Source organism: Delphinus delphis, chromosome 5, assembly GCF_949987515.2.
Source record: "Delphinus delphis chromosome 5, mDelDel1.2, whole genome shotgun sequence".
Lineage (NCBI taxonomy): Eukaryota > Metazoa > Chordata > Mammalia > Artiodactyla > Delphinidae > Delphinus > Delphinus delphis.
Genome location: NC_082687.1, coordinates 38,572,753 through 38,644,841, shown reverse-complemented (window position 1 = coordinate 38,644,841; position 72,089 = coordinate 38,572,753). Strand labels below are relative to the sequence as shown.

At 38.0% G+C, this 72,089-nt stretch overlaps 1 protein-coding gene across 3 annotated transcripts; it reads right to left on the bottom strand.

Moving 5' to 3' along the window:
- Positions 1–14,112: 14,112 nt before the first annotated feature.
- LOC132425850 (microtubule-associated protein 9-like) lies at positions 14,113–66,303 on the bottom strand. 3 transcript variants are annotated; one of them, XM_060012229.1, is made up of 20 exons: positions 66,235–66,303; positions 61,584–61,659; positions 54,673–54,842; positions 53,054–53,197; positions 51,918–52,191; positions 51,569–51,842; positions 49,628–49,763; positions 48,801–48,885; positions 47,403–47,720; positions 41,117–41,346; positions 33,412–33,505; positions 31,453–31,688; positions 29,601–29,671; positions 28,415–28,583; positions 27,464–27,553; positions 25,647–25,808; positions 25,385–25,530; positions 25,074–25,206; positions 18,536–18,649; positions 14,113–16,041 (listed from the first exon to the last, which is right to left on the bottom strand). In XM_060012229.1, the coding sequence occupies exons 7-20, from the start codon at positions 49,706–49,708 to the stop codon at positions 16,012–16,014; spliced, it is 1,959 nt and encodes a 652-aa protein (XP_059868212.1). In that variant the 5' UTR covers positions 49,709–49,763; positions 51,569–51,842; positions 51,918–52,191; positions 53,054–53,197; positions 54,673–54,842; positions 61,584–61,659; positions 66,235–66,303; the 3' UTR covers positions 14,113–16,011. The 3 variants fall into 3 exon arrangements, with proteins under 3 accessions (XP_059868212.1, XP_059868213.1, XP_059868214.1); XM_060012230.1 differs by having other exon boundaries at positions 14,113–18,649; positions 51,569–52,191; XM_060012231.1 differs by lacking the exons at positions 14,113–16,041; positions 18,536–18,649 and adding an exon at positions 22,176–22,328 and having other exon boundaries at positions 51,569–52,191.
- Between the last annotated feature and the right edge of the window lie 5,786 nt (positions 66,304–72,089).

Sequence of the window (72,089 nt, the reverse complement as noted above, 5' to 3'; positions counted from 1 at the left end):
GGAAACAACCTAAGTGCCCATCTTCAGTTGAATGGATAAAGAAGACGTGGCACATATATACAATGGAATATTAGTCAGCCATAAAACGAAACGAAGTTGAGCTATTTGTAATGAGGTGGATAGACCTAGAGTCTTTCATACAGAGTGAACTAAGTCAGAAAGAGAGAGACAAATACTGTATGCTAACACATATATATGGAATTTAAGAAAAAAAAATGTCATGAAGAACCTAGGGGTAAGACAGGAATAAAGACACAGACCTACTAGAGAATGGACTTTAGGATATGGGGAGGGGGAAGGGTAAGCTGTGACAAAGCGAGAGAGAGGCATGGACATATATACACTACCAAACGTAAGGTAGATAGCTAGTGGGAAGCAGCTGCATAGCATAGGGAGATCAGCTCGGTGCTTTGTGATCACCTGGAGGGGTGGGATAGGGAGAGTGGGAGGGAGGGATACACAAGAGGGAAGTGATATGGGAACATATGTATATATATATAACTGATTCATTTTGTTGTAAAGCAGAAACTAACACACCATTGTAAAGCAGCTATACTCCAATAAAGATGTTAAAAAAAAAAAACCACACCTGGAATTTGATGATGTGGCAGCTCTTTCAACCACTATCATCTTTCTCCTAAAAAGTTGCAATAGCTTCCAAATTCTTCACTCTTGCCTCCTACAGTCTATTGTTCCCCCAACTGTCTAAGGAAATTTTCTGTATCATAAGATCTTTTGAGGTCATGGCGATTAATTCTTCAATTTTATGCTATAATACTTAGTATAAAACCAGTCTGTTTTACACTTAGTGATGTCTTGTAAGTCCAAATGCTGTTCCTCCAGGTACTCACATGGTTTCTTATTCACTCCCTTTAGCTTTTTGTTCAGACCTCTTCTCATCAGACAGACCTCTGATAATTGTAAATACAGCCTTTATTATTCTATCTCTTTACCCTGCTTGGAAGTTATTGTACTTCAAACTGATGAACATTACATCATACACATACTTGTTCATTTAGTGTTTCTCTTCCCTACTGGAATATACACTACATGAGGGCAGAAATTTTGCTTTATCTGTTCAGGCTTACTGAGTACCTAGACCAGCACTTGGCACATCCAGTCCATTTACTAGGCTTCCACATTATATAGGTTCATTAATAGTGCCAAAATCATTCGTGTAACCCACAGAATTATTTTTCTATTATTTTTCTCTTTGCAATTTTTTTTATGTTTGTCTACTACCCAGGATGATTCATCATCTCCATTTCTTTCAACAAAAGAAGGCATCATTGAAATTTTTGCCATTCTTCTCTATAACTAGCATGGAGAAAATGAGTCAATCTGAACAGATATTCTTTGTTCTGGAAGAGTCACAACTTTGATTATGTATTTCTGAAACAAGAGATATCCAAGAATGAAGAAAGGATAAAGCTGTGCTTTGAAGATGCTTCAATGGCTTCAGAGAAAACAATGTTATTACTGACTGCATCAGGCTTAGTTAACAAATTTAATAGTATTTTCCTTATATGAAAGTAAAAAAAAACCCCATAAATTGTTAGAAAATAAATTAAATAATAAACCTGTATACAATTGTCAAAATAAAATATTTTAAAATTTGAAACAACAAATTGAATTTGCTTTTTGTATGTGACTTCTTCAAATTGGGTTTTATATTTGAGATTTCCATATGTAATCTTGATCAGGCCATTTAAAGACAATCTCATCCAACTCTTAGTCATCCCTGTAGACAGAACATACTGCTAACATAATAGTTAATAAAGTTTTGAAAAGATATTTTGTAACTTACATATTGGTAATTGCTACTTTTAACAATTTGATTGGTATAAATCAAAACCATACAATTGGAATTATATCTAAAGAACCAAATAGACTTCTTGTTTTTCATGAATAATTATAATGTTAAAATTTCTTGTGACAAAGCAAATGGACTTCAAATCATACTGACTATTTTCATGTCAAATATAGTATACCAAAATAATCATGGAACTCTGTTTTGCAGAATAGCACCTGCATGATGAGAATGGTCAGAGCTGTCACCCTGCAGTTAGCGTGAATGCTACTGAAAACTCACACAAACTATAAAATGCAGCATATACTTGAAGACAGAACTGTGCCCTCTGGGAGACTCCACCTGGCCTCCAGGCACATCACATTTCCATTAGTCCTACCATAGTTGTGCTTCTTGGACACCCAAGAAAGAAACTCCTCTAGCAGCTCATGGACTTCTGTCCATAAGAAACAGCTGACTAGAGATTGGTTTGAGATGGCAGAGTAGAAGGACGTGTGATCACTCCCTCTTGTGAGAGCACTGGAACTAACTGCTGAACAACTAACTGCTGAACAATCATTGACAGGAAGACACTGGAACTCACCAAAAAAGATATCCCACATCCAAAGACAAAGGAACAGCCACAATGAGATGAGATGGTAGGATGGGTGCAGTCACAATAAAATCAAATCCCATAACTGCTGGGTGGCTGACTCACAAACTGGAGAACAACTATACCACAAAAGTCCACCTACTGGAATGAAGGTTCTAAGCCCCAAGTCAGGCTTCCCAACCTGGGAGTCTGGCAATGAGAGGAGGAATTCCCACAGAATCAGACTTTGAAGACTAGCAGAATTTGATTGCAGGACTTCAACAGGACTGGGGTAAACAGAGACTCCACTCTGTTAGGACACATACAAAGTAGTGTGAGCATCAGGACCCGGGGGAAGGAGAAGTGACCCCATAGGAGACTGAAACTGACCTACCTGCTAGTGTTGGAGGGTCTCCTTCAGAGGCAGTGTTGGCTGTGGGGACAAGGACACTGACAGCAGAAGTTCTGGGAAGTACTCCTTGGCATGAGCCCTCCCAGACTCTGCCATTAGCTCCACCAAAGAGCCCGTAGCCTCCAGTGATGGGTTGCCTCAGACCAAACAACCAACAGGGAGGGAACTCAGCCCCACCTATTAGCAGACAAGGAGATTAAAGTTTGAGCTCTGCTCACCAGAGCAACACCCAGCTCTACCTACAAGTCCCTCCCATCAGGAAGCTTGCACAAGCCTCTTAGATAGCCTCATCCACCAGAGGGCAGACAGCAGAAGCAAGAAGAACTACAATCCTGCAGCCTGTGGAACGAAAACCACATTCACAGAAAGACAGACAAAATGAAAAGGCAGAGGACTATGTACTAGATGAAGGAACAAGATAAAACCCCAGAAAAACAACTAAACAAAGTGGAGATAGGCAACCTTCCAGAAAAAGAATTCAGAATAATGATAGTGAAGATGATCCAGGACCTCAGAAAAAGAATGGAGGCAAAGATCAAGAAGATGCAAGAAATGGTTAACAAAGACCTAGAAGAATTAAAGAACAAACAAACAGAGATGAACAATACAATAACTGAAATAAAAATATACTAGAAGAAATCAATAGCAGAATAACTGAGGCAGAAGAATGGATAAGTGACCTGGAAGACAGAATGGAGAATTCATGGCTATGGGACAGAATAAAGTAAAAAGAATGAAAAGAAATGAAGGACAGCCTAAGAGACTACTGGGACAACATTAAACTCACCAACATTCACATTATAGGGGTCCCAGAAGGAGAAGAGAGAGAGAAAGGACCCAAGAAAATATTTGAAGAGATTATAGTCAAAAACTTCCCTAACATGGGAAAGGAAATAGCCACGCAAGTTCAGGAAGCACACAGAGTCCCAGGAAAGAGAAACCCAAGAAGAAACATGCCAAAGCACATAGTAATCAAATTGACAAAAAATAAAGACAAAAAAAAGTATTAAAAGCAACAAGGGGAAAATAACAAGCAACATACAAGGGAACTCCCATAAGGTGAACAGCTGATTTCTCAGCAGAAACTCTACAAACCAAAAGGGAGTGGCATGATATATTTAAAGTGATGAAATGGAAGAACCTACAATCAAGATGACTCTACCTGGCAAGGATCTCATTCAGATTGGACAGAGAAATCAAAAGCTTTACAGATAAGCAAAAACTAAGAGAATTCAGCACCACCAAACCATCTAAAGGAGCAAATGCTAAAGGAACTTCTCTAAGTGGGAAACACAATAGAAGAAAAGGACGTGCAAAAAGAAACTCAAAACAATTAAGAAAATGATAATAGGAACATACATATTGATAATTACCTTAAATATGAATGGATTAAATGCTCCAACCAAAAGACACAGGCTTGCTGAATGGATACAAAAACAAAACCCACATACATGCTGTCTACAAGAGACCCACTTCAGACCTAGGGACAGACACATACAGACTGAAAGTGAGGGGATGGAAAAAGATATTCCATGCAAATGGAAATCAAGAAAGTTGGAGTAGCAGTACTCATATCAGATAAAATAGACTTTAAAATAATGTTACAAGAGACAAGGAAGGACACTACATAATGATCAAGGGTTGAATCCAAGAAGAAGATATGACAATTATAAATATATATGCACCCAATATTGGGACACCTCAATACATAAGGCAAATGCTAACAGCTATAAAAGAGAAAATTGACAGTAACACAGTAATAGTGGGGGACTTTAACACCTCACTTACACCAATGGACAGATCATCAAATTAATAAGGAAACAGAAGCTTTAAGTGACACAATAGAGCAGATAGATTTCATTGATATTTATATGACATTCCATCCGAAAACAGAAGATTACATTTTCTTCTCAAATGCACACAGAACATTACCCAGGATAGATCACATCTTGGGTCACAAATCAAGCCTCAGAAAATTTAAGAAAATCGAAATCATATCAAGCATCTTTTCTGATAGCAACATTATGAGATTGGAAATCAATTACAGGAAAAAAACTGTAAAAAACACAAATACATGGAGACTAAACACTGTACTACTAAATAACCAAGAGATCACTGAAGAAATCAAAGAAGAAATAAAAAAATACCTAGAGACAAATAACAACGAAAATGGACAACCCAAAACCTATGGGATGCAGCAAAAGCAGTTCTAAGAAGGAAGTTTATACCAATTCAATCACACCTGAAGAAACAAGAAAAATCTCAAATAAACAATCTAACCCTACACTTAAAACAGCTAGAGAAAGAAGAACAAAGAAAACCCAAAGTCATTAGAAGGAAAGAAATCATAAAGATAAGAGCAGAAATAAATGAAATAGAAATGAAGAAAACAATACCAAAGATCAATAAAACTAAAAGCTGGTTCTTTGAGAAGATAAACAAAATTGATAAACCCTTAGACAGACTCATCAAGAAAAAAAGTGAGAGGATGCAAATCAATAAAATTAGAAAAGAAAAAGGAGAAATTACAACTGACACTGCAGGAATACAAAGGATTATAAGAGACTACTACAAACAACTATATGCCAATAAAATAGACAACCACGAAGAAATGGACAAATTCTTGGAAAGGTACAATTTTCCAAGACTGAACCAGGAAGAATTAGAAAATCTAAACAAACCTAATACAAGTAATGAAATAGAAATGGTAATTTAATATCTTCCAACAAAGAAAAGTCAAGGACCAGATGGCTTCACAGGTGAATTCTATCAAACATTTAGAGAAGAGCTAACACTGATCCTTCTGAAACTCTTCCAAAAAATTGCAAAGAGAGAAACACTCCCAAATTAATTCTATGAAGCCACCATCACCCTAATACCCAAACCAGAAAAAGATATCTCACACACAAAAAATTACAGGCTAATATCACTGATGAACATAGATACAAAAATCCTGAACAAAAATACTAGCAAACAGAATCCAACAGCACATTAAAAGGATCACACACCAGGATCAAGTGGGATTTATCCCAGTGATGCAAGGATTCTTCAATATACACAAATCAATCAATGTAATACACCACATTAACAAATTAAGGAATAAAAACTATATGATCACCTCAATAGATGCAGAAATGGATTTTGACAAAATTCAACACCAATTTATGATAAAAAGTCTCCAGAAAATAGGCATAGAGGGAACTTACCTCAATATAATAAAGGCCATATATGACAAACCGACAGCAAGCATCATACCCAATGGTGAAAAACTGAAAGTATTTCCAATAAGATCAGGAAAAAGAGAAGGATGTCGACTCTCACCACTCTTATTCAACATAGTTTTGGAAGTCCTAGCCACAGCAATCAGAGAAGAAAGAAAATTAAAGGAATAGAAATTGGAAAAGAAGAAGTAAAACTGTCACTGTTTGCCGATGACATGATGCTATACATGGAAAATCCTAAAGACGCCACCAGAAAACTACTAGAACTAATCAATGAATTTAGTAAGGTTGCAGGATACAAAATTAATGCACAGAAATCTCTGGCATTCCTATATACCAACAATGAAAAATCAGAAAGAGAAATTAAGGAAACACTCACGTTTACCATTGCAACAAAAAGAATAAAATACCTAGGAATAAACCTGCCTAAGGAGGTGAAAGACTTGTACTCAGAAAACTATAAAACACTTATGAAAGAAATCAAAGATGACATAAACAGATGGAGAAATATACCATGGTCTTGGATTGGAAGAATCAATATTGTGAAAATGACTATACTACCCAAAGCAATCTACAGGTTCAATGCAATCCCTATCAAATTACCAATAGCATTCTTCACAGAATTAGAACAAAAAATCTTACAATTCGTATGGAGACACAAAAGACCCCGAATAGCCAAAGCAATCTTGAGAATGAAAAAGGGAGCTGGAGGAATCAGGCTCCCTGACTTCAAACTACAGCACAAAGCTACAGTAATCAAGACAGTATAGTATTGGCACAAAAACAGAAATATAGATGAGTGGTACAGGGTAGAATGCCCCGAGATAACCCCATGCACATATAGGCATCTAATTTATGACAAAGGAGGCAAGAACATACAATGGAGAAAAGAGCCTCTTCAATAAGTGGTGCTGGGAAAACTGGATAGCTACATGTAAAAGAATGAAATTAGAACACTACCCAACACCATATACAAAAATAAACTCCAAATGGATTAAGGACTTAAATGTAAGACCAGACATTATAAAACTGTTAGAGGAAAACTTAGGAAAAACACTCTTTGACATAAACCACAGCAAGATCTTGTTTGACCCCACCTCCTTGATTAACAGAAATAAAAACAAAAATAAACAAATGGGACTTAAGTAAACTTAAAAGCTTTTGCACAGCAAAGGAAACCATAAAGAAGACAAAAGACAACCCTCCGGGGCTTCCCTGGTGGCGCAGTGGTTGAGAGTCTGCCTGCCGATGCAGGGGACGCGGGTTTGTGCCCCAGACCGGGAAAATCCCACATGCTGCAGAGCAGCTGGGCCCGTGAGCCATGGCCGCTGAGCCTGCGCGTCCGAGCCTGTGCTCTACAACGGGAAAGGCCACAACAGTGAGAGGCCTGCGTACCAAAAAGAAGAAGAAAAAAAAAGACAACCCTCCGAACGGGAGAAAATATTTGCAAATGAAACAATAGACAAAGGATTAATCTCCAAAATATACAAACAGCTCATGCAGCTAAATCTAAAAAAAAACAAACAAACAATCCAGTTAAAAAATGGGTGGAAGACCTAAATAGACATTTCACCAAGGAAGACATACAGATGGCCAAGAGGCACATGAAAAGACGCTCAACATCACTAATTATTAGAGAAATGCAAATCAAAACTATAATGAGATATCACCTCACCCTGGTCAGAATGGTCATTATGAAAAAACCTGGAAACAATAAATGCTGGAAAGGGTGTGGTGAAAAGGGAACCCTCCTACACTGTCAGTGGGAATGTAAATTGATACAAACACTATGGAAAACAGTATGGAGCTTCCTTAAAAAACTAAAAGTAGAACTACCATATGACCCAGCAATCCCACTACTGGGCATATACCCTGAGAAAACCATAATTCAGAAAGAGACATGCACCACAATGTTCCTTGCAGCACTATTTACAACAGCCAGGACATGGAACCAACCTAAATGTCCACTGACAGATGAATGGATAAAAAAGATGTGGTACATATATACAATGGAATATTACTCAGCCATAAAATGAAATGAAATTGAGTTATTTGTAGTGAGGTGGATGGACCTAGAGTCTGTCATGCAGAGTGAAGTAAGTCAAGAGAAAAATAAATACCTTATGCAAACGCATATATATGGAATGTAAAAAAAAAATGGTACAATGCACCTAGTTTCAGGGCAGGAATAAAGACGTAGACATAGAGAATGGACTTGATGACATGGGGTGGGAGGGTGACGCTGGGGTGAAGTGAGAGTAGCATCGACATATATACACTACTGAATGTAAAATAGTTGGCTGGTGGGAAGCAGCAGCATAGCGCAAGGAGATTGGCTCAGTGCTTTATGATGACATACAGGGGTGGGATAGGGAGGATGGGAGGAAAGCTCAAGAGGGAGGGGATATGGGGATATGTGTATGCATATGGCTGATTTGCTTTGTTGTGCAACAGAAACTAACATGGTATTGTGAAGCAATTATAACTCCAATAAATATCTATTTACAAAATACAAAAAGAAATGGCTCCATGTTTTAAGAAAAATAAGAGCAATTAAGTTTCTTGGTAAAATTTGAAATATTCTTGTGTTCTAAATCAAGTCAGTGTGTATTGAAATACTAGAAATTAAATGTGAGTTGGAGGTAAAGAGGAAAAAGTTGACAGTATATTGTGTAGGCCAGTATGGTAACATCTCTCATAGTTAAAATGCACATATCTTTCAATCCAGCAATCCAGTTGTCAGCGTTGATGCTACCATTATACTTTTCCACATGTAAAATCACATGTACAAAATTCTTCCCTGCAGTATTTTTGTGAGGAAATCCAATGAGGGAAATGGTGCAGTCCTGGCTTGAATAAGGTAAACTGCTAACCAGAGACACAGAAAATGATTTTCCTGGGACAGCCTTTCAGATATACTTTATTGATTCCAATCTCAAGGTTTTTCAAAGACTCTGTAACCAACTGAAATTGTTTTCTCTAATGATCTATCCAGATGGTCCAAGGCAGAATACCCCAACTGGCCTCTGAGCACTGCCAGGTAGTCAGCAGCTTACCTAAGGATAGAAAAATACAGGTCACATATACACATTGTCAGCACATTTTTCTTCTTCCTTTTGCCTTTTTTTCTTTCCTCTTATATAATTCCTGTTGGCTTTTTTTTTTCTTTCATTTTTAGATGAAATCAATCTATTGCTTGGTTTCCCCTGTATACGAGTAAAATAGCATGTTAGTGTTAAAATTACTGTATAGCTGATCTATTACTTGACACTGTAATACCAAAGGATTGGAAAGAAATTGTCTTTCAAAAGGGAACTGTTTAAATACACTATCAAATATCCATGTAATGTAATAGCATGTAGCTATAAATAAGAACAGGGTAATTCTATATGCATTAATCTGGGAAGTTTTTCAAGATATAAGCAATGTGCAGAATAGTACATGTAGTATACTATCATTTGAAGGGGTTAAGAGAACAAATAATTATATACTTTTAATATATGCGACATCTTTGGAAGGACAAACAAAAAACTATTAATGACAGTTGCTTTCTGGAAAGGGATACCAGGGGCTGAGAACAGTAGACTTATTTTTTACTGTATACTTTTTTGTAACTGGTTAAGTGGGTTCTGCACTCAGATTCCGATGTGTGGAGGTTTTCCCACACCACCAATAAGCAATTCTGTGACACAAGTTGGGTGTCTACAATTCAACTCCATTCTGACAATATAAGGGCTCAGTTCCTCAAGATTGTGTTGTGTTCACACCCCAGTCCCCCACCCCAGTTCAGATGCCAATCACAAGCCCAGGTTATCACCTATGCTTCTGACCAATGGGGCTGCAGATTGAAGGTTCCCATGACCCCCTTCTTGGGTTGGTTTAATTTGCTAGAGTTTTCACAGAACTTGGATAAACATTTTACTCACTAGATTACTGGTTTATTATAAAAATATATAATTAAGGAACTGCTAGATGCAAGAGATACATAGGGAAAGATATGGGTAAGGGCACAGAGCTTCCATGCCCTCTCCAGGCATGCTACTCTCTCCAAATTTCCACGTGTTCACCAACCCTGAAGCACTCTGAACATGTCCTTTTGAGGTTTTATGGAGGTTTCATTACATAAACATGATTGATTAAATTATCAGACATAGTCAATTGATTCAACCTCCAACCACTTTCCCTTCCCCAGAGGTTAGGGGGTAGGACTGAAAGTTCCAATTCTCCAATCACATAGTTGGGTCTCCTGGCAACCAGCCTCCATCCTTAAGTTACCTAAGGGCTTTCCAAAAGTGACCTCATTAACATAACACAAGACATCTATGTTGCTGTCATCACTTATTAGAAAATTCCAAGGGTTTTAGGAGCTCTGTGCCAGAAATGGGGATGAAGACCTATATATATATATATATATATAAATGTATATATTATATATATAAATATATATATACTTACATATGTATGTATTTTTCTTATTATAAATCACAATAAAACACTTGTGAATTCAGTATTTTGTGAATCTATCAGCTGTTAGCTCTGGAATAGAATATTAAGTTTGTGTTTTGCTTGACAAACATTGATCTTCCCATATATTTATTGATATGCAAAATTAGAAAGTTGCTGGAAAAAGAGTGAAAAAAAGGTCACATGGGGCAAGCAACTTCCCAGAAGTAAAAACACAAAGAAATCTCTTTTGTTACCATTACCCCTGGACATGATATACTGAAGTAGCCCCTACTAAATATGGTGGGAGAAGGCAGAAAAGACTCACCAAACAGCAAGGGAAATGGTCATTGGACTTGTGTGTGATTGGGCTTAATACCAGGCATCGGTTGTCATAAGACGTGACTGCATCCTGGTAAACATCATGGCCCAGGCTTGAAGTGCCCCTTGAATGAAACTGTGTCATGGGGTTTTGTAGGTATATATTAATTAAGGAGCAAGCAGGGTCAGACATATACTCAGGTCAATCAGCATCTCTTTCCCCTAATCTCTTCACTAGGCTCTGAAATGTCTAGGACCAATTCCCTCAAATCTATCACCACCCCTCACACCCCAAAATCTTTCACCTTCATGCTTATCTGAATATAAGGCATCACCACCCATCCATTGGCTCAGGCTATGATGAAACCCTGAAGTCGTTGTTGACTTTTCTCTATCCTTCATATCTCCTACTCAGTCCATTAGAAAAGTCTATTTTTCTACCATCCAACTGTATCTTAAATCCAACCACTTCTTATTACCTCCACTGCTACAACCCCAGACCAAGTCTCCATCAATCTCTACCAGGACAGGAAAGAAATCTTCCAACAAGCTATCCCCCACACAGGAGCCTGAGGGAGCTTTTTAAAGTACATGTCAGATCATTTAGGTCCCAAACTAAAACCTTCCCATTGCACTTGGAATTAAATTCAGACTCCTTAAAACGGCTTCTAACTCTTTTTATATGCTAGAGCCTACGTACGTTTCTGGCTTCATTTCCTTAGTCTCTGCTCCTTGTCCATCACCAAGCAATGTTGGCTTTTTTCCTCCTCAAAGCCTTCGCACTCAGTGTGCCCTCTGCTTGGACCATTCTTCCAACAGTCATCCTGGGGTTGTCTTCTCATCATTTCAGGTCACAACTCAAATATTGTTTCTTCAGAGATGCCTCCTCTATTCTTATTGCTAAAAAAAAATTGCTAAAAATCTTCTAGATCCCAGTCATGCTTTATCACATTAAATTATTTTAACTTCTTCACAGAATTTATCAGAGACTAAAATTATTTTGTTTTTTGTTCAGTGATTTCTGTTTGTCTCCTCCCAACTTGCATATAAGTTCCCGTGTCTGTCTATTACTGCCATATCCCAAAAGCTTCATAAAAGAGTCTGGCATATGGCAGCTTGTTCACCACTTGATGAACTAACAGTTTTGATATGGAACAATCAACATCTGGTAGCATTTGTGGAGATCACAATCACAAGCTTTAGAAGTGTAACTCTGAGCTCTAGATCTACTGAGAAACAAGTAGCTACAGAGTGACCACTCCCTCCACTCATTAGGGTCGAGGCACAGCTGCAGGGTCTGGATTCAGCATCCACACTTGGGCATATCTGAATTTCAGCCCTAGTTAAAAAAATAATTCTACTCAGGATTCATTCTTTAAACCAGAGGTCCCCAACTCCTGGGCTGCAGACTGGTATTTGTCAGTGGCCTGTTAGGAACTGGGTCGTACAGCAGGAGGTGACCAGTGAGCGAGCAAAGCTTCATCTGCTGCTCCCCATCGCTCGCATTACCACCTGAACCATCCCCATCTCCGCCCCCAGTCCGTGGAAAAATTGTCTTCCCCAAAACCAGTCCCTGGTGCCAAAAAGGTTGGGGACCACTGCTTAAGACTAAATGAGCCAGTGAGCCCTAGTCTGGCTCCCCTCTTTCCTTTTCTTTCTTCCTTTCTCTCTCTCTTTCCTTTCTTTCTTTTTCTTTCCTTTCTTCCCCTTCCTTCCTCTCTTTCTTCCTTTTTTTCTTTTTCATTGTTGTTGCTTAAAAGGAGTACACCAAGGGCTTCCCTGGTGGCGCAGTGGTTGAGAGTCCGCCTGCTGATCCAGGGTACGTGGGTTCGTGCCCCGTTCCGGGAGGATCCCACGTGCCGCGGAGCAGCTGGGCCCGTGGGCCATGGCCGCTGAGCCTGCGCGTCCGGAGCCTGTGCTCCGCAGCGGGAGGGGCCGCAGCGGTGAGAGGCCCACGTACCGAAAAAAAAAAAAAAAAAAAAAAGTAAAAAAATAATAAGTACACCAAGAAAAAAGAAGAGAGTTTTCTTGATAGGGCTCAATCTATTTAACTGTAAATATTAGAATATACATAAGCTTTCCCAACATAATGCAATCACTTTTTAAGTGTACAGTTACATAATTTGGAGGATATTCACATGGTTGTGCAAACAATCTCCAGAACTCTTTGTATCTTGCAAAACTGAAATTCTGTACCCATTAAACTCCCATTCCATGTCTTATAGTCCTGGCAGTATGAATCTGTTCCTAGCTTTACTTATGAAATTTATCTGTAGCACTGATGTGATCTTACAAAGCGATCCATGACACTTTTCTCAACTTGTACATGCACTACAGCAAGAAGGCTAATCCTCAGAGTGTGAAACCTCCTGAGTAACTGTCTCAAAGCCTAAGTTCCATAACCCACTGGATGTTTTGACTTTTTTTTTTTTTTTTTTTTTTTTTTGTGGTACGCGGGCTTCTCACTGCTGTGGCCTCTCCCGTTGCGGAGCACAGGCTCTGGACGCGCAGGCTCAGCGGCCATGGCTCACGGGCCCAGCCGCTCCGCGGCATGTGGGATCTTCCCAGACCGGGGCATGAACCCGTGTCCCCTGCATCGGCAGGCGGACTCTCAACCACTGCACCACCAGGGAAGCCCTGTTTTGACATTTAAATACTAGATACAGGCGTTTGACTAACTCCTTAAATATTCTGAATTATTTTTTCATTTCACAAATTTAATGAGGTCTACCATCACTAATAACAAGGCTATTGACTACAAGAATGTTGACTGTATTATTACTTATTATAGTCAACATTCTTAAGGAAACAAATTGCTCAAAAATAGGTTAAATAAATTGTAGTTGCATCAAAGATTATTTGAAAGGTGTAATAACATGGAAATATGTTCATTATATACTGTTGAGTGGAAAAAATCTGGTTACCAAATATGTAGTTTGATCTCATTTTTAAAGAATAAAAATATGTATGTTTGAATATATGCATGTATGTGCATGTGTTGTATTTTATATAATATACACACATACCTTTACACACATATGTATACAGACATATAGCAGCATGGTAGAGCAATAGAGACACAGAGAAAATTAGAGGAGAAAAGAGAGGGAACTGTACCTCTACATTATTGACAGCTTAATTTCATGTATGGAGGAAAATGAACTAGAAAATAAAAACTGGAAGAAAACAAAATAATTATGATTGTCTTTGGGAAAAGACAATGTGGGTAATTTTTGCTATTTGCATTTTCTAGTTATTAATAATTATATACTTACATTACCTTTGTAATTTGTGTAGTGTTTTAAGTAAAAAAGTTTTATATCCAAATTTTCAGTGATTTTTAATAAGATATATCAACAAAATGATTATTTCACCTTTAGCCCACAAATATAACTCATGCCATATTTTCTATCATTATGAAATACATTTGGGCACAGTCAATAAATAATATCACCCAATAAAATAAATCTTGTATGGTTCACTTTAATTAAACATTACATGAAAATATGCTACTAAAAAGCAGACATTAAACACATCTCCTAAAATAATTCTTAAAACATCCTAAATCCAATACCAAGGATTTAGTTGACACAAGTTAACATTATACAACTATATGTAACACATGTTTCAAAATAACCAAATCACAGGAAATTTTAAAGTAAAAAGAATTCAGAGAAGTCTTCAGTTAAATGTTACATAGTATTCATTATTTCTGTCAGCCAATGTACCTAGGAAGCAGGATAATTGATAGTACCTTTGCTTTGTGTAGAATGGAGGCATATGGGTTTAAATACTTTTTAATAGAGCACTATTGAAAGCAGAGTCAAAATTAAATCAGGAAAATGTGTTTTCTGTTTTAGTTTATTCTTGGGAGCTATTTTGACAAACATCAATTTCTCCTATTTTGTAAAATTCTTTTTCTCTACTGTATCTTAGCCCATGACTCAGGATTTTAAAAATGTCAGTATTCCCCCACATTTTCAGTGACAGTGTAGGTGCACAAACAGCTCTGATCTGGTGGACAGTTATGGAGAAGGCCGTGAAAGAGCAAGGGCACATCTGAGAGGATAAAAATCAATGACATTAATAATAATCACAGTTACAAGAGTTAGTGCAAAACTTTTATCAGATTATCAAAATTGTGGAATGGTGGACAGTCTACAGCTGGGAAACCTGATACCTGAGTTGTCACTCTAGATTTCTTAGTCATTTGTGTGAGCCTGAGCAAGTCAGAGGCTTTGGAAATCAGTTTCTTCAATTTAGAAATAAGTCTGGGCCAGGCTTATTAAAATTCCTTTCAGATTCACAGTTATATCACTCTAAGGTACATATACCTTTGGACACCTAACTACTATCAGGTACTGCTTTGGCAACATGAAAAATATCAGTTTCAATACTATATAAAACAATAAATGAACTACTAACCAAAATGTGGTACAATACAAACCACTGGAATATTGTTATCCCTGAACAGTTCTTATTTTCTTACATTAAGAAAATTTTAACCTCCTACTGATCTAAAATGCCATATTGTTTCTTTTTATTTATGTCACTAATTTTCTTGGTTATTATGAAACTTCATTTCTGAATAAAATTTTATTTTTTAGTATTATTATTTAAGTTTCTAGGGAAATTATTCTCAGTAATGTTTTAAAATATTCATTAAATTCCTATTTACTTTAAATGTTAGCATTCTTTAAGTGCTCAATACAGTTTACACAACTAGAAGTTTAATCTGAAAATCTATAGGCTTTTAGTGTCTTTCATTTGAATTAACATTCCCTCATAATAAAAACTTAATGAAAGTTAATGGTATTGATATCTGATAATTTCTTTTTTCTTTTTTTTTTTTTTTTTTGCGGCACGCGGGCCTCTCACTGTCGCGGCCTCTCCCGTTGCAGAGCACAGGCTCCGGACGCACAGGCTCAGCGGCCACGGCCCACGGGCCCAGCCGCTCCGCGTCACGCGGGATCCTCCCGGACCGGGGCACGAACCCGTGTCCCCTGGATCGGCAGGCGGACTCTCAACCACTGCGCCACCAGGGAAGCCCGATATCTGATAATTTCTAAAGAAATATGGGGAAAGCATACACTTTAAATAGACAAATACATTCAGGAGAATATTACCTGGCTTGATTCTCCCCTTTGGATCTCAGAAAGTAAATAGCACTGTATTTTCATCCAGCTCTGAGAACTCAGCTTTATTTCTGCTATAGGCAAAGAGGTGATTTCATTCAACTAGACAATTCAATCAGCACAGCTTGCTGTAAACAGGAAATAATATATTATTTAGCGTAGCAAGATGAAAATCCCATTTGAGGGAAATGACTTGCTGGGTCTTTGCAAACACCTCAATTTCCCTTTTCATTGACCTCACAAGCAATGCTAAGGAATTAGTATTTAGATTTCTTTTTAGAAGGTCCCAAACGCAGGTCACCTCTATATTCTCTTTTGAGTGCTACAACCTAGACTGGTAAGGAAAGCAGAGATTTCTTCTTATATGCCAACCAAGTGAAATGTTAACTCATCATTATCAGCCTCATCCATGTTAACCTTCTCACAAACATGAGGTGGGGAAACAAACGGCTCAAGGTAGGAAGTAAGTGAAAACAATGAACATTTATTAAGTCTTTTCTTATGTGCCATATTCTTTATATTAATTAACTAACTTCAATTCTCACAACTCAGAGGTGATAACAGTTAATCCACTATGCATGATAAATTAGAAGAAAATGTTCAGAATGCTTAAGTCAATATTTAATGTGAAATCTATGACACACACACTTAAGATCTCACATTCATAAAAGTAGCTGTACATTTTTCTATTTTTCCTTTTACTTCCCTGGAATTTGCAAATATCTTTTAAGCCCTGAATAGAATTCAATACAATAAATACTTAATCTTTTCTGTTTGGTACTGTGGGGGACACACAAATGAACTAAGGGAGGCCCTAAATACCATACTGATACTGCTGGTAATTAGTTCAATTTCACGACAGATTCTCCTAGTTCCAGTAGTATAAAAAGGCTTCCAGTTTTATTTATGAAATTTTTAAATTTATCTGTAGCACTGATGTGATCTTACAAAGTGATCCACGACATCTTTCTTAGCTTGCACATCCACTGCAGCAAGAAGGCTAATCCTCAGAGTGTGAAACCTCCTGAGTAACTGTCTGAAAGCCTAAGTTCCATAACCCGCTGGGTGCTCTGACATTCTAATACTAGACACGGGCATTTGACTAACTCCATAAATACTATGAATTATTTTTTTCATTTTGAAGATCTAATGAGGTTAACTGTTTCTAATAACAAACAGCTATTTCTTAAAGGAAAGATAATCTCTGGGAAACAATACATGATTTTAGGATCTGAGAAGTAAAATGTATTTTTAAGGTTGATATAATACAGAGGTCTTGACAGAATTTACAGTTCTCTGAGGTCACATGAGAGCATGAACATGAGCATCTGAATTCTAGAGGTAGAGAGACTTCATTAGCTCTAATCCCAGCTCAGTCACATGCTAAATGAGTGGCAAGTTCTTTGATTTCTCTGAGTCTCAGTATTTTTATCTGCAAAATGAAGCTAATAACACGTACTCTGAATAGTTGTTGTAAAGATCAAAAATAATACTTGTAAAGATCCAGTAGAGAGGATACAACAGGTACTTCATAAATAGTAACTTTTTTCTCATCTATCATTGCATTCCATCATTGGCTGCAGTAGCATTTCAACTCTGAGAGCATATATTTGGTCTGTGATAAACTAGTTGACCAGTTCAAGTATGAGTCCGATTAATGAGGATATGCAGAGATCAAATAAATAGATTCTTTGGACATTTTCTACAAATTACCTTCCCATACAGCTGTCTTCTAAATATAAGGTAGATGACTCTGGATTAGCTAAGAGGACAAAAATTGCCATTATCATCTTTATGGCTTTAGTTTGGGAAATAAAAATAGTGATAATGACCTTGGACTCTTGTGGAATTTCCATAAGTAATGTATATAATTACCATGAAATGGACATCTTTTGATATCAATGAAATAGTAAAGTGAGATAGAATTTAGGAAGACACATTTCAGAGGTCTGCTCATTATAAAGCGCCTATGACTGTCACTTAAGCAAAAACAGATAAAGTATACTCATATTAAAACATATGGCAACATTCTTAAAGAAAATGCCTCAATGACTGCATGATTCTACTGAACTACTGCCTCAGTTGACCAAAAGTCTAACTTGCACAGTGCAAATGCAACTACTTTGAGCTAAAGATTAGTTTTAGAAGAAATAATATTTGCATACTCCCCAGTGACCATTCATTTTAAAACCCGAATCTAGAGGTGCAATCATTCGCAAAATCAATTATTTCATGATTATGGTACCTAGATGGTTTTCTTTTTATATTGGAGAATAAACATACTAATAACATGCACAGGTTAGGGAAAGTGATCATGGATCATCAGACTATACAAATGATCAGGACATGAAAAAGGGTTATGTATTTCACTGGTAAAAGCAATATGATTATTCGCTCTTCATTTGAAGCAGTTTATCTACAGTTCAAAAATGCTTTCAATGCTTTCACTGATTAAACTGTAAAGCATCTTTTTCATTGTCAGCAGAAGTGACCGGCATTTAATTATTAAAATAGACTCTTCTAACTATAAATAATTGAATTAATAGTTTTAAATTTAGTTTGGCTAAAATTGGTGAATTGATAAATAACTAAATAATGCAAGAATAAGAATTATCAAAACACTTTTGAGAACACAGTTCTGCTTGGAGGGCTCCATGGAGGAAGTGCCTCATTTTCAAGAAAGGGATGATGTTTCTTTTGTTTCCGTTCAATTCTTTCCTTCCTTTCTTTTTTTTCCTAAAGAGAAAATAGAAAACTATTTATATATAAATTTATATACAAATATGACCATTATTTTCAAATCAAGTTTCTTGCTGAAGAACAAAATAATCATTATAAGGTATTTAAATGTCATTTGCTAGCTTAATTGGTTATAAAGTAATTAACAGCTAGGGAATATTGCTAATTTATGAGCATACTATTAATAGGCATTAACGCACCACTTAATTTTTAAAATATTAAAAGTGATAATATTTAAAAATTATGTAAAATAGGAAAAAAAGACCTGTAATCCCATAATTCAAAGAGAATAATTATTAGAAGTTAGTGATGACTTTCTGAGAACAGAGTCTCAGAAATAAATTTACTGGGTGCAAAGGTTGAATATGTGATGGCAGCAGAGGATACTTCACAGTGTTTAAAAATATTTGAATATTGAGGTTCATGTTTCTTTGCTTGTTATTGAGCTTGAGTACGTTTTCATTTCTTTAGTGCTTTTGTGAAGTTTTTGCTCTGTTATTTGGCTCTTCTAACTGTATGGTTACTGGTGCTTGTAATTTTTAGCAATTTACATTTTCATATAATAAATATTATCCTTGCAGCATTTTATCTACATTATTTTTAGTCCTTAATTTTTTACCAAAAAATTAATAGTTCAACCACAGACAACTAAACTGTTTAAAGAGTAATATAGTCAAAATTTGTGTACCCACTACCTGCCTTTTGAAATAAAACATGACCAATACTTGCGCAGCCCTTGTACCCACTCCCTCACCACACCTGCTTTCTCTCCACCATCCAGAGATAACCATTACTGAATTTAGTGCTTATAGTTGCAGTGCATCCCTTAATACCTTTATCACACACACGTATTCATCCCCAAACAACAAATAATTTTGTTTTGCAGGTTTTCCGAGTTTTGCAGGTTTTTTGAGTTTATGCTAAAAGGTACCATGCTATATATTCTTTTGCATCTGTCTTTTATTTATGACCATATTTCTAAGATCCATCTATATGGAGCTGTAGCTCTAGTTCATTGATGCACAGAATTCCAGTATATCAACATATCACAGTTTACTAATCAATTTTGGTGTTGAAGACATGATGTTCTAATGTTTTTTCCACACAAAGACAATGCTGCTGTAAATATATCCCTGTTTGATTCCTTGTGCTTATAAGCCAAGATTTTCTCTCCAAGTATATGCCTAGGAGTGAAATTGCCAGTTTGTAGGGTATGAATATGTTCGAATTTGCTGGACAATAATGATTTATTCTCCAAAGTTGTAGGAAATTACCCTCCAGCCGGCAAATATACTGATTTTTTATTATTAATATGCTGTATTCTATTGTTTGACATTTTATATTTAATGTTTAAATCTTCTGAAGTTTGTATTGCAGTAAAGTAATTGTTCGAAGTGATTTTATGTCCAAATGTCACAAATAATCCCAATTGTTATTGCCTCACATCCATTAATTTGTGTTCCTTCATTATATAGTACATCCTTACAGGTAATAGGTTCTGAAGCTATTATTCTACTTGTACTATACTATAATTTGTGCTCATTCATTCAATGTTAAGCACTGAGATCTTACTCTGGGTCAAGCAGTATACAGGGAGCCATGCATGAAGTGATTATAAAATACAAACACACAGGTTACTGTTCCTGTTCCTTAGGGAACTTTCAAAATCAATGGTTAATAAACAAGTACATAAACAACAGATAATTCCAAATTGTGTGAAATTCTATGAAACATATAAATAAGCTGTTGTGATTGATAAAAAATGAAAGGAAGTACTTACTTTCAAAGAAAAGTGGATTCAGGGAAAGTCACTTTGAGACGTGATGGGTAAGAGGAGCCACTGGTGATGTGCACTGAGGGGAGGGCACCCCACGCAGACAGAAGAGTGTGTGTGAGGACTCTGACAAGTGGGGAAAACTTGGGATGGGAGAGGAAGCCAGAGAGCCAGTGTGAAGAAAGCCTGGCGGGAGATGGGAGCGGGGTCCAGATGAGAATGACAAGGTATACGTGTAAGATCAGACGGGGCCTGGCAGGCCATGGTAACATTTAGAACACAGGTTTGGGAAAAAAAAAAAAAAAAGAGCTGTCAACAGGTGATTTGGAGAAGAAAGGCAGAATGCTGAGAGGTAAACCGGGGAACATGGCAGCAGAGGAGGAGACAGCTCAAGTGGAAGGGGAAATCGACTGTGCAGAATGCCCAGAGGTCTAGGAAACAGGGCAGAAAAGAATACATACCATACTCTAGATGCTCTGGCAAAATCGTAACTCTCAAAGTTTAGTTTAGTTTCAGAAAAGGGATAAGATGGGGGTTTACTGAGGATGAAAAGGATATGAAGAACTAAGGAAGTGTAAACAAACTTTCCAGAAGTTTAGCTATTAAAAAAGATGAGGATCATAGCTGGAGGGAAATGAAGAATTAAGAGAGTTTATTTTTATTAAGATTACTTATCCTGAGACTTGATGGGAATAATCCAGGAGGGTAGGAGAATGCAGATTCACAGGAGAATGAAATGGTAAATTCATATTTCATTGCTTGATTGGTACAGTCCTGCTTCATATTATTTTGAAAATATTATCTTCCATCGTCTCACATTTTTATTATACCAGGTGAATTTTAGAACCATTTCGTTTCCCTGCTATACTCCCTTCCAAGAAATGACTGAGTATCTGAGGATTAATATGAAATCTAAACAATGATCTAGGAATACTTGAAATGTTAATAGCATTTGGCCTTTCATCCTGCAGCTTGGACTGTCTCTCCATTTCTTCAAGTTTCTGCTAAAACTATAAAGTTTAGTGGTTTCCTTGTATTCCGAAGAGCAGTGGTGTCACGGAACACTTGGACAACCCTGCCTCTGCAGGCTGAATGGCTTGGGAGGAGTGGTATTTGGTAAATTATTAGGTGTCTATGCTTCTTTCATCAGTACATAAATGGAATTGATAATAATCACAAGAAGAATATGGTAATGTAAGGTTCCATTAACATGCAATTATTCACATACAACAGAAGGATTGAAGAGAGGTGTGAAATTTTCTTTTTGTCTTAACATTTTGCTCTTCGTAATGAGAATGTTTTCATCTTTGTTATTTCTAATAAACAGAGAACCTCCTTTCAGAATCCTAACTGAGAAAATAAAAGCTGTAATTGGACCACGGTCAATCATCTTATTACTTTAGAGAGAGGCAGGCCCTCTAGCTAGGTGAAAGAAAAGCAGTGACCATGCTGTGTCCTCAGAAACTGACTGAAAAACCTCACTGTCCATTCCATTTAACATAGGGAGAGAGAGGAACTGGAAGCAACCTTGAGTTTGCTGGCAGGTGCTAAAAAGTTAGGGCAGAAAATAGGCAATTAATTATCAACCTTAATATCAATTTACATGAATCAATGTTATCTTGAGTAATAATTAAAAGAGGTTTCTTAAAAAGTCCTCTTGTCTGTTGTTTGTTGGGGTCTGAATCTTTTGCTTATTTTCTTATTAAAGGTAACTATGAATTAATCTGGGAACCAGCTTGAAGAAGCATCTTACCTGATCTTTGGCTACAATTTTCACTTAAAACAGTGACCCATCAATTGCTCACTCCCCAAACTAGGTTGTACATCAAAATTTTGAGATGTTACTTTACATGAAAATTGAAGTAATTAGCTCTTCTGTATAGGGCTATTTTTCCATTCTCTCTGCAAACGAATTTCAATAAGACATTGGTAAGATGGGGAACAGAGCTGTAACATGTTGTACATGGATTTTTTTTTAGGTAGAGCTGTATTGTAGGGATATATTGTATACCAAAACAAGTTATTTTGTCTTAGGTCTTTGATGAGTTTTTATTTTCCAGAGGATTGATTAGAATGAGAAAGTGACTAACCACTGTAATGAAACATTGTGTACCTAACTATGACTTAGTCACTAAGGAAATTTTATCTCAATTTCAAGACAATGTGAAAATAAAACTGAAAACTGAAACATTTACATTCAGTTACTACTCTAAAAGATACTAGCAGAATTAGCATACGTCTCCTTAATATAAGAAGATTTTTAATTTTTCTTAGAACAAAGCATTATTTAAGAGTTTAATCTAAGGAAATCATCATAGAACACTACTATCCTCATTCAAATGACTGAACCAATTTTGATCGCCTTATTACTGTTTATCTGCATGTATTTAGCATTATAGCAGTACTAAAGTCAACACATAAACAACAATAAATTCTGTTGGTATTTTTATTAGGATTGCATTAAATTTGTAAATTACTTCAGGGAAAACTGACATCTTTATAGCATCATTATAAGATTGTTTCTATACAAGGACAGTTTTGTTCTAATTTCTCAGGTATTCATTTGTGTCCTTCAGAAGTTTTCTCTATATTGGTATTGCACATTTCCTAAGTTTATTCCTAAGTGTTGCATCTTTTTATCCTATCTTTAAATAGCCTGCTTTGGGTCCTGTGTGTGTCTCTAGCTACTACTGATTCTAAAATTTATGTGGAAAAAAACCCCCCAAGAATATTCAGAAATACATTGAATGAAGAGTTATGAAGGGAGATTAACCCAAACATATATGAAAATATATAAAGTCCTGACGATGAAACAGTGTTGTACTGGAGTATGTACAGTGAGATTGACCAATGGAACAGAAAGTTAAGAAATAAACAGACCTGAAAATATGGGAATGATCTAAGGTATCATACAATAAAGGCAGTACCTCAAATCAGTGGGTAAAAGTTGTGTTTTATGAAAGATGCATTTGGAAAAAATAAAGATGGAATCATATTTCCCATCATACACTAGGATAAATTCTAAGTGGAGCAAATGTTAAAATGTTAAATATAAAATCATAAAGTTATTAGAAGAAAAATGGGAGCTTTGACCCTAAGTTTTGGAGAAAGTCCTTTCAACTACACCTGAAAATCAGAAGCCATAAAAAAAGACTGACAGATTTGACACCTGAAAATAAAATAAAATTCTTCATGGAATAAAATGATATAAGACTTCCCTGGTGGCACAGTGGTTAAGAATCCACCTGCCAATGCAGAGGACACGGGTTTGAGCCCTGGTCCAGGAAGATTCCACATGCTGCAGAGCAACTAAGCCCATGTGCCACAACTACTGAGCCTGTTCTCTAGAACCCGTGAGCCAGAACTACTGAGCCCGCGTGCCACAACTACTAAAGCCCATGCACCCTAGAGCCCATGCTTCACAACAAGAGAAGCCACTGCTATGAGAAGCCCACACATCACAATGAAGAGTGGCCCCTGCTTGCCGCAACTAGAGAAAGCCTGTGTGCACAGGCGAAGACCCAATACAGCCAAAAATAAATAATAAATAAATAAATTTACTAAAATAATGATATAAGCAAAGTTGAGAGACCAAAAATACAATGGGAAAAAATTTGTAACTCATATCAGAAATGGTAGGCTAATTTCCCTAGTACATAAAAAAGCTTCTAGAAATCAGTAAGAAAAAGACCAACGAAAAAATGTTCAGTTTATGAATTGATACTTTACAGGAAAAATAATATAAATTATCCTCACACAAATGAAAGGATACTCAAGCTCAATCCTAACCAGAGAAATGCAAATAAAAAAATACTCTGGATGACATTTTTTTAACTTGCTGATAGACATGAATTCAAAAATCTTTGATAAGAAACCCTACTGGACCCTAAGCCCTGTGGAGAAATTTTGCACTTTTTGATTGCTGAACACGTGAATGTGTTAACTATTCACATAAAGTACTTATGCATCTGAAATGTATTACTTATTTACTTATTCAAAAATAAATGAATAAAATATATATTTATATTGATATTTTAAAATAGAAAACAGTATTTTGCTTGCCATCACTGAAAAGTAACTATAAACGTAAGTACATTGAAACAAAGAATATAAAGTCCTGCTAGATATCATTTCTCCCAACGTTCATACTTGATTGCTTTCATTAAAAAACCACTTAAATAAGACCTTCTCCTCGAGGTCATCAGAAAGATCAAAAGAAAATAAAAAATGGAATAACTTTCTCATTAAATACAATTTTACTGTGTGTCAGGACCAAGTTCCACCTAAATTAACCTGGTATACCTTCAGTAATACACTTGTCAGTACACTTTTTTATAATTTTAGGTAGGAGAATCATTGCAAAGGATGAATGGGCATGACTGGTAAGTGACTAAATGTGGGGATGCAGGTAAGGAACATTATTATGACTAAAGTTTTAAGCCTGAGTGTTTTAAGGAATAGTAGAATCATTAATAGAAATGATTAGATCAAATAAATTATGATATATGTAGGAGAGAATGAATTCAACAAGGTAGCTTCCAGGTAGAAATGGTCAGTAGGCATGGGACAAATAGAACTAGAATTAGGGACAGAAAAGTCAGAACAAGTACATTTAAAAGACACAGTGCATTAACAAATAACACCTACCAGCCATTTTTCATATTCATCAAGAGCTTGTTTATCTTTAGCTTTTTTCTCAGCTCTTTTCAGTTCTTCTTTTCTTTTCTCATTTATTTTCTCTTTTTCCTTTTCCTTGAAAACAGCTTCCTTTTTTTCATTCCTATGTAGGATAGTCAAAACACTGGCAAGTTAAAGGAGAATATATAATAAAGATTCCCTAATGTGTCTTTGCAATAATGAGACTAAGTGCATTAGTAACATTCAAGTAAATGAATTTTAGAAAAGCCTAAAGTGTTACTAATTTAAGATCTATCAAAACATTTATTATTTTGGATTACCATTTTTCAATAGCAGTTACGTTATCTTTCCTTTTCTCAGCAACAGTTTCTTCCTCTTTCTGTTTCTTTGCTCTTTCATATTCTTTCTCTTTTTTACTTTTCTCTTTAAGATATTCCATCTTTTTCTCTTTCCATTTTTCTAAAGACTGAAAAAGTTCAGTTACTTTATTTAATGTGAATATAATAAAATAGTAAAACCACAGTTAATCATTAATTTTCAAATATTTTAAAAATAATTAAGATATTCAAAACCATTGCATACTTGCAGTGCTTCTCTTTTTCTCACAGCATTTTCTTCTTCAGTTTTCTTCTTGGTTTTTTCCTCAAGCCTTTTTTTTGCAGCTACCTTCTTTGCTTCCTTTTCTTTCATGACTTTCCAGGCCTCAAATGATGCTAAGGCTTCTTCTCTCTTAGCAGCTCTTTTCTATTTTGGAAAAATAATAGACAGTAATATGTATATGTATAAATAGACAAATATAGATAGATATAGATATACATACATTCATTTTTTTAATTCCCTTCATATTCATCAAATTAGGTTTCAAAGCAATCTATTTAAAATAGATTTAGAGAAGTTAATTGATAAAGAATGTTATCTGAATTATTCACTGCATTTTAAAATGTCCTTTCTTAAACATTTATCAGATATTGATCTACTACCATGTATGGGAAGGAATTTTTTTTGGAAGTATACTGAACAAATGCTATGAAAATAAACTGTAAAAGGCTAATTGGTACTGCAAAGTGTTCATAATGCAATATTGCACTAAAAGAAAAATATCAGGAAAGTTACAGGCCAGAAAGGTAAAGTTATATACTTTACCTTTCTGGCCTGTAACTTTCCTGATATTTTAACTTTAACTTTACCTTTCTGGCCTGTCAGAGTAAGGTAAATTGGTCAAGTCACACAGTAAACTACAGATCTGTGCTTTAACCCTGAGTTTTGACTGACATCAGAGCATAAAATTCTTACTGCATAAACATATCCCAAGTGTTGAAAACATGTGCCAGATTAGAAAATATGTAGGTGAACATATAGCAAGTATGTTATTACTTTACTTACTTCAATCTAATCCCATAATATTCTATGTTTGCCTTATAAAATATTGCTTAGCATTAAATGATATAAAGCTTTATTATAGAGATAACATAATTTAGAAGTAAAAGTATGAGCTCCCTCACTGAGTTGTGAAGAGCAAATGAGGTGTCTGGTGCTGACTGTGGCAGATAATGCTGCAAAGGCAGTGCCAGTGTCCAGGCACGTCCCCTGCAGGGCTGCTCCACACAGTGCTGTGCGCTGGGGAAATATGTTTCTATCCATGGTAGTATTAAAAGCACAATGGGGGCTTCCCTGGTGGCGCAGTGGTTGAGAGTCCGCCTGCCGATGCAGGGGACGCGGGTTCGTGCCCCGGTCCAGGAAGATCCCACATGCTGCGGAGGGAGAGGCCACAACAGTGAGAGGCCCGCATACCGCAAAAAAAAAAAAAGCACAATGAAGGGTTGTTTTTATTTTCTTTTGTTTTTTTCAGGGATTTTACTTTAGAAGATAGGAAAGAACTGGACCATGTTGTAGGAAGGAGTTAGAGGCAGAAGGTGAAGTACAGGAGAGACTGAAATGAGAGCCCAGCTCCAGTCAGTGGGAAGGATAGGGGCAAATACTCAGGTAGAGGCTGGTCTTGAAGATACATACAAAACTCAAGATAGAAAAGGGGAAAACTGAAGGTTAATGTCTGATGACCCTTTATATTCCTGGCTAAGTTGTAATATCAAAGTCAATTTTTAATAATGAAATAGGTACATGGTCACAAGAAAAAATAAGTTCATAATCAGTAGTGCCAAAGCTATTGCTCACATATAAATAATAAAAATCTCTGTGTATCCATGTTTTCATGTAAAACAGTTATATTTATATCAAACTAAAAATGTATAAAGTACCAGAGAAATAAAATCAGAAATCAATTCTTTTATATACAATTTATTTCACCATTTAAAAATCAGTTGATTTAAAAATATTAAACATTCAGACTATTTTACTGACTTAAAAATCCAGAATATTTTTTACTTCTATATTCAGAATACCTGTTCATTTTGAATCCTTAAGTTTTCACTTTCGATTCTTTTAATTCTGTGCATTTCATGTAAATAAACATTTTTCTTTTCTAACCACTCCTGTGGGAACAAGAAAAAGGCTATATGATATTCAAAGTTTTGCAAATGAATTAGAATTCTTATTTCTGAAATATATGATTAAAACTTTAAAAAAGCAAAACATAAAACTTATAGATTTTATATGTACTAGTATCATTCTTTTTCTGATAATATTCTAATATGTAAAGATGAGCAAGAATTAAGAAAATCATGTGTATATATGATTTATATATGTGTAATATAATGTGTAATGTAATGACTACATATATTAACATTTTTCTCTGAAATTCACGTGGACAATTTTCCAAAGTGTACAATATTCTGTACAACAATTTTCCAAAGTGTACTATATTCTGTACAACTATATATACTAACATTTTTCTCGGAAATTCACATGGACAATTTTCCAAAGTGTACTATATTCTGTACAACAAATAAGACAAAAAAAAAAGACTTCTTTTTTGGAATTGTGAAAAAATTAGGACAGCTTTCTTCTATGTATGTTTAACTCAAATATAGAAAGTCTTAGGAAAGAAAAAAAAATTAAAACCCTTTTTGTTCATAACTATATAAACTTAAAGGAGAAAAAGTATAGAACATAGGTGTACCTCAACTACATTTTGCTTTTGCTGTATTTTTATCAATTGCCATGGCATATTCTCTTTCTTTAAAAACAACTAAGATCAGTTAAACAAAGCCTAGAAGGAGATAATTTAGTATACATATTAAAAAAAAAAAGCTTTGGATTGCTCAGGTATTATAAAGGAAATAAATTAAACATTAAATCATCATCTCTGACAGGGTCATTTTACTTCCTGATAAACAAACCTTATGTAAGTGATTAATTCTTCTAATTTTTTAAAAAAATATTTTCCTTTTTACCTGATAAATAGCTGCCCTTATGTTATCTGCTCTGGCAGGTTTTGTACTCTGTTTCTGTGAGGGCTTTTGGTCCAAGACTCTCAAAGTCCCTAAATAGTGAGAAGTGGGAACTGTCAATGGAGTTCTCCTTAGAGAACCAGGTTTCCTTAAGAACTCAGAGGTCACTAATCTGAAAAGATCCAAATGAATCAAGATAAACTATTACAACTCCACTTGGCAGAGACAGATTCATTAGATTTTGCAAATACTATATTTGAAAACTACATTATAATTTAATAAATTATAATTACTTTGAAAATGATGTGTTCTTAGTATACAAAGACCCCTATTCAACCTAATTTAAATTTTATTACTTAAAGTTATATAGCTTCAATGCAATTTTTCTTTTAAGGTTTTGTAATTAAAACATTTTTAACAAACATGGACTCAAGTTACATGGGAAAAGACAATATTAATAAGTAGGTTTTAATAGTTTCTTATGTTATTTTGCTACATAAACCATCTTAAATATAAAGTTAGACTAGTAACCTCTATTTCAGGGTTGGTGGGAAAATCTGGCCCCCCATCTATTCTGGTATATAAAGTTTATTGCACCCTGGCTTTTTCATTTATTTGCATAATGCCAACAGTGTCTTCCCTGCTACAATAGCAGAACTGGGTAGTTACAACAGAGACCATATGGCCTACAAGACCTGACATATGTCCTAACTCACGAATTTACAGAAAATGTTTGCTGACCCCTGTTACATTTGACTAATGATAATTTAAAAGATTCAGAAGGTTTTGAATAGCATTTATGAATTCTTATCATTTTAATAAACCAACTTAGTCCATAGAACCTCTAAGTTTAAAGTACAATTTTTCATGTGTTGGACAAAGACATTTAATAGAGAAGGTGAATGCTGGACTTCAGCTTTATTACCACTGTATATCTTCTGTCTCAGGAAAAACAGGAGAAAGAAACTATATCCCAGGAGCAATGTAGAACATAGAGGATCCTTAATCAATTCCTTTTTATAAATGAATATATTCAACTAGGGGGATTTACCATGAAGTAACTACTTCATTCTTCTCATATGAAGAAAATTAAGTAACACCAAATGAAATTTACTGTACAGAAGTTAAACTAAAACTAGTTTTCTTGGAATGTAAACCCATAACTGATGGAAAATGATAACTTTATTACCTGCCAGATGCATTGGATGCTCTATTATTTGTTGACTTTTTATTCTTCATATTTCTATCTTGAATTATTTTCTATTAAATAGAAAAAGCCAAAGATGGATTACTCACTGTATCGATCAGTTAGACTTAGAGGCCAATCTTCCAGTAAATCGATGTTTTTTAAGCATCTACTATGTGTCAAGTATAGCTGGCACCAGGAACAAACAAGGATATTACATTTTAGGGAGGTTGACTGGCAATAAACACGTAAACTAATGTCACTCACGAAGGAGATAAACTAGGGTCCAGTGACAGTGACAGAGTGGAGTTGACGAGCCACAATAATGAATTTGGTCAGGGAAGGCCTCCCTGAAGGCTCGACATCAGAGCTCAGACAAATGATGAATAACAAAGGGCCACATGATGTTCTATGGAGAGCTTGATAATTTTGAGAAACCAAAAAAGGTGAAAGATGCTGAAGCACAGTGAATGGCAGGGAAAGCTGAGGAGTATAAGGTCCGGGAAGAATCGTATAAGATCTCCAGTGGTGAGGAGTCTGCTTTTTACTCCATGGGGAGAATCCAACAAAGAGACCTTAGAGGGGAATGATTAATCAGACTTCAGATCACTCAGTAGAGAGTAAGAATAAAGCCAAGGATTCATTCAAAAGAAATATGCTATAATCTTACTTGTTATATATAAATCACCTGTTCTAATTTAGAATTACCTCTGTTAAACATTTCTAAGACCTGTCTATAAATTCCAGAATACCCTTCTTCCTTTTAAGGAAAAACTTTTCTACTTTACACGGACAGATGGGTGCTAACACTAAAGTGAGAGCAGATGTAAACACATCCCTAACTTGGCATTAGAGCTTTTTCGTAAGGAAACTGGTTAAGGACAATATACCTGGAATGTGGCTTAATGAACCTTCTCCATAAAATTTAATGAAAATTTAATACTCTGTTTATAAAAGTCCTGTTCAACCACAAGTTTTCAGCTGTTATCTTCCCTAGTAATAAGTATACATAGCCACCAATTAACTGCAGGAGAAACTGCATAAAGAAAATTTAGGAGAAATAGGGCTTCCCTGGTGGCACAGTGGTTGAGAGCCTGCCTGCCGATGCAGGGGACACGGGTTCGTGTCCCGGTCCGGGAAGATCCCACATGCCATGGAGCGGCTAGGCCATGAGCCATGGCCACTGAGCCTGCACGTCCGGAGCCTGTGCTCTGCAACGGGAGAGGCCACAACAGTGAGAGACCCGCATACCACACACACAAAAAAGAAAATTTAGGAGAAATAAAGACTAAAAATGCTCCCCATAAATTTTAACAGTATAGTACTCTGGTGCAACGTAGTGTAGGGACAAGTAATCCTACATATCACAAATCTGGTTCTCAAGGTAATAATAATAATATTCCTGATAATGATCCTGTCCATCCATTTAAATAAGTATGGATGCTAATAAACTTTTCTTAAAGATTTTCATTAAAATTTATAAAATATTTTAAAATGATATCCAAAGGAATATCCTTCACTAACTCAAAACCTTAGAAATTATTCCAGACAGCTGCATTTTTATAACATGAAGACCTACAGAAACATACCCACTTCTGGGTATGTATTTCTGAAACATTTAAAAATATATTATGATCATATACTTCTGTTAACTTTTAATGAAATGTTGGGTTTTATTATTTTCACTGCAAACCTTCCCTGAAGTTAAAATTCTATTGAATAAGAATCACTTGACAGTATAATACCATTATTTCCACGAATAATTCAGATGTACCTAACATGGAAGATAAAATATTTAAAAGTTCTATTTTGAATTTTAAGCTGTAGTATAGAAGGTACAATTTTATATAAATACCTTTGCAGACTCAGTGCATAAGATACTCTGAAGTTGAAACAGTGGTGGATCATCAACTGTTAAGTTACCATTCATAATCAGTTCAGCTTTCTCCTTTTCTTCTTCAAGGTCATCAGTAGTCACTTGACTTTCCTTGGGTTTCTCAAGTGTAGTAACAAAGTCTATCAAAACTGAGTTCTCTTCATTTTCAACTGATTTCAAGGAATTATGGTTTTCAGTGCATTCTTCATTCTGATCTATTTTGTGACAGAGTAACAGAACTAAATCTCCCTTCTGAATTAATAAGGTGGATAACAGATTCATTTGCTTTCTGCTAAATGAAAACTGTCTATAATCTCTTTCTTGCAAAATAATAAATGGAGAAAACTATCATATTCAACTTGAATAAACTTTTTTCCCAAGTGAGCTACAAAAGAAAAAATGGCTACTAAATCTACTAAAGCATTTGACACACCTTAGAAAATGGAATAACAACCCTAAACCATAGACATGCCACAAGCCCTTGTTGGTGTATAAACCAAGTAAGTGAAATGGCAATATCTATTCTATTCAAAAGCCTGTGTTTCTTAGCTGGAGCAAGAGGCACAGATTTCTAAGATACTACAGTTACTAGCAATGCACTTATAATATTGTACAGGTGTAGAGAGGACCAAGAATCAATGCAGTTCTAGAAGAGGCCACAACACAGAGAATAAAGCCATCCTTTAGAGTTTTACTCCCACTAAGATGCAGTGTTGCCTCTGATACCAAAAGGGCAGGAAAGGAAGGCCTAGTATTTACCCTCTCAGTGCTCAAGGGACAGGCTTAAGCTCTGGCATGGAGGATTCAGTTTTGCTTTTACAGAATTGCTTCTATTATTCTGATTCTACCACACTTTAGAATGTTCAACAGAAAATCAGTGCTTTCTGCGTTGATCACCAACTTTCAGTTCTACCAGGATCCACCTACTGGCCAACCTGTATCTTTACTGTCAAAGTTTTAATTATGAGGCTTTCATTCCAGCCATTTCTGGGGAACTCATTTTATATCTAGGTAAGCTAGATATAATATCACTTTATAATTCCAGTTGTACATTCATATTTGGAGACTACTCATGATTCAAAGTATCATTAATGGATTCTTTAGAGCTGCTAATCAAAGTACTCAGTGAAAAGAACAAGGACTTTGGAGCAAAAGATTCAAATTATGGCTCCATCACTGACCTCGGGTATGTTTCCCAATATCTTTGCACTTCAGTTTTTCTCATCCGTAATATGACAAAAGTTATACTACATAGTAAGCACTTAATAAATATAAGTTATACATCCCAGTCTTAAAAACAGCTATGCCTTTAGCTCTCATTAAGTTATATGTCATAAGACTAAGGAAAGAAACAATGTTAACTACTCATACTCACTTTAACTACTCATAGCACTTACTATGTGCTAACGATGGTTCTGTTCTACGTGCTTTACATGTATTAAAACTAATTTAATTCTCACAACCACCCTACTCTTATTAAGCCCATTTTGAAGAGCAACATACAGGGCCAGAAAGGTTAGTTACTTTCTCATGTAGTTGTACCTAGATTCAAATCCAGCTTAGTCTCACTCTAAAAGTTCACCTAACCATTATGCTGACTATTGCAGCAACGCCTACATAATAATAGCTCACATTTAGTGAATACTCTACTCGTGCCAGGAATTGAGTTAGTGGCTAAAATGCATAGTATCACTTAATTTTCACAATAGCCTTATGAGATTGGTCTTATTATAACTTGGGGGATTGAGGCATTGACAGATGAAGTTCTGCATCTACAATCACATGGTTAATAAATTGTATTTTGGGGATTAAAACTCAGGCAAACACAAACATATATTGTTCCTATAACTGTGTAAAGTATTATTTCTTTTACAAATAGCATTCTAAGCAATACAGAGTTCATAAATAAAATAAGGTAGAATAATTTGATATAATCACCTGTGATGGAGGATTTTTCCCCAGATACTGGTGAAGAGGAATTTCCGAGACTTTCTTTAAGGGATGATGATGATAGACTTGTTAACCATGCATCCTGTTTAAAGAAAATGTATTTACTAGTAAGTTTAGTTCTCAAGATTTGTGGGGGGCAATAGGATTATTAAAACTACTTCATAACTCTGAAATCTGCATTATTAGTTTTCTGCTAAACACCAAAAGTAAGTCAAAGGAGGTTATAATATGCTTTACTTTCAAGCCTTTATATCTTGATCATCAATAGGTCACTAAGAGCTATTCCAGTTCTTTAACTGAAACCTCTATGTTTTCAAAACTCCTACTGCTCTAAAATCAAATCTCAGAAATATTTAAGGTAAATATTTGACATGTTTTTCTCTAAGTATATATTTTCCTATAAAGTATAAAGGAAATAGTAGGTAAAAACCCTTAGTTTCAAACAAATATTACTTGTTGACCAAATGAAAGCAATTTATAAAACCAAGTAGACAGTTACTTCCAAATATTTTAGATAAAAAACTACATAGATTTCATACACTTTAGTTTTCCTCAAAATTCCTATATCTGAATTAAAATAATTATTATATATGAAATGAAGTAATTATATTTGTGTATAAATTAAACATCTCTTTATAGAATAATACTCTAGTCTAAAGGTGATGATATTATAATGTAAGAAGTTTGATTTTGTTGCATAGATAATAAATTTTAATTTTCTTTCCCATAATATTTACAAAGAAAATTATATGTCAAAAGCAATAGAGAGAAACCATCTGGGCAGATGGCAGAAGGGCTCAAACACTGGAGTCTACCCTGAGAAGGGAAGATTTACCCAAGGAGACTTACAAGTTAGTAGCCTTTTTCCTGAGGAAATTCCCCCAACTGTGCAGCTTAGTAGAAGGCTGCAGCATTACTAAGCTGGCTTGAGGGGTCAGAAGATAGAGTTTAGGACTAGAAGATCAGGCAATAAATTTGGAGAAGAGCTGCAGAAGGCATGAACCCCAATATCTGCACATAAATCCACCTCAAACACTTGGATCATCTATGCATGGCATGGGAAAGACCTCAGAGGGTCCTGTAAAATCACAGTAGCTAGAAAGTGAAAAATCTAAGCAGAGATTTCAGTCAATGTCCATGGCAAGGGAGACAGAGCTGGGAATTTGTCTAGCCATAATATCTTTGTGCTAGAGCACATGTTCAGAGGAACATAACAGAATCCAGAATCTCTACAACATATCATTCATAATGTTCAGTAGTCAATCAAAATGTTAATAAGTAAAAAAAAAAATGGTGACACATACTCATGAAAACAAACACAACAAAAGCAGTCTATAGTAACCAAGCCAGAGATGACCCAGATGTTGCAATTAGCAAACAAGAACTTTAAAGTAGGGATTATAAATATGTTCAAGCACTTAGGAGGAGATATATACATAGTGGCTGAATAGATAGGGTACCTTATTATTAGATACAGAAAATACAAAAAATACCAATCGAAATTCTAGAGTTGAACACTACTAAAATTAAAAAAAAAAAATCACTGATAGACTTAACAGCACATCAGGAATGGTAGAAAAAGGCAGTGAACTTGAAGACAGAACAATACAACTTAATCTAAAAAAACAAAGGGAAAAAAGATTAAAGAAACATGAAAGAAATTTAGAGATCAGTGAGACATATCAAAAATTTCAATGCGCATGTAATTACAAACAAGAGGGAGGAAAATAAAACAGAAAAAAATTTTAACTTCCCATCTGCATGGAAAATATCAGTTTACAAATCCTGAAATCTTGACAAAACCCAAGCAGGATAAATATAAAGAAAACCACACCTAAGTACCTCATAGTCAAATTGTGGTAATTCAAAGAAAAAAGACTAAACCTTGAAAATAATTCTGAAAGCTGCCAGAAAAAAACAAAACATTGTATAATGAGGATAGCAAAATAAATTTTTGCTGATTTCGTAACAGAAATAATAGAGGCCAGGAACAATGGAAACCTATAAAGAGCTGGGGATAGGAGAAGGAAACTGTCAGCCAAGAAGTGTATATTCAACTAAGCCATCCTTCAAAAATGAAGATAAAGTGAATATGTTTTACATAAGAAAAGACTGAGAGAATCGATCACTGGCAAACCAAGAAATGCAAAAATAAGTTCTTAAGATTGAAGGGAAATAACACTAGAAGGTAATCTGGATCTATAGGAAGAAATGAAGATCCCTAGAAATGGTATATATATCTAAGAAAACTATAAATGTTTATTCTTTTCTTCTTTTAGTTCTTTAAAAGTCTAAGACAGGGCTTCCCTGGTGGTGCAGTGGTTGAGAGTCTGCCTGCCGATGCAGGGGACACGGGTTCATGCCCCGGTCCGGGAAGATCCCACATGCCACGGAGCAGTTGGGCCCGTGAAACATGGCGACTTGAGCCTGCGCGTCCGGAGCCTGTGCTCCGCAACGGGAGAGGCCACAACAGTGAGAGGCCCGCGTACCACAAAAAAAAAAAAAAAATAAGTCTAAGAAAAAAAGTTTAAAAGGCTCTTTAAAGAAACGTTATAACTCTGTGTTGTGGAAATTATATCATATGTAGGTATAATATACATGACATCAACAGCATGATGGATGAGGGAGTATATGGAACTATACTGTTACAAGGTTTCTATTTTAAATGTGAAACAATACAGTGTCAACTGTATTGTGATCATTTATAGATGCATTTTGTAATCCATAAGACAACTACTAAAAATATAACGCAAATAGGTATAGTCAAAAGGCAACAGAGAAAACTAATGGAAAACTAAAACCTACGTGATTAACTCTGAATAAAAAGGCAAGAAAGAAGTTATAGAGGAACAACTTCAATTTTAAAAAAATAGATAAAATAAATAGAAAAAAAACAGCAACAAACTGGCCCTAAGTGTACTTACATTAAATGTATATGGACTGGATTTCCCTGGTGGCGCATTGGTTAAGAATCCACCTGCCAATGCAGGGGACACGGGTTCAAGCCCAGGTCTGGGAAGATCCCACATGCCATGGAGCAACTAAGCCCGTGAGCCACAACTACTGAGCCTGTGCTCTAGAGCCCGTGAGCCACAATTGCTGAGCCCGAGAGCCACAACTACTGAAGCCTGTGCACCTAGAGCCCGTGCTCCACAACAAGAGAAGCCATCATGATGAGAAGCCCGCACACCACAACAAAGGGTAGCCCCCTGCTTGCCATAACTAGAGAAAGCCTGTGCAAGCAATGAAGACCCAATGCAGCCAAAAATAAAATAAATAAATTTATTAAAAAAAGTATATGGACTAAACACTCATAAATGGAATAATGGATTCATAAGTAGATCGCAATTAAAAAGCAGATTGTCGGACTTGATAAAAAAGTAATACCAAACTGCTATTACAAGAGTCATTTAAAGAAAAAGATTGTTTGAAAGGAAAATTATGGAAAAAGTTATACCATGCAAATACTGAAATGTTGAAATGTCAGGCAAAACAAACTGCAAGATATGAAGCATTACCAGAGATACAAAAATTTCATAGGGCTAAATAGGGTCAAGAACTAATAATGATGAATGTGTATGTGTTTAATTACAGAGTCATGGAATGCTGACAGAACAAAAAGGAAGTACAGAGAAATTCACAAACATAATTGGAGATTTTAACACACTCTATTTAGTACATGGCAAATCAACTAGACAAAAATTCAGTAAGAAAGGAGAAGATCTGAATGACACTACCAACCATCTTGACCAAACTGAAATTACAGAACGTTATATCTAACACCTGCAGAACACACATTCTTTGTTAATACAAATGAAACCTTTCACAAGACACACTTAGTCTGGGCCATAAAAAAAAACCCAACAATTAAAAAAAATGTGAATTCATATAAAATATATTCTTTGATCATAATAAAATTAAATTATAAATTTATGCAAGAATATATCTAGAGAAGATCTAATATGTGGAAATAAAATCATTCACCATAAAATAACCATTTGGCCAAAAAAGAGATCACAAGGAAAATTAGAAAGTGTATTTAAAGGAATGATAATGAAAATAAATGGCATCAAAAAAATTGAGTGCTGCTCTCTATTTACAATAGCCCGGAGATGGAAACAACCTAAGTGCCCATCATCGGATGAATGGATAAAGAAGATGTGGCACATATATACAATGGAATATTACTCAGCCATAAAAAGAAACGAAATTGAGCTATTTGTAATGAGGTGGATAGACCTAGAGTCTGTCATACAGAGTGAAGTAAGTCAGAAAGAAAAAGACAAATACCGTATGCTAACACATATATATGGAATTTAAGAAAAAAAATGTCATGAAGAACCTAGGGGTAAGGCAGGAATAAAGACGCAGACCTCCTAGAGAACGGACTTGAGGTTATGGGGAGGGGGAAGGGTGAGCTGTGACAGGGCGAGAGAGAGTCATGGACATATACACACTAACAAACGTAGTAAGGTAGATAGCTAGTTGGAAGCAGCCGCATGGCACAGGGAGATTGGCTTGGTGCTTTGTGACAGCCTGGAGGGGTGGGATAGGGAGGGTGGGAGGGAGGGAGACGCAAGAGGGAAGAGATATGGGAACATATGTATATGTATAACTGATTCACTTTGTTGTAAAGCAGAAACTAACACACCATTGTAAAGCAATTACACCCCAATAAAGATGTTAAAAAAAAAAATTGAGTGCTGCTAATCAGTGCATTAGAGGAAAATTTATAGTTTTCAAAGGTTTTGATAGAAAGGATGAAAAGCTTAAAATGGATGGACACATTTTCTAACTTAAAGGTAAGCAAATTAAACCCAAAGAAAATAAAAGAAAGAAATAATAAAGAGTGAAAATCAATGAAATTGGAAACAAACAACAGAGAAAGCTAACAAAGCCAACACTGGTTCTTTTAACAGAGTTAAAGTTTTAACAGAACTGAGCAATGCCTATCAAAATTTAACAAGAGAGACAGAAAACACAAACTACATATTAGAAATGAAAGATGGAATGTCATGATAATTTTACTGTCATCAAAAGGATAAGGGAATATCACAACCAACTTTATAAATTCAACATCTCAGATAAAGTGGATAAATTTCTAAATAGACATAAATTACCAAACTGATGAGAAAATCTGGATACCAAATATTTATCCCCCCCCCCAAAAAAAATCAAACTTAGTGTCAAAGACCTCTCCACAAAGAAAATTCTAGGCCCAGATAATTTCGCTGGTGAATTCTCTCAATTAAGGGGAAAATGATACTAAACTTTTGGTTTCATACCAAACAAACTTTTAGAAAATAAATGAGGAAGAGACATTCCCCAATTCATAGGATACTCACACCTGATAACAACATTATAAGGAAAAAATTATAGTCAACTTCCATAAATATTGATGTAGAAGTCTTAACAAAATATTAAAAAATCAAATCCCACACAAAAATAGTGTACTATGATGGACTAGATTTTATCCCAGGAATAATGAGTTAATTTAACATATAAACATAGATATATATCATCATACACACGCACACACAAATGAAAGGTGGGAAGTGAGGTTGTATCGAGAAAGAAAATGTCACCCTTTCGATACCCAGCTGTGACATTTGCAGGAAGGTAAGGCAATAGGGAGAGAAGTGCAGTGTCATGTGAAAGCTTATACAAAGTTAAAGAGGCTTCAGCATAGTTGAATGTGGATGAAAATAGACTCTTCTGGAGCCAAAGATTATAGACATAGGAGAGAGAAGGGTTGGACAAAAAATAAATGGGAAATCCCTGAAAATGTGGGCTTAAAGAAGATTCAGAGCATGGTCAGGAAAATTTTATAATGAGGAATAAGGAAAATTCAGACTATTAAAAACAGAAGTATCTAAAATACCCAACAAAGATAATAGCTCTACAATATGGGTTATGTTATAGTCATTAAGGTGAACATAGTCTCAAGATCACCCAGCAACATGGAAACACGTCATGACCTAATGTTAAGAGATTAAACCAAAAAGCATGATACAAAACATTGTGAATGTTAAGATGACAAATATTATAAAAACAAGTATAGAAAAACAGCCCAAAAGTGGAGTAAGAATAATGAATATAGTTGTCATTAGGTGATGGGATTATGGGTAGATATTTTTCAATTAAATTTTCTGTCATAATATATGTTACTTTAAAAAGTTTAGGAATACTTTTTTCTTTAATCAAGGGATATAGAATACATCACAAAGAGCAATTAAAGTTAGGTATCACTACCAGTTTGAATAGTGTTCCCTCAAAATTCATGTCTACCCCAAATCTCCGAATGTGATCTTATTTGAAAATAAGGTGTTTGCAGATGGAATTAGTTAAGATGAGAATCTACTGGAGTAGGGCAGACCCTAAATCAATGACTGGTGTCTTGTTTTAGACAAAAGTGAGGGAAGACACAGAGACCCAGGGAAGAAGACCATGGGTTGATGGAGGCAAGGACTGGAGTGACGCAGCTACAAGCCAAGGACCACCAAAGATTTCTGACAACCACCAGAAACTGGAAGAAGCAAAGAAGGATTCTTCCCTAGAGCCTTCAGAGGGAACATAGCCCTGTTCACACCCTGATATTGGATTTCTGACCTCCAGAACTGAGAGACCTTCTGTTGTTTTAAGTCATCTAGTTTGTGGCAATTTGTTACAGCAGCTACAGTGAACTAACACAATATCCACTTGACCAGATGATTTTATTAAACATAAAATAATTGTTTGGTTTTGATAACACCCTCTCTTCACCTGACTTTCAGAACAAATTAGGACATAGCACATTGAAGTCAGGCAGACTTATATCAAATTGCCAGCTTTTCTGGTAAAGCTAACCTGCAGGATAAGAGTGGAATCAGAGCCTACTGTGCTCATGCTTCTGACCTGAATTGGAGAGATTCTTCTGTTTAGTTGTGATACAAAGGACTTCCTCTGTCTGCCTTTGTACCACCTCCCAGGGAGCAGATCTTTTCTCACATCAGTAACACAGAGGAGTCAGGAGAAGAAGAAAGACGCTTAGCCAGTACTGTTTAGTTCCTTTTCTCTGATCTGCTCAAGCAGATTGTGGAGTAGGAATGTTCTTCCCATACTTATCCCTTCTGAAATGTGAGGTGGAACTTCTCTAACCATAGTGAAATGTAAAGACAGGCGGCCAAGTGTTCTTCCCTAATAACAATACACAGTAAACTCCTGATGAAGTCCTGAAGGATCACATCTACATCCCTTCTGGTATATCCCAAAAAATACAGGACTGTGCCGTGAACATTCAGTATACATTTGTTGAGTGATTAAAACCAAATGAATAAAATGACATTGGCCATAAATTATACAATTCAAAGATATGTAAATAAAAACTCTTGCAATTAAAGTGTTGCATAGATTCAAAAAGGCAAGTTTTTTTCACATTTTACTTTCTCTGAAATTGGATGCATCGTATGTTACAGTTTAGCAGTTTTCTTCTTTCTTAGCAGTACATAAAATAATGCTGTATTTTTGCTGTATCTTACAATTGAGTTTTAGATCCAATAAAATATATTTTTAAAAACTTAAAATTATTTCCTTATCAATTGCTGAAGGAATCATGTAACACATACACACATGCACGCTCACACACAAGTATTCTTTTTCTCATAATCAGATGCAAAAACCTGAATTAGAAACACAGTTTAGCAGTAGCGCTAACCTCAGGGTCAAGGTTTTCAGAGAATGCATTTTTCTCAGCTTCTGGTTGTCTGCCATTCAGCCTTGGGAGGAATGAAGGTGCAGAATATGCCTCTAATTCTTCATGGAGGGCAGTGTCTTTGTCTTCTCCTAGCCTGTCTTTCTCCTCCCTGTGGCTGTGCTTTTTCAGCATGCTCCTTGGCCGAGGTGAAGGCTTAAAGTGGTTGTCTGCTTCAAGGCTGCTGTTATTTTCTGCAGAAAAATACAATGTTTTAATGCATTAAATAAAATTTAATACACTAAAAAATACATTTTTAAAATGACTATGGCTTCTCCTACACCGCAGGTGTCACCACACTTCCCTCCTGTGCCCAAGCACCTTGGCTTTCTATCCTGGAGAGTCTAGAAGAAGCCCACACCCTTCTCTACACAGAACTCCAGAAAGTACAAGTAGGTGATAGTTCATAATCAAATAATTTTTTTTAATGGCTGCCATCCTGGAAGTAACTAGTATACTTCACTTTTGTGAGTAAACTCATCAACTCTCATAGTATTAAAAAAAATTTTTTTTTAACAAACAAAACCAAACTGCTTCAGTTTCAGGCTTTATAAAATGAGGCAGTTCATCCATCAAAACCTTTATTGAGTATCTGCTGCCAGGCCCCATACACATCACTCACATTAATGGACCTCAGAATCAAGACACTGGCAATGGCCCTGTCCAAGGATTTTAGAGGTTGGGAAAGGAGACGATTCTAAACAAACAAAATTATAAGACGAAGGTAAGTGCTGTTACATGTATAAAGATGATGTCAGTACAGGGAGTAGAAGAGCCAAATATCCCTGGAAGGAGGAACAGACAACTGGATAACTTGTGAGCTGCTGTTCTCTGAGTCCATAAAACCTCTCCAGCAGTTATTAAAATTTCTCAGTTACTATTTCATCACTTCTAAGTTTAAAACAATAATCTAATGCTGGTATACTTCCAGCCCTCAAAACATGATAAGAAACATTTTCCATGAACTTTTCCCTAAATTTTACCTGTTATACATATCCATCTCTCCATTGTTCTACCAATGTATTCTTCTGATGAAACTTCAAAACTGAACTAATTAATACCTTTATCCTTTTTATCTATAAGTCGAGTTATAAATCCTGCTAGAAGATTCTACAACCATAGGTAATTGGAACCACTATAAATGTTTCATTACCAATTTTAGGTATGTCCTAAACTCTGGTCAAATGTCCAATCCAAAATCCAAGAGTCATCTTAGATTCCTCCCTCAAAATCCAAAGAATCACAATACCCTATCCATTCTACTTGCTAAATTTCTCTCTCATTTATCCCACTTTCTACATCCCCACTCTCAGTTCCTCATCCACTCTTGCCTAGATTACTGCCTCAGTGATATTTATAAAACACAAATCAGATCACATCACTCCTCTCCACAAAATTTTTCAATGGCTCCCCATCAGCCAGTCTTACAGAATAAAAAGCTCATTGCCTCTGAACAATATAAAATGTTTCATGGTTTTGTCTCTGGCTACCTGTGCTGCCTCATCACTGACACACCCACTTAGTAATCTGTCCTGAAATGCTGGGCTCACTGTCCTTCCGCAGCTGTGCCACATGCCTCCTGCCACCAGAGCTTGCCACCCAAGCTCTCCCTCTGCCTAGGATGTCCACTTCCTGTTTCTCCTCCTGAAAAATGCTTGCCTGTCTTTGGAACCTCAGTTTAAGCAGAATATTGTATAATGCCTGGTTTTGAGTCATTTTTTTTATTGTGGTAATAACACTTAATAGGAGATCCACCCTCTTAACAAATTTTCAAGTGCATATTACAGTATTATTAACTAAAGGCACAATGCCAAAAGGCAGAGCTCTAAAACTTATTCATCTTGCATAACTGAAACTTCACATCTGTTGACTAGCAACTCCCATTTCTCTCTCCCTCCAGCCCCTCATAACCACCATTCTACCCACTCTCTGTATGGGGTTGCCTATTTCAGATATTTCATATTTGAATCTTGTTCTGACACTTATTAGCATTGTAAACTTACACGAATCAGATAACCGTCACACACTCCAGTTTTCCTATAGGTAGAATTAGCTAAGATTTGCTAAAGTTCTCATGGGACTTGAGTAAGATAATACATACAAAGCACACAACACAGTGCCTGACACATGGGAAGTGCTCAATGAATATCAATGATTGTATAGACATTTCCTGTTCTGGTTTGTCCACCACTCCTGTTTTCTTTTTGGGTAGCCTCTCCTCCTTTCTATCCATGTGATTCTGTGGGTTAATAAATATCTCCTCCATACCTCAGTGAGAATGATGGGCATGTGATGTAGCCCTCTCCTTCCTGTGCAGCTTATCACAGAAACTTCATTTCCCCTGACCACAGCAGGCAGTCAGGAGGTCAGGATTTTTCTACTTGGAGTTGGTGGATATGCCTTTAAGGCCATGGAGCTGGAAGGATGTGATTTAGAGACCACTAGTGGCATTCTCTGCTGCCAAGTGAAGGGCTGTCTGAGACAAAGAAACCAAATGACAGAAAAATGGACCAAGGGATGGAATTAATGGGGCAGTGACAGTGCAGGAGAAGAGAATGAGAGGGTCAGGGAGGGAGGACAAAAGTAAAAAGAGAGAATCCTGATGATATAGAAATACCGATTCTCTACACTTAATCACACCTAAAGCAAGGACTTCTGACATCCATGCTCAACACAGGGATAAACTCTTTCCACTGATGTTTGAATTGGGTCATTTGCATCTGAGAGTCCTGACTACAGGTATTATTATTTGTCAGTTATAGCTATTGACACCAGCTCCTCTAGGAAGCCTTCCCTGATGCCCTCAGGTAAATTTAGATGCCCACTTTCCTGTGTTCTTACTATACCTTTTATACACCTTCCCACCAAATTGTAAAGTCTTTGCTATGGTCTGAATGTTTGTGTCTCCACCCAATTCTTATGTTGAAATCTTAACCCCAAAAGTGACGTATTAGGAGGTGAGGTCTTTGGAAGGTGATTAAGTCATGAGGGTAAAATCTTCATGAATGGGATTAATGCCCTTAAAATAATGCTCTACAAAGTTCCTTTGCCCTTTGCACCACATAAAGATACAATGAGAAGCCTGCAACCCGGAAGAGGGCCCTATCCAACCATGTGAGCTCTGTGATTTCAGACTTCCAGCCTCCAGAACTGTAAGAAATAGGTTTCTGTTGGTGATAATCTACCCAGTCTGTGGTATTCAGTTACAGCAGCCCGAACGGCCTAAGACAGTATTGAAGGATTGGTACTAAGTCTTTGTAATGCCACAGTGATAGCTACTATCACAGTGCTTGTAACAGTGAAACATATCGTACCCACAATAAATATGTGGGATAAATAAGATGATCTGCTTATGAACAAATGCTGAATAATAAAATGAATAGTAAAAGCATTTATAGAGTACTTAATTTATGCCAAGATTGCTCTAAGCACTTCAAATACATGAATTTAACTTAATTGCCTCAACCCCCTAGTGGTGGTTCAAATATTGTCTCCCTTTTACAGGTAAATAAAATGAGGAACAAAGAGCTCATGTGCCCATAGTCATAAACTCTAGTTTGTGGGATTAAAGCAGGAGCACCCAGACTCCAATGCTAATGTAGTCAAGGTTCTCCTGCTTTAAAGTTAAAATAAAAACAGCATAACCTGTAAAAATTACTTTCTACAATCACTACCAATGTGACCACTACCTGATAAAAGTGAAAGAGTTTGATTATTGTACTAGTTACAGCAGACAAGCAAGAACAAAGGAAACTTTCAGGTTCTAATATTTTTAGAAAGCATTAAGTGATACTCAGCAATATCTCACCACATTAAAAATATTAAGTTCTAAACTCTATAAGAAAAAAAAGTCTAAAAATTTAGAGAAGAATAAAGCTAAGCTCATTAACCACTTTCCTTCTTTAATGAATGAATTATTCATTTAAACATTCAAATACTTAACGAATTCTACATGCCAGGCACTAACCAGCAGCCTCAAGTTTTTTCTTCAACTTGAATAACCTAGGAATAATGATTTTAATATATTTTATACCAAAATTCCACTTCCAGAAGCATCATCAAGTTTTCAGAAAGAAAAAAAAAATACATCTATACATTATCAAAATGTTTTATTTTACAATCAAATGTAAATGATTACTTGTTTTGGTAATTTTTTTATCCTACATATACTGAATTGCAAATGGTTAATGATTGTTTAAAAATACAGTATTGCACATTTAGAATCCTGAGCTATCTTGTGGTCAAAATACAGTATTTCTCTAGTTATTTTAATTTGTCACAGGTTTTAAAAAAGATATTAAATGGGTGGATTATTGCTGATTATCTACCATAAAGTTCTAATTATGTACTTCTATCTATATCAGACTAATTTTTAGCTTCTATAACATGCTCACATTTTCTTATTAACCTAATGAAAAGCTTTTTAGAATCAGGACAAATAGGATAAACGTAATCCATAAAAATAGGTTTTTAAACTCAACTAAGACTAGGAAACACTGCATATTCTTTCTTGAAGATTTACCGTGCATATGTCTTTATTAACAGTTCCAAGAAGTTCATAAAGAAATTGGTTTAAAATTCCTATAACTCTGTGTTTTCCCCTCAATACCAATGAACAAACTGTGGAACATACTTTGGGAAATGGTGATGTAATGGATTATTCACTCTTTGATTACATTTCCCTTCTCTCCATTTTTGATTTTACTCAGTACACTGGGAAGGTACATTTTAGCAAGTTAATTGTGTTTCATTAGGCCTTGTGCTTACACTTTTGTAGAAGTTTATAGTTTGAGACATACTTCAGTAGATTCTTAAAACAATTCTGTACGAAAGGAGAGCAGGTTTCCTCCCCCTCCTCATGAAGACAGTGAGGCTCACCCTACGGCTGAGGTCACACATAATTAACTTGCAGTAGCTTTTCCCCTAGTATCCCTGCTTGCTTTATCTTCTCCTCATTTGAAAGTGGATGGAATTGTGGGGGTGGAAAAAGGAGTGTCTGAAATATAGCTTTGCCTAAGGTTACCAGTGCTATTATGTAAAGTATGAAATACTTACCAGTACCATATTTAATGATGATATGAAGGAAAGAGGTTTTTGTGAAGGTTAGCATCAACTACTATTTTTTCTATAGAACATAAAAAGACTGGAAGACTCCAAATCCTTAAACTTCTATGCCCTTGTTTCTGCGTGACAGCCCAGGGGATGTCACAGCAGTTGGTGCCTGCTTCACTCCATCTCTGCTGCACTATGCACAGAGCTCAGTAGAACTGTGAAGAAACTACTGTAATCACACCAGGAACATCCCCACAGAAAATTGAGTTTTAGTGGGTTTTCCTGAGGAACAGAGAAACCAAATGGAGATTCTCTTCTCTTAAGGAAAATCTGGAGGCTTAAACAATGACAGCAACAACACCTGCCCCCACCACCCCCTTCAAATATACAAATGCCAAACAAATATTCTGGCAAATGGCTGTATGGAAATGATTATTGTTTTAAGGACTAGCCCCAATGCTGCTATAACCCTGATGTCTGGAGTGTGAAATGGATTAGAAAGGATTCCATTGTAGTTCCACTGCTAAAAACAAAATTGGAGCTCACAGGCCTAAGCACGGTTGGACCCAGGAGCTTTGGAGCCACAGCTGTGGATAACTGAAGGTACTTTGGCCAGCTATCAGGCACTAGCAGAGATATAAAACTGAACGTACAACTGGACATCAGAATTATGGTTTTTCTCTACAGTTCTATTATTTTTATTTATATCTGTAAAATTGAAAGGTTAAGTCTGATTTTTTTTTCTTAAATATCTACTAGCCACCATATGCAGTGGTTAAGAATCCGCCTGCCAATGTGGGGGACACGGGTTCAATCCCTGGTCTGGGAAGATCCCACATGCCACGGAGCAACTAAGCCCATGTACCACAACTACTGAGCCTGTGCTCTAAAGCCCGTGAACCACAGCTACTGAACCCATGCAGCACAACTACTGAAGCCCGCACGCCTAGAGCCCATGCTCCACAACAAGAGAAGCCACTTCAATGAGAAGCCTGTGCACTGCAACGAAGAGTAGCCCCTGCTCTCCACAACTAGAGAAAGCCTGTGAGCGGCAACGAAGACCCAACGCAGCCAAATATAAATAATAAATAAATAAAAAAATAATTTAAAAAATCTATTAGCTACCATATAAAAGTATTTTGTGATTATCTTAAAGTAAATTTTCAAGAAATGCAATTACAGTAACCTAACAAATTACCTGAAGATGCGCTTTTGATTAGAAGAATTCTAGGTTTCGTTTCCATTTTAATTTTCTCTTTTTCAACTTCTTGTTGTTTATTTTGAGATTCAGATAAGGGATTTACAATCATGCCTTTACCACCATCAGGTGCCATCTCATCATTTTTGATAGAGACTACTTGCTCATCTTTCCTCACATCATTGATTGATTTCTTGGATTTCAAAAAAGACAGTTTCGGAGAATTCTTTTCTTCATCATCTGATGTATGAAAATCATTAATCTTTTTCTTAACTGAATTTTCATCTACTGAGGTGTCAGAAAAATCACCTAAGGAAACTGAAAAACAGAAGAGAAAAAATATTTTCAATAGTGTATTTTAAAGTTTTAAAGATTACATCAATCAAAAAGATTACCTTAAAGACTGGAAATGAATTTACAACTGTGAATAGATTTGCAGCCCTAAAAAACAGCGAACTTTGGCAGGTTTTATTGGCATTAGTAAAATAAAAATTTCAGTTTCGTTAATTTATTCAAAACATACTTATCGAGTATGAATAGTTTGTCAAGCCAAGCACTGTGCTTGCTCTGAGAAAACTCCTTCAAAATTTCTTCAAAGTAATAATCAGCCAGGGACATTTAAATTAGATTTTGGACTGTAAAGCTTTTCTTTTGTTTATCAAAAACTTCATAAAACCAACAATATTTGTAAATGGAAGAATTTGCTAATAATGTTTTTTCATAAAAATTTTGGAAATGCAATTCCATCCATACCACAGTATTAGATTTTACTATGAGAAGAATAATAAAGAATGCTTAACCGAACTATAAAGCAATGATTTAACTATTGTTCTGATTACTTTTACAGAGAACATTGAGAGTTATTCACTGAAAGTATAAAACACTGAATTTCAAGTTTAGAATTTTGTATGTTTATCCTGAAATGTAAAATATTAATATTTTACATAATCAAAAGAAACCAAATTAACCATACAATACTGATATATTGGGTTTTTTAAACTGATTCCCTTTCATAGCCAAAAAACCCTTGATTTATAAAAAGCATTATAAAAGTGATCCTAACGTGCACAAAGTTTAGTTCTATGGGCCCTAGTTATTACCTCATAGGGTTGACCTTAAAGATGAACTTGTTATCTCCAATATGGTTTACCACAAACAAGCAAATCTGCTGTCAGTAAAATTTTATTTTCATACATACATTCAGAAAAAAACCAAGGACAATCATACAACTTCTTTAAAATTAAGAGTGGCTTTTTATTCATTAAAAAGTTGGAGATCTAAAACCTGTGAATTCATAGGTATTATTTTAACATAGTGATTTTTTTTCAGGGTTGGGCTAAACCTAACTAAAGAAGCAAAAATAAGAGAAGTGGTTTACTTTCCCATGTTCTCACATACCAATCTCATCACTGTCAAAGTCACCTGAGTATTCAGAACTTCTTTGTCTGGCTGAGCGAGCTGTAATTGCTTTTATTAGTTCATCCTGAAATGAGATAACTGAAATCAATTTCTACCCAAATGTGGAGGTCTCATATATTGAATTAATTCTTTAAACAAATAATGCTTGATTAGTAACTGCCTTAAAACTTAGGTTTCATTCATTTAACAGATATTCACTGAAAGCCTACCTTATGCCATGCACCCAACCCTTAAGACTCAATGCAGAACATCACAGACAATTCCTTTCCTCATGGACCTTTGGGTTAAATTAAAGAAGACAGACAACACCAAGCAAATGAATCGAAGGACTCAACTTAGGGTTCATTATAAATTGGCATTATGGAAGAAACTGGTATTCTTTATGATCTTTTGTTTCAGCGTATTGCTGTTAACAGATGTAATCAATACTGCAAATTTAGAGGCTGAGTTCAAAATTGTAGTGACTGGACAGAGAAAGCCTAAATGTTATAATGTTACACCGGGGGGGGGGGGAAACATTTTTTATATGAAAATGGCAATTAGAAACTGCTATTCAACTTTTAAAAGCTAATTTAACTTTTAATATACTAAGAATCTAGTATTGAGTTTAGTTTGGTAGTCTTAAAGACACAAAGAAGAGTTGGTAATACTGGAGCCCAAATACAATCATCTGAAAAATTTCAAAAGAAACATAGATTTACTCCAGCTTTACATAGGACTGTTGTATTGAATAGAAGCACTTTCAAGTCCAATATTCCCAATACAGTGTTTACCTTTTAAAATTATTCAAAATAAAAATACTTTACCTGGAAAGTAGTTCTTTCCAAAGAAAGAACTTTGGAACTTTTCTTTGCCAAAGTTGTGTTAAAAACTTCATCAGACATCATCTAATTTTATAAAATGGCTAACAAATGATAGGGATAATTCAACCTCTGATGGTGGCTGAAATATATAAAAAACAAATCAGACTTTTTTGCATGCTTGAAAATTTCCATTACTACACTTAGTACTCCCTCCCTGCCCCCAAAGCCAAACAAAAACCAGAAAAGCATCATATGAACATTGAGCTATATCTTCACTTTTAAGTAGCAGAGTAATAAACAGAGTTTTTGTAAAGAAAAAGCAAATTCTACTATCAAACTTGTTTTCAGAAAAATAAAATTCAAACTGAAGTTATCCAAAAATATTTCTACAATTATTTTATTATCCTAAATAAGTTTTACAATTATTGCACTCATTTAAATAATGAGTGCAATAGGTTGTTGCCAATTAAAATGGAAACTTTTTCACCTCTCTTCCATTCAAAAAGTATAATATAGCCTACAAAACAGCCATACTTATTTAAAAGGCTACCAAGAAGACGACTGTCAGCATAAAGTACAGCAACGTTCCCCAACCTTTTTGGCACCAGGGACCAGTTTCGTGGAAGACAATTTTTCCACAGATGGTGGGTGGGGGGAATTGTTCGGGCGGTAATGCAAGCGATGGGGAGCGACGGGGGGCGGCAGATGAAGCTTCGCTCACTCGCCCGCCGTTCCCCCACTGCTGTGCGGTCCGGTTCCTGGTTCCTAACAGGGGTCTGCGGCCTGGGGTTGGGGACCCCTGAAGTACAGAAGTCCCCTACATACCAATGAGTTCCATTCCGAGATTGTGTTTGTAAATCCAATTTGTTCGTAAGTCCAACAAATTTAGCCTAGGTACCCAACAGTAGTACAGTACAACAACTAGCATATAGGCGCCGGCATCAGGTGAACAGGCAAGAAGAGTTACTGACTGGAGGAGGGAGAGGTGGTGGGAGATGGCAGAGTTGAAGGATTGTCAGCAATAGGAGACGGAGGGCAAGCTGCAATTTCACTCATGCCTGACGTTGATGGCACATGTTCTGCTTCCTGGCTGCATTCAATTCTATCTACCCTCTTGCTTCCGGGCATCCTGGGCTTGAAATAAAGATACTGAACTACTGTGCCCTATACAGTACTGTACAGTAAAGTACACAAAAGTACAACCACTTGTAGAGGACGCACACACGTGACAGTGTACACCATACACGTGAACTAACGTACGTGATTGGACGTGAGAACGCAGGTTCGAATCTTTTAAAGTTCGCAACTTGAAGGTTCATAGGTAGGGGAATTAGTGTACATAACTAAGAACATCACCATTTTTTAAAAAAAGTTTACATACAGTGCTGGGAAAGAAAAAGATCGTAAATAGTGATATTTTTCCAGCCACTCTTCCCTCTCACAAGTGTTGAAATACTATTAGATAAAACAAAAAGGGCTTCCCTGGTAGCGCAGTGGTTGAGAGTCCGCCTGCCGATGCAGGAGACACGGGTTCGTGCCCCGGTCCGGAAAGATCCCACATGCCGCGGAGCAGCTGGGCCCGTGAGCCATGGCCGCTGAGCCTGCGCGTCCGGAGCCTGTGCTCCGCAACGGGAGAGGCCACAACAGTGAGAGGTCCGCGTACCGAGGAAAAAAAAAAAAAAAAAAGGAAGCTTCTGCGATGGACTGCATTAAAATCTCTGTTAAATGGTCCTGTGGACGTTTCCAGTGTTCCAGGCAGAGGCTGCTCACCCTCCCCGCCGCCCTCAGCAGCGCGGGGCGGGGGACTGCTCCGGCCCGGCCAGATGGCCCCCTGTCCCTGCCCGCTCTGCCCCGTGTCGCCGACCAAGCACCCGTCGGTGCACAGCCGAGCGCCGCCTCCGCCCCGATTCTCCACAACCCCCAAGTCCCGCGGTCTGTACTCACTCTGCATTTCTGCGGATGTCTCCTCGCGACCGGAGGAACCAGCTGTTGGCCCCTCTCCTGGGCCTGCGCCTGGCTGCTCTCTGAGACCAACTCTGCAGCGAGCGAGCAGGCGGTACTAAGAACGCAGGTGGGAAGCGGTTGCTAGGAAACAGCGTCTCCGGGAGGAAGTGACATACCGCGCCGCACGTCTCTCGGGTACCTAACACCGCCCTACAGCCCGCCGTGTCACTGGTGCGACCGCCCAGACGAAGGAAATGACATCAGCCCTGTGGGTCTGGGGAGAAGGGTGCTTTATAGGCCGCCTGTGCTTCAGTCATTACCTAGGAGACAGGACCTGTCCAGCTCCCACCTGCGAGCTGAGAGCTGGCGCTTGTCAGTGGAGTTAGGATCTTCAGCCGCACAAAGCACATCCATCGTTCGTTTTGCCACAGTTGTTACAGACATTAAGTTCTGCGAATCGCAGGAGTGTACTAACGGACTAGTGCACTGACAGATGGGACAGAATAGCAAGACAGAGACGTTTGCAGGCTCAGGAGTCAAACTGCGCGTTTGAATCCTGGTGCACCTCCCTCTGTCCGTGTGACATCGTGCAAGTTAACGTCTGTACACCCCAGTTTCCTCTTCTGTAAAATAAATAAATAAAGATAATAATATTAATAGCCACCTTAATAGCGTTGCTGTCAGTACTGAATGAAATCATGCAGATGGAATACTTGGAAGAGTGCCTGGGATTGCATTCTGTCAATGTTAGATACTCTCTTTGTGCAACTCAGCCACAAAGGGCCTGGATAGAAGTCATCCCTTGTCGACACAGCTGAAAACCCATTCCAAATGTTTCTTTAATGTAAAGTTCTCCGCTTTGTATATGTACTCAGTGGATAATCTGGCTAAAATCAAACCAGTCCACAAAATGATCTAATAGGCAGAGGTCTGTGTGCTGATAAGGTAACCAAAATCAACACCACTTAATTAGGATAGGTAATCCTTAAACAAATACTTTTCTTTAAAGACTTTAAAATAACAAGGATTTCTACTTTTTTTTAATTTAAAAGAAGCTCAATCCTAAATTGTCTGAATGCAGTTATTATTCACTGACAAGTAATTAAACTTGTTCCTAGTATTTTTCCCGACTCTGAAATTTATTTTCACTTGTTCAACAATTATTTATAAACAAATCACATTGAGATATAAGTTTAATAAATCAATGTGTTGAAAAACCAAATGTGCATAACAAGAAATACGAAATTTAGTGTAAAAAAACAGCCTATGCTTTTAACTATGTGCAGTGCAATTTTTTAAATACTACATTCAGTTTATGCGCAACTTGTCCTTGTTTGAAAAACTCAGTTTGATCAACATTTGCTTAACTTTGATGTTTTCAAACATTTTTGGATGTCTGCATCAAAGATTTTTCATTCACCACATACTGTTAACTTTCTGACCCATATAAGTTATTAATCAACAAATATGATTCCATCATAGTACCTGTGTCCACAAGGAAAGGACAATGTCCACATTTTCCTTATATGTGAAGTACTAATTTGCTTATGTTGAAATAGTTATATTCATTCAAAATGCTCTGTTCATTTTTTCATCCATTTGGCTAATATAGTTTTCACTTAGATACGGCTTAAGAAAATAAAATTCAAAAAGATATTAATAAAAAGAGCTTTAAGGAAAGAGTCTATCTTTTTTTACAGAACCCACTAGATTTTATTTTTAACTTAATTCAAAATAATTAATACAGGATATAAAAGCTATGCCATACGTAGCTATAGTAAATAAGACAGTTAACCTGAACTAGTTAATTTCTCACAAGCCCTAAGGCACAATGTCTTTCCACTATTATGTTAAGCAGCAGAATATTATGCATTTTATTAATATTTTCAGGTAGCTTCAGTATAATAATGTTAATAACAACATTATATAAACCTGAATTAATAGCATGATGTTTTCTGATGTATAGTTTGCAATAAATAACTGTTGAATGAATGAATGAAATCAAGAATAAACAAATAGCATTTAAAGCTGAAAAATAATTTTTGAAACATTCCTATAAAAGCTCATGGATACTCAAGAAAATGAAAACACTCCAACACACAAAATTTCAGTAGCTTATGTAATATTTTCTCTATGTTTCACTTTTCTAATATGTATTTGACCACAGAAGTATTTGCCTAGCAAACTTTTTTGAGTTTACTACTCTTTTCATTTCCAAACTTTGCCTTCATTCATTCATTCAATAAGTAAGTATACCCATAACATTTTGGGTCAGATTTGGTGAGTTCCAAGGGTAAAGCAGACTACGTCCCTGCCTGGGGATCCCGTAGACTAGAGAGAGCTGGAAGGCTGGGTAAACACATAATGACTGTACACTGTGAGAATTTCTCTATAGGAATACAAAGTAAGAAGCTCTGAAGAGAGAAAAATTCTTCCTGGAGGTTCTAAAGAGTTTTCCCAGAGAAAGTGAATTCAAGTTGATTAATGAATTTAGGAGATAAGGAGGGATTTTAAGCAGAGGAAATGGTCTATGAATATGGAGGCTAACACTGTTCTATCTGAGGGGCAAGAAGGGGAGTGAGAAGCTCCACTTCCAGATCAAGAAGCAAATGAAAAGTGACTCTTCTTCAAAATTTCCCTGCCTTCACAAGAACAGGCAAATTGTTAAGTCTTCTGACGGGCAGTTAGAGAAAATTGATCTTGTACTCACAGGCAGCGCTGGTTGAAAACATACAGCACGTGTCTAACATCTTGAGAAGTATGCTACAAAAGCAAATCCCTCTGGGTGTCAATTGATAAAGATTATATTTGCATTAAACATTGAATGCCTGTGTTGGCAGAGGATAGGAGAAAGAGTCCAGATTCAAGTGCACTTACCAATCAATACCAGGGCCGATTTGTGGGAGAAGAACAGCAAGAAGGTTATAGAAGGTGAATATCAGAATCTTGAAGAAAGACAAACATGACGAACTACACTGGCCATCTTTAGTCAAATACAGCAGTACGTATTTTGGGGCTGTTAAGCAGACATACATGAATACAGCAGGAGAAGCATGATTCCTCATAATTCGAACTCAGAAGCTGTAATTCAAACAAGTACCTACAGGGCGATTTTTTCCCCCATGTTAGTTTACAACTGCATTCAGCTAAGAGGTGCAAAGGTGACTTGGAGAGAAAGCACTTCCACTGCCTAAACAGGCTTGTGTTCTGTGCAGTAATCCTATGTGTCTTCTGAAAGCGAGAGGAAAGGAATTTCAGGCATGATGTACTTTTTCTGTAAAAAAACAAAACAAAACAAATCATTCCCAAAGGAAGCAGGACTTCGTGAATTGTTCCTGAACTCAGCAATATTCTTGCATCTCCAGCTAAATGAAGAGACAGACTTAGGTTAATTTCCTAGGGTGACTAGAAATGAATGCCTTTAAGACTGTTGCAAGGCTTGCATCCTACTGGGTAAAACATACGGAGTTTTGCAAGCTACTAGGAGGAACGGGAGAACATACCAAAGACTGGGAGACCGACCTTAGGCCAGTGACCAAGAGATGAAAGCATTGGGGAAGGACTGGTCTTTTCGAGACTTATATGGGCCACAGTTGAAATGCTTCTCCATAAGGTGTTTGACCAAGAATGGTTAAGACACAAGTTTTCACCCCTCCTAGCAGAAACAGATTCCTCCCCTATGTACAAGGCCTTTCTTCACACCCACGTGTACCAAGGCCAGGCACGGACATTTCAGTGAAGAGTAATATTAGGAAGGATGGAATACCCAGTGCAGTTAGAGGTCTGGTGATGTTCAGCTGAGCACTGCCAAGGGTGGTATGAAATGGCAAGTGAAACCGTTTGTGAAAACAATTCGTAGGAAGAGGCTTTGGGTTACCAGGTTAGACCTGTCTCTCTTCCATGGAGAGTAGGGCTTACTTACTGTCTATAGCAGAGAAAGTCTAGGTGCAGAGACCTTTCCTTAGGTGGATGATCAAATGGAAGTCAAGTGCATGCGGAGCCCTGTTAAAGGGACAGCCAAGCAAGATAAGAGGAGTCACTTGAAAAATGCACTCGTCTTAGGGTAGCTGGTACAAGCAACCACTGTGTGAAATCTGTATCCTGCGAGCCATGGGTAGTCGGATGCATGATAGATACCTGAAATTTCAAACATTGTATTGATTCACCACGTGAAACTCTTCGGTCACACCGGAAACAGGCTACTATTCGTCTGACAGCCTGCACTACAACAGTTTCCTCAGCTTAGTTTATAGCTGCCTTCAGGTAAGAGATGCAAGCCTGAGTTGGCTAGAAAGCATTTCCACTATTAAAAGGCCCGTATTCCAACCAGTAAATATTTTTGTCCTCTCAAACTGAGACGAAAGGAATTTCATTAATGGTGTACTGTCTCTGTCAAAGAGTCACCACCAGAGGAAGCAGGGTGTGAAAATGGTTGCAGAGTTCTGAAATACTCTTCGTCTTCAGCCGAATGACGAGAAGGGCTCAGCTTAGTTTCCTAGTGTGACGAGAGGCAAATGCCTTTAAGTTTGTATGAAAGACTGATGTCCTACTGGTAAAACATATGTGAGTATACCTAGCCACAAAGAGGATGGCTGAGAAGACACTAACCTCTGTGGAGACGCACTTTCGCACTTGGATAACGAGAGAAGAGCTGTAGGTGTAAGACATGCATCTGCTGCTTCTATGGCCTAAACTGAACACCCTCCTCCCTGTGGTATTTAACTGAGAATGAGAGGCAAAAGTGTACAACCAGCCAAAGAGAAGTAGCTTCCTTTCTGAAGCAGAAAGCCTTTCTGCAATGCTATGTGAAGGGCCTTGTGTTCCAGGTGGGTGAGAAAAAGGTAATGTTACAGAAGGAAAAAATCGCAGTGTGCATGGAGACCAAGCAGTGCCCAGGGGAGTTTTACCAACGGCAGCTTTCATTGCGAAAGTTGACAGTTTAGTGGAAGTATTTGAAAGGCCGAATCCTTAGTGTTACTTGGTTAGACCTGTCTCTCTTACACAGAGAGAAGGGCTTGCTTACTGGGTACTGCAGGGAAAGACTAGGTGCAGATACCTCTCCTTAGGTGGATGATCAAAAGAAATTCAAGTGCATGGGGAGCCCTGTTAAAGGGACAACCGGGCAAATTAAGAAGAAGCACTTTAAAAATGCATTCATCTCAGCATACACGATAGAATCGTCTAGAGTGAAGGCTGTGTGAAATGTGTATCCTATGAGCTGTTCTCCAAAGGCCACGGGTGAGTCTGATGCATGCTAGATCTCAGAAACTTCACACATTGTATTCATTCACCTTTTGAAACTCTTCGCTCACTTCCAAATAAGGCTACAACCCCTCTGGCAGGCCTACACAATGACGGTTTCCTCACGTTAGTTTGTATCTGTAAGAGGGGCAAGGGTGAGTTGGCTAGAAAGCGTTTCCACTGCCTTAAAAGATCTGTATTCCAACCAGAAAACATTTTTGTCTTTTCAAATTGAGAAGAAGGGAAATACGGGCACTGTGTGCTGTCTCTGTCAAAGAGTCATCCACAGAGGGAGCAGTGTGTGAGAATGGTTGTAGAGTTCTGCAATACCCTTCATGTCAGCTGAATGACAAAAAGCACTCAGCTTAGTTTCCGAGGGTAACTACAGGCAAATGCATTTTACTTTTTTTGAAAGGCTGGTGTCCTACTGGTAAAATACATGTGCGTTTTCAAGCCAAAATAAGGATGGTTGAGAAGACACCAACCTCTGTGGAGATGGACTATCGTGCTTGGATCACGCTAGGAAAGCTGCAGGCATAGGGCTTTGGTCGCTGCTGCTTCTAGGGCCTAACCTGAAGATGCTCCTCCCGGTGGTATTTAACTGAGAATGGTAGGGAAAAACCTTCAACCTGCCACAAAGAAGTACCTTCCTTTCTGAAGCAGAAACTCTTTCTTCAACGCTATATGAAGGGCCTTCTCTTCCAGATGGCTGAGAAAAAGATAATATTACAAAAGGAGAAATTCACACTGTTCGTGGAATCCTGGTGATGCTCAGAGGAGTTTTGCCGAGGGTAGATTTCATTGTGAACGTTGACCGTTTGGTGGAAGCATTTGCAAGGGCCAAGTTTAATGTTGCCTGGTTAGACCTGTCTCTCGTACACGGAGAGTAGGACTTGCTTACTGGATACTTCAGGGAAAGTCTAGGGGCAGAGCCATCGCCTTAGGTGGAGGATCAAGTGCAAGGGGAGCACTGTTAAAGGGACAACGAGGCAAGATAAGAAGCAGCACTGTCTCAGCGTAAAAGGTAGAAGCGTCTAGAGTGAAGACTGTGAAATGAGTATCCTACGAACTGCACTCCGGAGGCCAAGGGTGAGTCTGATGCAAGCGAGATTTCAGGAATTTCACACATTGTATCGATTTGGCTTTTGAAACTCTTGGGTCACCTTGGAATAAGGCTACAATTCCAGCTTGCATACACTCTATTGCAGAGAAAGTCTAGGGAGCAGCACTCTGTCCTTTGGGGGATGACCATGTGGAAGTCAAGTACCTGGGGAGCTCTGTTAACTCGACAGTCCAAGCAAGATGTGAAGAGCCACTTGAAAACTGCACTCATCTCCGTGCACCCGGTAGAAGCAACCGCACTGTGAAATTTGTATCCTGCGAGCTGCTCTCCTTAGGTCATGGGTGATTCGGAGGTGTGCTCGCTTTTAGAAATTTCACACACTGTATTGATTCGGCATGTGAGACTCCTCAGTCACAATAACACAGGCTACTATTCGCCCGGCAAGCCGGCACTACAATGGTCTCCTCTCGTTAGTTTATAGCTGCCTTCAGGTAGGAGGTGCAAGCCTGAGTTGGCTAGACAGTGTTTCCTCTATGTAAAAAGGCCCGTTTCCGGAGCAGTAAACATTGTTGTCCTGTCACATGGAGACGAACAGGATTTCGCTCACGGTGTACTGTCTCTGTCATGGAGTCCCCACCAGAGGAAGCTGGGTGGGTGGGTGAAAAGTTGCAGAGCTCTGAAATACACTTCGCCTTCAGCCGAAAGACAAGAAGCGCTCAGTTTACTTTCCTAGGGTGAGTAGAGGCGAATTCCTTTAGTTTGCATGAAAGGCTGGTATCCAACTGGTAAAATATATGTGAGATTTCCTAGCCAGAAGGAGGATGGTTGAGAAGACAACGACCTCAGTGGAGAGGGACTTTGTGCTTGGCCTCAAGCAAGGAGAGCTTCAGGTATAGGGCTTTGGTCGCTGCTGGTTTTATAGCTTAAGCTGAACACCCTCCTCCCTGTGGAATTTAACTGAGAATGACGGGAAAAAGCATTCCAGCTGCCAAGGAGAAGGACTTTTCTTCCTGAGGCAGAAAGCCTGTTTGCAATGCCACGGGAGGGGCCTTGCTTCCTGGTGGGTGAGAAAAAGGTAATGTTACAGAAGGAGAAATTGCCACTCTCTGTGGAGCCCTGGCGTTGCTCAGAGTTTTGCTGAGGGCAGCTTTCATTGGGAACGGTGACCACTGGTGGAATCATTTGAAAGGCTGAGTCTTTAGTGTTACCTGGGGAGACCTGTCTCTCTTACACAGAGAGTAGGGCTTGCTTCCTGGGGACTGCAGGGAATTCTACGTGCCGAGCCCTCTCCTTAGGTGGATGATCTAATGGAAGTCAAGTGCGCCGGGCACCCTTAAGGGCACAACCAGGCATATTAACAAGAGGCACTTGAAACCTGCACTCACCTCAGTGAGCACGGTAGCATCGCCGACAGTGAAGGATGTGTAAAATGTGCATCCTACAAGCTGCTCTCCGAAGGCCATGGGGGAGTCTGACGCATGCTACGTCTCAGAATCTTCACATATTGGGTTGAATCGGCTTTGGAAACTCTTCGGTCTCTTTGAATAAGGCTAAAATTCCACTGGCAATGCTACATTACAACGGTTTCCTCACGTTACTTTGCACCTAGGACAGATGGTGAAAGCAAAGCTATACAGACAAAATCTCACACAGAAGCATATACATACACACTCACAAAAAGAGGAAAAGGGAAAAAAATAATCTATCTTGCTCCCAAAGTCCACCTCCTCAATTTGGAATGATTCGTTGTCTATTCAGGTATTCCACAGATGCAGGGTACATCAAGTTGATTGTGGAGCTTTAATCTGCTGCTTCTGAGGCTGCTGCGAGAAATTTCCCTTTCTCTTCTTTATTCACACAGCCCCCAGGGCTCAGCTTTGGATTTGGCCCCTGCCTGTAGATCGCCTGAGGGCATCTGTTCTTCACTCAGACAGGACGGGGTTAATGGAGCCGCTGATTCGGGGGATCTGGCTCACTCAAGCTGCAGGGACAGAGGGGTACGGATGCGGGGTGAGCCTGCGGCGACAGAGGCCGGCGTGATGTTGCACCAGCCGGAGACGCGTCGTGCATTCTCCAGGGGAAATTGTCCCTGGATCACGGGACCCTGGCAGTGGCGGGCTGCAGAAGCTCCCGGGAGGGGAGGTGGGGATAGTGACCTGTGCTCGCACACGGGCTTCTTGGTGGCTGCAGCAGAAGCTTTAGCGTCTAATGCCCGTCTCTGGGGTCCGCGCTGATAGTCGCAGCTTGCGCCCGTCTCTGGAGCTCCTCTAAGCGGTGCTCTTAATCCCCTCTTGTAGCGCACCAGGAAACAAAGAGGCAAGGATAAGCCTCTTGTCTCTTCGGCTGCTGCAGACTTTTCCCGGACTCCCTCCCGGCTAGCCTTGGCGCACTAACCCCTTCAGGCTGTGTTCACGCCACCAACCCCAGTGCTCTCCCTGGGGTGTAAGCTCCGAAGCCCAAGCCTCAGCTACTAGCCCACGCCAGTCCTGGCGGGTGAGCAGACAAGCCTATCGGGCTGGCGAGTGCTGGTCGGCACCTATCCTCTGTGTGGGAATCTCTCCGTTTTGCCCTCCGCACCCCTGTTGCTGTGCTCTCCTCCAGGGCTCTGAAGCTTCCCCCCTCCACCACCTGCAGTCTCTGCCCTCGAAGGGGCTTCCAGCGTGTGGAAACCTTTCCTCCTTCACAGCTCCCTCCGACTGGTGCAGGTCCCACCCCTATTCTTTTGTCTCTGTTTTTTCTTTTTTCTTTTGCCCTACCCAGGTACCTGGGGGAGTTTGTTGCCTTTTGGGAGGTCTGAGGTCTTATGCCAGCGTTCAGTGGGTGTTCTATAGGAGCAGTTCAACATGTAGATGTATCTCTGAGGTATCCGTGGGGAGGAAGGTGATCTCCGCGTCCTACTCTTACACGATCTTCTCCTGTCTCTAACTTCTAATTTCTGGTAGGAGCAGATATCTGCCATCAGCAGATGGCATACATACACTGTTAGTAATCTTCACAACCATTTGAGCTGGCTAAACTGAGTCAGCAAGGTCAGAATTATTGAATGAATGAATGAATGAGTAAAAAGATCACTAGCTTTAACGTATCTGGGAAAGTAATAGTCTAACCAAGTTTCAATCCACAAGCATATATTTACAATTCTGAAAACTTCCACATAATTACAAATGGGACAATAGTAGTCAATTACTATTTGGATAAAGAACAGATACAAGTTAGCACAGCGTAGTTTACAAACGTACAATTAGACGGAAGAAAATAAGGTCACTTCTATATAGTTATTTCTATGGTTGTTTATTTCATGTTGGTCTCCTAACCTGACTGTAAACTCCCAGAAGGCAGGGACCACATCAATTTTGCCTACCGCTGTATTGCCAGCTCCAAGCAGTTTTTTGCATTCATGGTACAAGTAACTGACTATTTCTTTATTTCTAGTATAGTCATCCCCAGACATTTATACACAGAGATACATATTACTTTCTTATAAATTACTTTATTCTTTATTTAGAGCTAGGGCATTCCATTGGGTTTTTTTAATTAATTAAGTAGAAAAGTAGATTGTATTTATCTATGAATTCCATTTGTGGATAGCAAAAGAGGTAGTAAAAAGTATTTGCTATAAAAAGGGAAAATGGAGTACGACGGGGTTGAGAGCCAGGGCTCTATATGGTGAATTCAGATTTCTCGAAGAATACGGTATTAAGTTTCGCTCACCTTTTTTGAAGGAACTTTGACAGCAATGAAACGGGTCCCAGGCATCTGCTATTCAACTGGGAGATAGTCTTTCCACCTGTTAATATATTTTTTGTTAGGCAAATTTTATGTTAGGCTGTCTCCCTGCATAGGATGAATGCGCTTTGAAAATGGAAATCATATCCCTCTATGGTAGGTCCCTCTTCTTTCTGCTTTGCATTTTGCTGCTCCACTTATTCAACCCCACCTTGTAATGACCTATACTTCCCTTGTTCCTGTTCTCCCATCTTGAAAACAGATAAAAGGCAACAGAACAATGCAACGGTCTCAACAAATATCAGGGATATCTAAAACCAGAGATGGCCAGAACTTCTGTATCCCTGATAGAACCTAGCCCACTGTTGACTACTAAGGTATCATATCATTAATACATGCGTGTTGACTGAAATAGTTTAAACTCAATTCTTCCACTTCATAATTTACTTTTAGTCCTTATACAAAACCTGATAATAAAATTCCTTAATGCTAGGAATCACAGTGAAAAATAATATATGAACTGACTTCTGTAAGATGAGTTAGAACTAAGGTTAATTCAGTGTATCTGAAGCACAGAAAGTGAGGGCAATAGTGGCACAAGATGGGGCTAGAGAAGCAGAGAGGACTCTAGACCACGCAGAGCGTTAAAGGCCAACAGTTTGTTTTCTATTCTCAAAACAATGTTTTTGAGCGATGTCTATGAGCAATGTTCCAACTTGCTTTTAAGGTTTCTAGTGTGCAGGATGGATTGGAAGGAAACAAGATATATGGACACTAGTTAGGACCTAGTTGCAACAGACAGGCAAGTTCAGTATTAGGATGTTGAGGAAGAGTTGACAGCTTCGGGAGAAATTCAGGAGATAAACTGAAGCGGGCTTAATGGGGTATGAGATGGAGGAAAGGAAGGTCTTAGGGAATTAAAGCGTTTACTGCACACATGTGCAAAGCCTCACGATTAATCATCTGAACGTACAGAGGTAGATCTCTCAAATGACACCGGTTAGGAAGCAACAGTACGCCCTTTATCATTCCAAGAGACAACACAAATCAGCTATCTCGATGGAAAATTCGGCGCTACCGGTGCGTTTTTTCACTCAAACTTAGTTCCAGTAACTAGTACGCACATTTTCTGTGCCTAAACAACACAGCTTGAGGAACTGAAGGGGATTCCATGTTGGCAATTAAGGAGTGTCCCCAACAATGACAGTCCCATCTTAAAAAGCAGTCCCTCTGCATTTTACCCGAGGAGCCATGGCCAGAGACTCCCTTTTAAAACGATGGGGAGAAATCAGAACATCACACACTGTCCCTTTCAGCTACTGTGAACTGAACCGCGAGACGACCAATACCCCCTAGCACAGCGCGGACGGGGCAGCCCGCGGGGGCAACAGTCACAGGAGACAGCACAGGAGACGAAGCCCAGGCCCAGGGGCTCTGGGCTCCACCGGCAACGCCCAGGGGCCAAGGCGTATTACCTTTCCGGGATGTGCTTTCCGCCCTTCCTCCTGGCCGACGAACGTCCGGAAAAGCCGCGACGCTGACCACAGCGCCCGCGGGCATGATGCCACTGGCTCACGTCACCCCGAACATACTGCCCACCCAACGCCAGGAGTGACAAAGTCGCCAACCCGCCCTCCCCGGTGCCAGCACAAGGCCACGAACCACAGGCGCCTAGGAATAAGCCCACGCAGCTCGCGGACCACCTTCTACTGCGCATGCGCCACCGCCCGTCGAGATGACGTCATCGCGCAGGCGGATTAACGCGCTTGATTAGTAAAGAGGATTCTGATGCCTGCAATTTCCCTCCTTAGCCGGAGGCTGGTAGCACACGTCCATTAGTTCGTGTGTGTACCCTTCAGAATTCCAATCATACGGGACATGGAAAGTTGTCCCACTCTCCCAGTATCTTGTGTGGTTCTTTCAGATATTTCCCAAGTGCTTACATTCACACTTGTATCTTGTTTGTAAGTATTTGTACCTAACAGATATCCTGTGTTTTATAGAAGAGCAGGCATACTATATACTACATACTATATACATAGTCTACAATGTGTCTTGGATAGTGACGCTGTTATCTTTCTAAAATATAAACTTGGCTGGATTGCCCTGTTGCTTAAACATCTTCACATAGCACAGAATAAAGCCCAAGTTTTTAGCATAGCACTGAGAACTCTTCATAAACAAATATCAGTCTGTCTCTCCAACTGAATTATAAGTTCAAACTATGACTTACAAGGACCTACATCATCCACCTCCCTCCTTTGCCCTGCCAGCCTAGCCTCCCTGATCTCATCCTCTACTGCCCTGCCCTCACTCACTTTCCCCTGTCCAGCCACACTGGCTTCCTTACTATTCCTCAAACATGCCAAGCACAATCGTGCCTCAGGGACTTTGCACATACTATTCCTTCTGCTTCAGAACACACCCTCCCACCCCATCTCCACTCTCCCAGAACACACCCTCCCACCCCATCTCCACTCTCCCACATATCCAATGGCTTGTTTCTCACTTCAAGGCTCTGCTCAATCGACATCTTAATAGAGGGGACTTCCCTGATCACCTACCACATTCCCTCGCCTCTTCACCTTCTTTTGTTATTCTCCAAAGCATTTACCACCACTTGACACTCCATATATTGACTTATTTATTCATCTCTCTCCCCCACGAGAATGTAAAGTACGTAAGGGCAAGAACTTTGTTCTCTTGCTACTTCCTACAACAGTGCCTTCAACTTAGCAGGTGTTATACAAATATTGGCTGAAAATGAATGTATGAATTCTTTGCCCTTTCACACTACCCTCTAGTCACACCAGAGGCTGCCCCTCCAGAGCACAAGTTCAACCTGTGCCTTTTGTACCTGTTCCCAATACCTGGGCTGTCCTTTCCTCATTCCGGCAAAATCCTCTTCCTCCAAGCCCAGCTCAAACGCTGTCTCCTCAGTCAGGCCCTTCCTCAATTTCTCCTCTATATTCCTGCTGCACTTGATTCTTTTATCATAATTAACCCACTTATAGTCACTACATGTTTATCTTCCTAGATAACTGTAAGTTGCTACTGAACAAAGACTTCTACTCACCTCTGTATCCCCGTGCCCTAACAACAAACCTATAAGGCTCTCGGTGTTCACTGAAACAATTTATTTTCTGAGTCTCTACCAATTCTAGGGAGTGGACAGTATAGTCTCCTCCTCATTATCAGTGAGCCTGGCATCTGTGGGAGGGGCTTATAGCAGAGGAAGTCACCAATGGATCATAACTAAGGTCCTGAGACTGCCATGGCAGAGAGCATGGTGAAGTTAGCCCACTGCATGCAGACGACCCTCAGAGGAGTCAGCATATGCAATGGGCTACACTTGGTATAACATGTGAACAATCAAGGTTTACAAACGTGTTCTCATGCACTTGTAAGGATCTTCTAGCCCACGCGGAGCAGACAGAACACACACAAAGGAGCCCGGAGGAAGTGAGTAGGCCGGCAGCTGCACCCTAACATCTTAAGAGGTAACATTTCTGTGACTACAGTTTACACAAATCAGATCATTTGCCTCCTTTCTAGACACCCTGGTGATCACAGGACAGGCCAAGCCTCTCAAGTTTTAAAGCTAAAGTACAGGGTAGATCTGTGAATAGAGCTTAAGATATTTAAGAGCTAGTACCTGCATTAAGCAACCAGGTTATAGAATGAAAATTTATCTTGAACTTCCAGTCTCTCCCTCTCTCTCTCACCTCCTATCCCCTATCTTCCCACCTCCATCTCTATTCCTTCTCCCCTACTCCCTGTTTTAGGTATATACGTGCATCATTTTATGTATACACGGAATATTTACTGTCTGTTAGATTTACTTAATGAAGTGCACACTCCTCAGGCTAAATTTAGAAAGAGGACAAAATGAACACTTTCTCATGGGGGTCAGTGGTGTTCCAAAGACAAAAGATTCCTCAGTCTTAAAACCTGGCAAACACCATGTTCCTTCTGATAGTTAGATGCTACAGAAAGGCAAGTGGATCCCTGAAATTCACACGCCATTAAGACCTACTATCAACAGAGTAGATCTTAAAGCGGAAACAAGAAAACACCAGCCTTTTAAGTTCTTCCTGTCTGAAGATGAGAATAAGAGGTGGTAGCGTTCTTCCTCACGTGCACCCAAAGTGTAAAAGCAGCAAAAATATCTTAAATACATATGATGAGGAAGCCACTCTTCTGGTCCACTTGGTTTTGTTTTGCCTCTAGGGATCTGTCTCACTCCGAATCTTTGCTTTTTGTTTTCTCTTTTATATACGCTAAGAACCTGAGAGTCTTAACCTTTTCTTCCACCTCTCAACCAATAAATAGGACAAAAGAACATTTTTATGTTATGTATTTTCCATTCAAATTTTTAAAAAAGAGATAAGTAAGCTAGTTCAGTTCATATTTCTCACAAAAATCACTTTCCAAACTAAATTGTTTGTGACCATAAACAGGAAAAACACCGTACTCTATTAGCACCAGTTGACATTTCCACCTTCATGTTACCAAACACAACAGGCCTAATGTCAGAACTATTAAAAATGTTAAAAATCCCCAACCCCACTCAAAAGGCATACCAACGTTCAGGTAAAGGAAAAGGAAAAAACAAACAAACATGAAAACAACTCACCATTATCTTTACTTTCTTTCAGAAACCCATTAACAGTGCACTGGAAGTTAAAACTAGTGTCGTCATCTGGCACCTGATGCCCAATTGTACAAATTTTTAAATAAGGAATGGTTTCTGCTAAGTCCTATAAGGCAAAACCATGAAAATATGTATTATTTCCTTTTTAGGGAAAGAATAAAAAATTAATTAGAGGAGGCAGAATATAAACCAGGAGAGTACATTAAACTTAGTATGTCAGTCATTCTGATAAGAGCTATTTTTTCCAAAGCTGCTTTAACCAGTAATTATCACTAGATTTTCCTTAAAACTGCAGAATGGACAGTTACTAGGCATGCAAAAGGAAAAGCAAATCTATGTGAATGAATGCACATGTAACTCAAAATGATATAAACAGTTCTACCTACATTTATGTTCTATCTTACATTTCAAGGGCCATAAAGCGGCTGTGATTTAAGTAGAATAGAGTCAGAAGAACTTGGATTCGAATTAGGAAATAGAGCCAATTTCAGGCATTGTTGAGAACTGGTATTCTTGGGGTGGGAGAAAGTAGACTATCCATAGAAGACAGAAAAGGATAAGTGAAAATTCTCTAGTTCTGAATTTAAATGGAAAGTAGCAGTATGAACCTATGACATATTTTAAAAATATTAAAAACAAACATACATATTTCCTAGCTCTGACCACTGAAAAAGTCTAGAAACAACTGATGTCATGTCAAAAGGACTCAGGAGTCCCTGGGAAGCTCCAACTGGCCAAAGATAGGGCCTCAGTTAGAATGATAACTGTAATGGAGTCCACGGTGATATGAATAAATAAATTTTACAAAACTGGTCACCACTGGAGGATATTTGTGAATCAACTCATTATTTTGAAAACTGTTAAATAAAAGAAGAGAATCATGCCTCTACAACTGGGCAACCAAATAGCTGATGAGGCGAGTCTTCTCAGAGAAATATACGCAGCTAATAAGTGAAGAAAAGAACAACAGAATTCACCATTTTTTGAAGCCTCAACTGAATTAATGGATGTTGGTATGAATCATCAGTGACTGCTAATATCACAGAAAGAGACAATTATCTATGTCTCCATGGAAGAACACATCATCACCTAAGACACTGTCTTGCCAAAACAAAACATGCAAGCTACATTCTGATCAACTACCAATTTACAGGAAATAAAAGGATTGAAGAATACGTTACCAGCACATGGAATGTAATCATCAAAATACACATGGGACAAATTACCTGGTTTCTTTAAAAATAAAATTCAAGGAGGAAAAAAAAAGTGAGAGAGACATGGAGGGAGAACCTAGAGATTAAACAAGACTTCAGAGACCGAACAATCAACGGCAAAGGGTGGATCTTCTTCGGATCTAATTCAAAATTCTTAAAAACTATTTTTTATGACATTTAGGAGACAACTGCAAATTTGAGCACTCACTGGGTATTTAATATTAAAAAATGATATTAAGGAATAAAAGTCCTATATTTTAAATACACATTCCAAAATTATATAGGTGTAATTACATGTTGTCTCGGAGCTGCTTCAAGATAATATGGAATGGGGTGAAACAGGTGGGGGTATAGATAAAACATGACAGCCATCAGTTGGTAAATAATAAATCTGGATGAGTTCATGGGTATACAAGGAACACTCACAGTATTTTTATACTTTTGTACATGTTTAAAATTTGTGATAATCATTTAAAGACAAGACGACACTGCAGAAAAGAGTTTGGCAGTTTCTCAAGGGTTAAACGTAGATCTACCGTACGATCCAACAACTCTGCTACTACCTACACTGCACATCTAAAAGAACTGAAAGCAGGGATTTGAGCAAATATTTGTACACCAACGATCACAGCAGCATGATTCACAATAGCTACAAGGTGGAAACAACCCAAGTGTCAATCACCCGATGAATAACAAAATATGGTATATACACACAGTGGGATTCATTAAGCCAAAAAAGGAATGGCATTTCCTTACATGCTATAACATGGATGAACCTTGAAAACACTACGTTTAGTGAAATAAGCCGGACATAGAAGGATAAATATTGTAGATTCCACTTACACGAGGTACCTAGGATAGGCAAATTCACACGGACAGAAAATAGAATCGAGGTTTCTAAGGGCCGGTGGGAGGGATAATGGGGTTGTTCCTGTTTGATGGTTACAGGGTTTTTGTTGAGGATGATGAAAAGGTTTTGGTTATAGACAGTGGTGATAGTTACACAACACTGTGACTGTATTTAATGCCACTGAACTGCATATTTATAAATGGTTAAAATAAATATGATTTATGTATATTTTACCACAATGAAAAAAAGAGGAACAACTGAGTTGAAATTTCAACTCTTCCTTGTCCGAGAGTCAGTTTCATCGTCCGTAATTGTAGTTGTCTATCCTCTGAGCTTAGTGCAGAGTAAGCACTCAGTAGGAGGTATCAGTACTACTTCCACTTCAACAGCAAAGGATTGTTGTGAAGATTCACAAAGTCAATGGATATGAAAGAACTTTCTAAAGGGCAAACCGCTGTACAAATATTAACAAACATTAGGTGTTACTGTCTCCCAAGGCCATGGAACAGGTCAGAAGAAGGGTAATTCTTTTGCACTGGTATGTCCTACATGGGCCAAGAGAATATATGGGTTTCTGTACTATATCAGAAGGTATTAGGAAAAGAAAGCATAAAACCTAGAGAACAACTGTCTTTTACCCCGATGCTTAAACATGCTCAGGCAACTGCTTAACATAAATGCCAAAGACATAACGGACATACCTTGCTTTCCTTTTAGGCTACTACTATTCTTACTAAAAATTTACTGCATTTTCAACATACAGAACATGGAAGCTTATAGCACTTCTTAAGCATATCTAGAGCCTACTGCCAAATATTACAGTTCAATTCATATCTTTAATCTCATTTTGAAACAGCAATTACAAATGTGTATTTAAGGAAACCACTAGCTTCCCTTTTGGAACCCATGAAAGAAGGCCAGGATTCACCTTAGCATAAGATGATAACTACTGAACTACTATGAATTATCAGAGTATCAGAAAGAAGGTCATTTTCAATTACGGGTTCCATTTACCTCTGGCTTATAATAGCAGCGAGTATATGTTAAGTCAATAATCAGCCCAGGGCTTCCCTGGTGGCGCAGTGGTTGAGAGTCCGCCTGCTGATGCAGGGGACATGGGTTCATGCCCCGGTCTGGGAAGATCCCACATGCCGCGGAGCGGCTGGGCCCGTGAGCCATGGCCGCTGAGCCTGCGCGTCCGGAGCCTGTGCTCCGCAACGGGAGAGGCCACAACAGTGACAGGCCCGCGTACCGCAAAAAAAAAAAAAAAAAAAAAAAAAAAAAAAAAAAAAATAATCAGCCCAAGTTCTTCGTTGTGTTCTTGGAGTTTGTTAAAAAAGATCCAAGGGGGAGAAACATTCTTCTGGAGCAAGATTCTTTTCAAATCTCTGTCAGAAAGAAGAAAATAAGAAAGAACATGCGTTTAAAATCCTTTATTATATTATCCATTTATTCAAACCCTGTGATGCTAAAATATGAGCTTCAAAGTAAAGTCTCTTCCTCTGGAGTTTACAAGCGGTATTACGATCCTTTCTTCCAGAGAGATTAGACGGCAGAAAATAAGCTCACTTCTATATAGTTATTTCTATCTTTGTTTATTTCATGTTGGTCTCCTAACCTGACTGTAAACTCCCAGAAGGCAGGGACCACATCCATTTTGCCTACCGCTGTACTGCCGGCTCCAAGCAGAGTGCCTGTAAATAGACACATAAATAAATACGTCTTGAATATCTACCTATATGAAGGATGGCTTTCACTGCTAAATATTCTTTTATGTATTTGGCTTACTTATGTACTCTGTTCGATTGAGCTCTTTAGTTATTCAGGTGCCAGCAACACATTTTTCATTTTAAATTAGCAGACTAGTTTTAGAGCAGTTTGAGATTCACAGCAAAACGGAGCAAAAAGTACACAGTTCCCACTTATACCCTCTCTCCTTCATCCCACACAGCCTTCCCCATTATCAACATGCCATACCAGTGTGCTTCCTTTGTGAGAATTCATGAACCAACACTGACACATCATTATCAATCCAAATGCATAGTTTATTGCATTCATGGTACAAGTAACTGACTATTTCTTTATTTCTAGTATAGTCATCTCCAGACATTTACATACAGAGATACATATTACTTTCTTATAAATTACTTTATTCTTTATTTAGAGTTAGGGCATTCCATTGGTTTTTTTAATTAATTAAGTAGAAAAGTAGATTGTATTTATCTATGAATACCATTTGTGGATAGCAAAAGGGGTAGTAAAAAGTATTTGCTATAAAAAGGGAAAATGGAGTACGACGGGGTTGAGAGCCAGGGCTCTATATGGTGAATTCAGATTTCTGGAAGAATACGGTATTAAGTTTCGCTCACCTTTTTTAAAGGAACTTTGACAGCAATGAAACGCGTCCCAGGCATCCGCTGTCCAACTGGGAGATACTCTTTCCAACTATTAATATATTTTTTGTTAGGCAAATTTTATGGTAGGCTGTCTCCCTGCATAGGATGAATGCGCCTTGAAAACGGAAATCATATCCCTCTATGGTAGGTCCCTCTTCTTTCTGCTTTGCATTTTGCTGCTCCACTTATTCAACCCCACCTTGTAATAAGCTATACTTCCCTTGTTCCTGTTTTCCCGTCTTGAAAACAGATAAAAGGCAACAAAACAATGCAACGGTCTCAACAAATCAGGGATATCTAAAACCAGAGATGGCCAGAACTTCTGTATCCCTGATAGAACCTAGCCCACTGTTGACTACTAAGGTATCATTAATACATGCATGTTGACTGAAATAGTTTGAACTCAATTCCTCCCTTTCACAGTTTAGTTTTAGTCCTCATACAAAACCTGATAATAAAATTCCTTAATGCTAGGAATCACAGTGAAAAATAATATCTGAACTGACTTCTGTAAGATGAGTTAGAACTAAGGTTAATTCAGTGTATCTGAAGCACAGAAAGTGAGGGCAATAGTGGCACAAGATGGGGCTAAGGAAGCAGAGAGGGTTCTAGACCACGCAGAGTCTTAAAGGCCAACAGTTTGTTTTCTACTCTCAAAACAATGCTTTTGAGCGATGTCTGTGAGCAATGTTCCAACCTGCTTTTAAGGTTTCTTGTGTGCAGAATGGATTGGAAGGAAACAAGAAATATGGACACTACTTAGGACCTAATTGCAGCACACAGGCAAGTTCAGTATTAGGATGTTGAGGGAGAGGTGATAGATTCAGAAGAAATTCAGGAGATAAACTGAAGCGGGCTTAATGGGGTATGAGATGGAGCAAAGTTTCCATGAGCAAAGTCTCACAATTAATCATCTGAACGTACATGAGCACACATGAGCAAAGTCTCACAATTAATCATCTGAACGTACAGAGGTAGATCTCTCAAATGACACCGGTTAGGAAGCAACAGTACGCCCTTTATCATTCCAAGAGACAACACAAATCAACTGTCCCGATGGAAAATTCGGCAGTACCCGTGCGTTTCTTCACTCAAACTTAGTTCCAGGTCCTCTTACTCACATTTTCTGTGCCAAAACAACACAGCTTGAGGAATTGAAGGGGATTCCATGTTCGTAATTAAGAAGTGTCCCCAACACTGACAGTCCCATCTTAAAAAGCAGTCCCTCTGCATTTTACCCGAGGAGCCATGGCCAGAGACTCCCTTTTAAAACGATGGGGAGAAATCAGAACATCACACACTGTCCCTTTCAGCTACTGTGAACTGAACCGCGAGACGACCAATACCCCCTAGCACAGCGCGGACGGGGCAGCCCGC

Coding starts and splice junctions, on each gene's coding strand:
- LOC132425850 (XM_060012229.1), bottom strand. CDS start 49,708: ATGATGTCTGATGAAGTTTTTAACACAACTTTGGCAAAGAAAAGTTCC. Junction 25,809..27,463: donor TAAGGATTCAAAATGAACAG/GTATTCTGAATA, acceptor TTTCCAAAATAG/AAAAGAGCTGCTAAGAGAGA. Junction 16,042..18,535: donor GCAGAACTGTGTTCTCAAAA/GTGTTTTGATAA, acceptor TCCTGTTTACAG/CAAGCTGTGCTGATTGAATT.